This window comes from Miscanthus floridulus, chromosome 10 (assembly GCF_019320115.1).
Source record: "Miscanthus floridulus cultivar M001 chromosome 10, ASM1932011v1, whole genome shotgun sequence".
NCBI classification, from domain to species: domain Eukaryota; kingdom Viridiplantae; phylum Streptophyta; class Magnoliopsida; order Poales; family Poaceae; genus Miscanthus; species Miscanthus floridulus.
In genome coordinates, this window is record NC_089589.1 from 134064767 (window position 1) to 134136855 (window position 72089).

The following is a 72089-nucleotide window of genomic DNA, read 5'->3' on the forward strand; positions in this document are numbered from 1 at the left end:
AAGTCTGAGTCAGAGAGTAACCTCATGAACTTCTTAGTGAACCAACGCCACAAGAAGGATATACTCTTTCCCTATAACTTCAAGTGAGTGTTAATAATATCGATCATCCTTAATGGCTCATATGTTGATTCTAGTTAATTAATGAGTGTTATGCGTTATATCCTATAAACACATGCAGCAATCACTGGATATTGATGGACATCGATCTGGTGAAAAGTCACTTGATAATCTATGACTCGATGAGAAAACCACAACAAGACTACCAAGATATGATAGATATTATCCAGAGGTAATTTCGGGATCTCTAGCAACTATATATACACACAAACATGATGATTAACTATATCGGATGACGTGGCAAATTTTTTATTGGGCAGTGTTTGGAAAACCTTTATTGAGAAGCAACACATGGAAAAATGCAAAGCGCCACTGAATGTAATCCCTTTGAAAGTAAGTCCCCTGAATCGCATCATCTTTATTAATTAAACATATAGCTTTCACCGGATCACCAGATTGGATGACAAATCTTTTTCTCGTAAAGTGGTGTCTGAGGCAGGAACAGGGGAACAACTACTGTGGTTACTATGTTTGCAAGTTTATCAAGGTGGTCTCCCAAAGAACTCCTACAGAGAGACTCAAAGTACGTTAAAAATACACTATATATTCATTTAATTATTATTATTGATTGTGTTACTATATCTTTATATAAATATATGTACATATATTAATTTATTTTCCTTTAATTCAAACCTGTAGACTCGATGGTTGGAGGAAAAGGTCATACGGCAAGACCAAATCAAAGCAATTCAAGAGTCTATAGCCGGATTTTTTAATGAGCAGGTCATCGATTCCAAGGGCGAGTTCTACTTCGACCCAACACTGACATGGAAGCCAAGCTAGAGGATGAGAGGAAACTTGTTATATCATAACAACTGTAATGCAATCTTTTTGTAATATATGCACATGAAATAATATAATGTAAAATACACATATGCATGCATGCATGTAAATATATATATGATGCATGCATGCATATATATATATATATATATATATATATATATATATATATATATATATATATATATATATATATATATATATATTTCTATGCTTGAATTGTGTGATTTAATACGTTCATTGTGCTTGAACCGAAACATACTATACGCGCGTATAAATGTATAATTAGCAGCGTACAATACGACTTCGAAAACAAAAAAATAAAAAGAAAAGAAAAAAGAAAAAAACATTTAGTCCCGGTTCGTATTACCAACCGGGACTAAAGGTGACGGCCATCGTGGCATGTCAGGAGGCACCTTTAGTCCCGGTTGGTGTTACCCACCGGGACTAAAGGTCCTCCTTTAGTCCCGGTTCCTGACCCGGGACTAAAGACCCCCTTTAGTCCCGGATGCTTGCTCCCGGGTGGGGAACCGGGACTAGAGGGGGTTCCCCACCGGGAGTAAAGCTCGGTTCTCTACCAGTGTAGACTTGACCAAGCAGGCAACCACACTCGGCTGTTGTTTGCTTCATGGGCTTCGGTCAACACATCCTGCTAGTCAGGTTGGGCCTGTGCGGATGCGAGCAGTCAAAACTCAAGACTAAGCAGCGTGCGAGTAGGCTAGTTCTAGTCCCAGTGACAAGGGAGCAAGCTTCATATGTATGACTATGACGCCACAACACCAGTGAAGGGGTGAGCCACAGTCCACAGGCACAACCACACTGCTGGGCTACGCTGAGGTTCAAAAGGATGGATAATGTTATTATATTAACACCTTTAAAATTAAAATTTCAATTCAATATAAAATATAAATAAATTAAAAAAAATAGATATTTTTGGATATTATTCGGATACATCCGAATAAAAATATCAGATATCCAATATCCGGCGGATATTGATGAGATTGTATTTGTATTGATCATCCATGTAAAGTATTAGAATTGATGAGATTGTATTTGTATTCATCATCCGTGCCAAGTATTCGATTTCGTATTCAATATCTGGGAAGTCATCCGGACATCCGACAAATATGTCCACATCAACATTTCAGTCCCTTCGGATGGACGAACCATCAGATAATATCCGTACTGTTTGCATCCCCAGTCAGTAAAGTTGTAAACAAAAGTAATAAATCTAAAAAAGTAATAGAACTTTGTAGTTGACAACATTTTTATTGAAATCGTCTATCCATTGAAAATTTTGTTTGAAGTTGTGACATTTGAAATTCGAATTTTTCAAATGACCTCGGATGAAGAAACGGCCAAAACGAAACCTGTAGATCTAAAAAAGTTATAGAACTTTGTAGTTGACAATGTTTTTATTGAAATCATATATCTATGGAAAAATATGTTTGAAGTTTTCACATTTGAAATTTGAATTTTTCAGATGATCCCAGATGGACAAACTATCAAAATAAAAGTTGTACGTCTCAGAAAGTTATACAACTTTGCAGTTGGCAACTTTTCACTTGAATTCGTTTAGGATTCATAACACTCATTTGTCGGATTAGTATAATATGAGGAGAAAAAATATCTCATTTGGACATAGGAGAGTGCGTGGTGAGGTGGCCAGATGACTAACATATGAGGAGGGAGGTCCCAAGTTTGATCCTTGGTGGCCACAAAATGTGTTTTTTGCGCAAAAAACAAATTCTATGGCTGCCCGGTGGGGTCTTCCCTGTTTTTAAAATTTTGTAGGAGTAGCATATTTTTCAGCCGCCCCTATAAATCAATTTCTAGGGGAGGTTGGCGGCTGGCTAGCCACTCCTACAAATTGTCGATTTCAAGACACGGATGGGTTGGAGCGACTGCCAGCCACACCTAGAAACGGTCCCTGGCGTAGTGGGAGTTGTACACATGTACGATAGACCATATTTTTATCTAACAAAACTGGTTTGGTATTTTTCTGATTTTTCTATGATTTTTTTGTGAATTTTGCAAGATCTTTGTTTTTATAGGAAAAGAGAAAAATGAAAAAAAAGGAAAAAGGCTTACATGGGCTTGGTTCAGCCCACAACGAAGCCGGCCCAACTGCAAGGATTCAGCCTAGGTCGAAAAAGAAGCACACTGGGAGAGGCCCACTCAGATTTTGACATTTTGCATCAGGAACCCCTATCTATTTTAAAAACTATTAAGACCCTCCCATCTTTTCTTTCTCTCTCACATCTTTACATCCGGAACTCCGTATTCCTTTCAATTCTTTCCCCACACCTAATCTCGGTTTGCACCCCGAGACCGAGCCCTCGAGTCGTTGATTGGGCAGGGCTGGACAAAAAAATAGGCCAGAAATGTTGCCTCTTTAGTATTACTAGCAAATATGCCAGTGCGTTGTAACGGGGTTTCTTTTTTTGTTGAGAGTCCAAGAATGGACGCGGGGCTTAGGGTTTATTTGGTTTATAACCACAACTTGCCACGTCATAAGTTAGTCATGCCATAGTTTTTAGTGTAATTGTGTGGTTGACGGTCATAACTACGATGTGCCACACTTTCTTAACACTGTTTCCACATGTTATAGTCTCATTTTCTTGCCAAACTTTGCCGCATGTGTAGCTTTTATTTTGCTCGTCGTACTTTGATCATGTTTGGCTCGGCTTATGCATGGCCACCGTGCAGTGCGTCAGTGGCGTGAGTCGCAGTACCAAAAAACAGGACTCTAGTTTAAATCTCATGGCCCGTGGCCTAATACGAGGAGAAAATCACTGCAACCATGACGTGTTTGCATGATTGTCGCATTCTGCAACTGAGAATCTACTTTTAAGCAGTTTCAAACAGGATATATCGGTGGCAACCAAACTACGGCACCAACCAAGCCTAAAAGTATCTTTGTGTCAAGATTCTTTATTGAACTATAACACAATTTAGTTATTGTAGTGCGCAATAAAGATGATCATCAAGCACTTCAAAATTACTTTGACCTAATCATTTATAACATTCGATCTTGGACGGTTCCACGGCTGAGGTGAGACAAAAAAAGGAAATCAAGTATTTATGTATCAACCTGGATTTCTCGAATCATTGCAGCTCAAAGGAGAATCAAATATAAAACATTTTGTTTTATATCATGTAGAGCATATGGTGCCTCGGTGTGTGGTCTCTCTTTTGTTATTTGAGACCTGGGTTCAGGTCTTGTGGCATGAAGTTTTAGGCGTATTTTTCGCAGGCTAGTTGTTTTTATCGCTAGGACTACCATGTTCCAAGGAGCGGACGTGCTGGAAGACGAAACACATGCGAGCAGCCGTAAAAATACGAATGGAAACCGAACTGGAAAAGAAATTCGAACCCGGACTAAGCATATGGTGCCTCGGTGTGTCGTCTCTCTTTCCTTATTGTAGACCGGGTTCAGGTCTTGTAGCATGAAGTTTTTAGCGTATTTTTCACAGGCTAGTTGTTTTTGTCGCTGGGACTACCAAGTTCCAAGGAGCGGACGTGCTGGAATACGGAACACATGCGAGAAGCCGTAGAAATACGGACGGAAACCGAACTGGAAAAGGAATTTGAACCAGGACTAAAAAAGGAATTCAGAGGAGGCAGAAAAAAAGTACGGCAGAAATTTTGCCTCTTTATTATTAGGTATAGACGTATAGACATATGGATATGGATATGGATATGGATATATGTATGGTTGAAGTTGTTTGTACTACCATAAGGGAGACTTAAGGGTTGGATCACCAAATTCAACGACTTACAATTTCGAATGGAGTGGTATACTTATACATTTATATATTTAATATATGTTATGACATTGGGGATTTATGGTTGAAGTCATTTGTACCGTGACAAGGGAGACTTAGGGTATGCATCAACAAATTACTACTCTATTAGAGATACTTTTACACATTTTGTTATGGTCATGGAATGGTTTGTATCGCAAGAAGAGAATTTTACTGTTTGGATCATTAATATTTACGGTTGGATTACATCTATATATTCACATGTGGGTGAGAGTTTTAGGCTGGGGTGAATGATAGGGTGTAGACTGATTCACAATCATGCGATGAATTTACTCCCTCCGTCCACTAAAGAATGCAATTCTTGCTTTTCGATAAGTCAAACAATTTAAACTTTGACTCCATTTATATAAAAAATACTAACATTCATAATACAAAATAATTACCATTAGATTAGTTATGAAATTTATTTTCATAATAAATTTATTTGGAGACATAGATGCTAATACTATTTATTATAAACTTACTCAAATTTAAGTCAATTTGACTAAAAATGGTTCCAATAATTACATTCTTTCGTGGACGGACGGAGTAAATGTTATGGGTTGAGTTTTTATGGTCATGCAACTGGGAGAGCTGGTGCATTGAATATTAGTCAACGTCCAATTTATTTATTTATTTGTGAATTGGTATAGCTATATGTATGAAGGTGTAATGGTATAGACACATACCTCAACTTTTATATATGGACTAAAGAAATCACCAATAGGAGCATGTTGCGGGTCAACTTTTGTACCTTAGTAATAGTAGTATATGGACTAAAGAAATCACCAATTGGACGAAAGAAGATGGCATTGCACCACGCGCGCAGAAAAGTCGCACTAATGAAAAAGAGTTTCCATGGCATCCCCTATGACGTACCATTTGTGGGTCAATTGCCTAGATTATTATAACATATAAGGTTGTCTAGGGAAACAGCAGGCCTGCCCGCTTCAATCCATGGGCCGCCTGTGGAAACTAGTTTCTACACGTAGTTTCTTAAAAAACAATGGACGACTGACAGAGGATGTTTGCATTTGAAAAAATTGTGCCCATGCTGTTGCCTTGTAACAGACCACCAATTTGTGCCCTGCTTTAGTGTGCAAAAACTTCCATGTTTTTTAAACTTCTTTAGAAACATTTTTTTCTTGAGTGAAACATATGCACATGAAAGACACCCAAGCATATGCCATTAAGATTGAGTTAATGGTTAATTAAATCGCACTTGATAAAAGTAATATGAAATGGACAGGTAGATAGGAGGTTGCAAAAGTGATCTGGAATTTTAACAACCGTTAACAATTTATGGTACTTCAAAGCATATGGAAATGAGCTACTAGCCGCCTATACAAATATTTTACATAGTAGGTAGTGAACCGGCAACAGCCAACTATTCAATCTGGACCAGGTATATAGTCTAACAAGGTGCGCTAGCTTAATTTATCTACGACTTATTTATGCTATGTTACGACAAGGAACTTTGGATAGATGGTTCGCACAAGGGTTCGTCCCGATCATCTAAAAAACGCTGAGTCAGATTGATGTCATCTCAACCAAATTTCATAATAAATTAAGCTGCTCAGCTTATATATATAAAAATTGTTATGCGTTTTCACTTTAATTCTAGGACCAAAGAAAGAAAGGGCCTATGTATATATATGCTGTGGTCGACGCCGCTAGTACTATCAAGCAACCGCTCCACAGGCCACCATTATACCTGGCCATGCAGCCCGAGGCCCGGCCTTTTGGCCCGACACGAGAACGGCCCGGCACGCAGGCCACCGGGCTCAGGCTGGCCCGGCACGCAGCGCTAGGCTATGCCTGGGCCGGCAGTTGAGCCCGCGGGCTGGCACGGCCCGGCACGGGGTTTTGGAGGAGGCCCGTCAACGGCCCGGCATACCCCCTCCCCCTCCTCACTCCTCTCCTCCCCTGGCCTTCCCGGCCGACCCATCGTCCCGCCTCCCCCCGCTTCTCATATATAAGCCGCACGCCGCCGCCGCGACGGCTCTCACACCTGAACCCTAGCTCATTTCTCGTCTTGCTCGCTTGCCTCGCTCTCGTCTCTCTCGCCTCGCCCCGCTCGCTCTCGGCTCTTGCCCTCGCGGTCTCGCCTCCATCCTCCCCGACTCTGGTGAGGTGACCTCGACGCCTCCCCCCCTCCTCATATATAAGCGCACGCCGCGGCCGTGGCGGCTCTCACACCCCAAACCCTTGCTCATTTCCTCGCCTCGCCTCACTCTCGGCTCTCACGGTCACGGCTCCGTCCTCCCCGACTCCGGTGAGGTGACCTCGACGATCCGCCTGCCACCGGCGAGCAGCTCCCTACTCCTTCTACCTGATCCCCTCCCTGTTCCCTCTCCACCTCTCCCTTCTCCTTCTCCCTATCTCCCCTCTAGATCTCGTTGATTATGTGAGTTGGTTGTCTCTATTTGTCCCTCCTCCGCCGTCCGCCGTCGTTGCTGACTGAGTGTCGTCTTCTCTCTCGTCGTCTTCTCCAGCACCGGGCTCCGGCTGCGTAGGTGAAACCCTAACCCTAACCCTAACCCTAACCATGTTCTAATTTCTTCTTTTTCTTTCAATGTATGCTTCTGATTTCTTCTTCTTCCATTGTTTCGCAAGTCGGTAGACGATGCATCGTCTTCTAGCTGCGGCTTAGAGCGAGCAAGGCGACCACCCGCACCGTCGAGGAACGGGGCTGGTGATGCGGCCATGGCCGACGAGGATGGCCTCCTACCGGTTGGCCTAGCCCCAGAGGGCGAGAACGACGATAACACTCAAGCCGACGCTGCTGCATTGTTCGGTATCGATCTTGGGGATGGCTCTACTGCTCCGATCGATGTGTACACGGACGGTGGTGAAGGGGCGACGGCGACTGCGAACTCCAACGGCTCTACTCCTTCGATTGCTGGTACAGGTAACACTAGTAAGCACAAATCGCCTGTGTGGGCTGATTTTGAGGAGATCTATGAGGTTATTAATGGTTCTAGAATTTGCACCAATGCTATTTGTAAGATGTGCAAATCTACCTTGTCTGCTAGATCTGCTGCTAGCACTGGTCACTTAAAAAGGCACCAAAAATCATGTAGGATTAAATATGATCAACGTGCTAGGGTTCAATCTAGGCTTTCATACAATCCTGATGGTTCTGTTTATAACTGGGATTATAAACCTGAAGTTGCTAGATCTGAATTATATCGTTTGATTGCTAAGCTTGATCTGCCTTTAGGAATTGGTGAGACTGATGCTTGGGGAAGAATACATTGTTAGAGCTCATAATCCTAGGTTTGTTAAGGTCTCTAGACAGACCACCACTAGAGATCTTGGCAAACTTTTTAATGAACGACGTAATATAATTAAGAATTGTGTGTTGTCTGGTGCTTCTTCTATTGGTCTGACATCAGACATTTGGTCTGGTAATGCAAATGAAGACTATATCAGTGTTGTTGCTCACTATGTGTCTGCTGACTGGGAGTTGTGGAAAAAGGTAATTGGTCTCCGCTTGATTGAGGTAAAACATATTGGTGAGAATATTGTAGAAAAAGTTGCTTGTGTGATTGAAGAATTTGGTTTGCTTGACAAGGTGTTCTCTGTTACTCTTGACAATGCTTCTTCCAATGCTATGGCTATGGAAACATTGACACCTATGTTTGCTAGTTATCTGGGTTCTGAACCTGCACCTACACCTTCAGATCCTAATAAGGTTAAGTATCATCTTATGCATCAACGTTGTGCTTGCCATATTATTAATCTGATAGTAAAATCTGGCTTAAAAAGGTTCAAACCTTACACTGAGGATTTCAAAACTGCTATTAACTTTTTGAATTCATCTAATCAAAGGATTGCTTTGTTCAAGAACTTTTGCATTGCTAAAGGTGTTAGACCTATAAAGTTTGGTTTGGATATGGATGTTAGATGGAATGTTACATATCTTATGCTTAAACACCTGCTTCCATATAAGGATGTTTTTTCTGTGTTCATTAATTCCAACTATGACTCAACGTTGTTAACTGCAAGTCACTGGTATATAGCGGATAAAATACTTGAATTCCTAGAAGTTTTTTATGACTCCACAGTCACTCTTTCTGGTGTTTACTATCCAACTAGTCCTCTTATTCTGCACCATCTGCTAGATATTATAACTCATTTGCATGAAAGTTCAAAGGATTAGAATATGTTTTCTATTGTCTATCCTATGAAGCTTAAATACCTAAAATACTGGAGGGACATACCTCTACTGTATTCATTTGCATTCATTCTTGATCCTAGAGGTAAAATGAGAGGTTTCTTTAATGTTCTTACCATAATGCAACAAAAAACTGGTTTTGACTACAGTTCTTATTATGGTATTGTGAAAACTAAAATTTTCAAGTTGTTTAACAAGTATGAAGAAAAGTTTGGTGCAGCTAGGACTCAAAGGAGGGCTGCACATCCTGCAAACATCACAGGTAAGAGGAAGCATGCATAGGGAAGAATTTTTGGAGGCCCGGGAGCATCTGGTGTTGTTGGACCTTCCCCTGCCTCTGTTCCCAGTCCTTCTTTATCTACTTCTACTGCTGCTTGTGAGCTATCTGCTTATCTAGACATTGACAATGTCACTGCATATGAGGATGACTTTGATCTACTTCTCTGGTGGCGTGACCATAAGCTAACATATCTAGTGCTTTCTATCATGGCTAGAGACATTATGTCACTTCCTGTTTCAACAGTGTCTTCAGAATCTTGTTTCAGCTTGACAGGAAGAATACTTGAGGAGCGGCGCCATCGACTATTGCCTGAACATGTGGAGATGCTTGCTTGCATAAAAGATTGGGAGCTGGGTGAAAGAAGACTGCAGCATGATGTTGACAACCAAGAACTGGTAGACTCCTTCGAGCATCTCTATCTTGATGAAGATGCATCTACTTCTGGTTCTAGGCCTCCTTCTGCTAGCACATCTGCATCTGTGGTGTAATAACCCAAAAATCCACACACCAAAAATCACAACTACAAATTTTTTCTTCAAAACCCCATGTAATGTTGAGTGATATCTGTAAGAGCCAACCCTAGGTGTTGCATTAGTTGTAACCCAACCAAACAATTTCATGAGCATGGCATGTCATTTGTTAATTATGTTTATTTAAATTCTAACAAATAAAGTGTTGCATACATTGTTAACTCAAATTGTGATTTGGATTTCCATTTGCTTTATGTTGTGCTTAACAACTCCTTTAAAGAAATAAACCATAAAGTAATTATTAATCAAACCAAGGAATAAAGGCTTAAAGAGAAAACTATTTCCATTTTTGTATAACAAAAACTCCACCAGATTTGAATTCAAATTCTAAAACAAATTTGAATTCAAAACAAAGAAGAAGAAAAACAAAATAGAAAAAGAAAAAGAAGAGGGAAGCCTCGCAGCAGCTAGGCCTGCTCGGCTTCGTGGCCTAGCCAGCCCAACTGCGCCCGCCTTTCACCCAGCGCGCGCACGCAGCCCACGAGCCGGCCTAGCACGCGCTCACGCCCGTGCGCCCGTCTGCCTCGCCTGCAGCCGCTGCCACCCGGACCCCATGCATCAGCCGCTCCCAGCCACAGGATCGTCTTCCTCCCCACGCCGATTCCTTCTCCGACCAGGAACCGACCGGTGTGGCAGACACGGGCTAGGGGGTCACACATGAGGCATGACCCTGTCTCCCCCCCCCCTTGCGCCGCGCTCACATAACCTCACGCCACCGTCGGATGCGTCGTGCGCCTTCCCACCGCACGATCCCGATCGCCATTGGAGGCATGGAGCTCGGCTATAAAAGGACCCCAGAGCCTTAGCCTCTCCCTCTCAACCACGCCGCCGCCGTGCAGTACCGGCCAGACCACCCAGCACGAGGGCCGAGGGGAGGAGAGGAACAAGGAGGGTGGAGCCGCTGCCAGGAGGAGGACCGAGAGCACGCTGGAGTTCGGAGTGCCACCGCGGATCAAGTCGGAGCGTACCGCAAGCCGGCGCCGTCGTATCGTCACTACGTCAAACACACGCTGCATCGCCTAGCCTCGCCGAGCACAGCGCGGTGAGCCTCTCGCCGCTAAGACCTCATCCTAGCCCCATGGACACGAGCACGATCGTGGTGAAGCCACCTCGGCGGCATCACCTCAGTGGAAGTCACGCCACCGCCTTGCCTAGAGCATCCTTGACTCATCCGCCCCGTTCACTAGAGCCACGGGAAGCTCACACGCCCCGCCAAGCAAGCTCCCAGCCACCATTTTGCCCTATCCGTGACTCGCCGACGAGCACCGCCACGCCGATCCATCGTTCGCCATGGCCAGAACCCTAGGAAGCCCTAGCCATCGCCCCGACCCCACCGTCGCAGTCGCCATAGCGTGGGGGAGCTTTTCCCCTCCTCAATTGGATGCCTACGCTGCTGTAGGAGCTCGCCGGTGAGCACATCGCTGGCGGGAACACGTCGGGGATGGAAACAGGGGACTCCCCTCGCCGGCCGCACACGTACATGCACCCGGTGCACGTGGACCACAGAGAGAGAGGAGGAGGGTGGACTCGGTCCACCGAAGACCAGCCAATGGTCCATGGACCGTGAACATGGGTCCACCGTGAACCACGCAGTGTGGGCTGACCCGTGGACCACGGCCCAGTGGAGGCCCAAGGCCACGACGTGGCTGCATCACAGCATGCCACGTGGCGGGCTGAGCCTGGCCCAAATCCAGCCCTGACCAGGCCCACCAAAGCCCAGTCGAGGCCCAACCTGGTTGACCGTTGACCGGTCAACGTTGACCGTTGACCAGGGCCCACATGTCAACGACATAGAGTCGCTGGACCCACTAGTCAGTAAGTCATGTCATGCTGATGTCATGACGACGTCACGCGGGTCCCACCTGTCAGTAACAAACGCAGCCAAGGTGACGTCATGTTGACGTCACGATGACGTCAGCTGATGACATCAGCAGACCTGGCCCACATGTCAGCCACTGTGGTGCGTTGACCATTGACTTGACTATGACTTTGACCTGGTCCACATGATCAGTGACAGTTAGACCCCGAACCCACCTGTCTGTGACTGTGACCCGTTGACCATTGACTCACCGGTTGACTTGACGTTGACTCTGATCGGACCTACCGGTCAGTGACCCAAGAGACCCAGGCCCCACCTGTCAGAACGGATGACGTTGATGACGTCAAGATGACGTCACCCCACCTGTTAGCTCGGAACCGAGATGATGACGCCATGCTGACGGCATGCTGACGTCAGCATGCCACGTGGACCAGTCACAGTGTGACACGTGTCAGCCCTGAATTAATCAACCTTTATTAATTTCAGAAATGGATTTAATCTTCGGAAATTCATAACTAATTCATACGACCTCAGAAAAATATTGTGTCGACCAAGTTGGAGTATACGACGAGCCTGGGGCAAGTCTTGCCATAGGGTGCTACCTAGGCACCCCTGGAATGGATACCTGTGGTGGGTAAATGGTATATGAGGTGGTCCTGGGTGTGAACTTGTGATGGGAGGAGCCCGGGATGGAGGTGCTATGGTGGCACGGTAAATGGAAACCCTGATGAAGACATTCTGGCTTGGTCATCCCTAAGGACTTACTAGTACTCAGATTTACCGGGAAGCCTTACGTACCACTCACCCTATATGGTGCGGGACGGCCGGACTACTTGGTAGGATATTGCCACTACTGCTAGGATGATAGCAGACAGTGCGAGGAAGGTACGGGGCTCGGAGGATTCCCCCCACACCCTTCCGAGACTTCATGGAGACCTTGTGGACCCGGCTCATGACTCACAGTTTCAGCCACCCCAGACTAGACTTGGGGTGTACCAGGGTTGAATGGTAGGGTGGCATTATCCTAGGCTAGAAAGCGGCCGGAATCAGCGCAGTTGACGACGGTCGGCGAGGAAGGCGGATCTTGTGGTTATGTAAAACCTCTGCAGAGTGTATGGTTGATCGATCGATACATGTGCCGACTTGTCGGCTATGGACCTTTCCTGGGTTTCGCTTAAACTAGATAGTGAGATGAGTCCTTCTCTTTCTCCCCCTATGAGTGAGTGTTCGGTCATAGCCAGGGGCTATGGGCCTTGAGACAGTGCCGAGAGGGAGTTGGCCTATCGACTGAGTGATGGTATGAGGTGTTGTGGTGATGGTGTGGAGATGGCGGTATATCGATCCCAGGATCGAAACCTGGCTCTAGACGGAAATGGGGTGGAATGGGTGTGGGAATGGTGTTAAAACTTGACCAACTATTATTATATACTTGATATGCTAATACATAGGAAACCCCAGCCTTATAGGTTCCTTTTGATTATATTCAACTTGCATCCAATTTCCACAAAGCAATGCTCATAGGGTGGGAGTGGCCAGTACAAATCGTACTGATAAATTTTAGCGCATAGGTTCTGCTAAGGAGTATAGTTCCGAGGAGTTTGACGGTTGAGGGGTTCGTACCTACGCTCGAGTTTGGCGATCTTATCTTCAAGCTGTTCTGCATGAATGCTACTTTTGATTCCGCCAATGCGGCGATGTAATAATTTATGTAATTCCGCACTATTTGTACTCTGATATTATCGTTGTATGGATGTGATATTCGACTGGAATTTGGGTAATATGATCTACAACGGTCTTATTACACTTCGACTCTGTGGATTTCCCTTCGCGGAAATCAGGTCGTTTCATGTGGCTTCTGCATCTGGTGGTTCTTGAGTTGAGAGTTGAGATTGAGACAGTGAGAGTGTGAGACTTGAGAGAGGTGAGCTGAGAGCCTGAGACTTGATTATGATCTGTATCTGTGATGTATCATGTAAATCTTTGAACATGTTTAAGACTTATAAGAGCTGTGCTGCACTCTTTTTCCCTTTCTGGGGTTTTTCAAAGGGTGAGTTTTACCCAGAAAGGTTTTTAATGAGGCAGCATTGCACACAGCTCAGTTATTCTTTTAATTTCCTCTTGTTCAGTTGTTCTCTGTGTGTATGGTTTTGGTTTTTGTTTGAAGCTCTTCTGGGGAAAAAATACTTCAAATTTAAATACTTCTTGTTGAGATCAATTTTTTGATGTGTTTTGAATCCTAAGGACCTCGGGCTGGCACGGCTTGTTGATTTGGCCGTGCCTAGCAGACCGGCACGGCACGGATTTAGGCCCACAGACTCGTGCTTGGGCTGATGGCAAGGCACGAGGCCCGTAGTGGCACGGCGTGCCGTGCCGGCACGACATCCTCCGGGCCGTGCCTGGCCCGTGCCCGGGCCGTGTCGAGCCGGGCCGGCCCGATGGCCAAGTATAGCCACCATTAACATCAAGCGAGCGAGCGACAAGAGCGCCGGCAGAAGAAGCATGGGTGCCATGGCATCAACTCGACGAACAGGTGCAGCTCTGGGCACGAGACGTCAGAGAGACGTCCTACGACTTGGAGAACATCCTCGACATCTTCCTTGTGCGTGTCCAGAGCCCTGATTCTGCTGAGCAGGAGAGCTTGCTCAAACCCCTCAAGAAAATGACCAACTTATGGAAGAAGCGCATGGCGCGCAGCAGTATGATCACTGACATCAAGGACATCATGAGTCATCTCCAGGAGGTGACAGCCCGGTGTGTCAAGTTCAAGGTTGAAGATATAGTGGCTAGCCAGCCACTACGTCAACTGTTGATCCTCGTCTCGCGGCCATGTACACACAAGAGAACAAGCTTGTTGGCATCGACAAGTCAAGCAGTGAGCTCATGTCCATGCTCCGGGAGGAAGACATGTCCAATACTAAGATGAAGATAGTATCAATTTTTGGAGCAGGTGGGTTGGGGAAGACCACTCTTGCAAAGGCTGTCTACGACAAATTTAGAGGGGATTATGATTGCGGGGCTTTTACTTGTGTTGGCCGTGTTCCTGACTTAAAGAAAGTCGTCCAGGGGATTCTTCTTAAACTTGATAAGAAAAAATACATGCGTTTCAATTTTGAACTGTTGCATGAAATAAGTCAATTCATTGACGAACTTCGAGACTTCTTGCTTGAAAACAAGAGGTACGCATCAGCTACAGTATTCAAGTTTTCTGTTTGCTGTACTATGACCAATATATAATACACCCTCCCTACGGTCCCTAATATGTGATGTTTTCGACCTGTCTAACTCAATGCTTTAAATATTTAATAATTTTAAACAAGCCACTAATAATAAATTATCCACATCTTCCCTTATCAAAGACAATGTAAAGTACTACCTTTGCATTCATATCACCATATATGCCATTACGGAAGAAAATATAAAGTATATTTGTTTTTTGATAAGCATTAAGTAACATATTTTAATATTTATCCAGCTCAGCCTCGATAAAAAGAAACATCAATATCTCTCAAATGTCCATACACTACCCCAGATCTTGACATCACTGTTGGTTCAAAAACCACCTTCACTACCGGATTTTGAACCCACAGTGGCATACCGGCAGTGATGGGGTGTTTGACATCACTGTCGGTTCTTATAAACCGACACTCATGTGAACCGACAGTGATGTGGTTTCGAGGAAAACCAAAAAATTTATTGAAAAAATAGGGATTTTTTTTTTCATACCGGGAGAGGCCCCAGACAGCCACGCATGTCGCACCCACCACTCCACCTGCAAGCTATTTGTGTCCAAATGAGGTTTTCGTCCTAGCCATTTTATATTCATTTGATTTTGAAATGAGTATTTGGGACCGTAATGAATTCATATGCAAAAGTTGTCAACTACAAAGTTTTATAACTTTTCGAGATCTACAACTTTTATTTTGGTAGTTTCTCCATCCAAGGTCGTTTACAAAATTTCAATTTCAAATTTAAGAAATTTAAACGTAGTTTTCCATTACAAGATGATTTCAAATAAAAAAGTTATCAACTACAAAGTTTACTAACTTTTTTATATCGACAACTTTCGTTTTTGCTATTTGTCCATCCGAGTTCGTTTAAAAATTTCAAATTTCAAATTTTTTGAAATTCAAACGTAGTTTTCCTACAGAAGATGATTTTAAATCAAAAAGCTGTCAACTACAAAGTTTCATAACTTTTTGGGATATACAACTTTCATTTTGGTAGTTTCTCCACCCGAGGTCGTTTATAAAATTTAAATTTCAAATTTTAGAAATTCAAAAGTAGTTTTCCTTGACAAGATGATTTCAAATAAAAAAGTTGTCAACTACAGAGTTTCATAACTTTCCGAGATCTACAACTTTTATTTTGGTCATTTGATCATTTATTCATCCGATATAGTGGTAGTAACATTATTCACAAATGTTACATATCCTTCTTATTGTTTATGAAACAAGTGAGATATGCAAATTTTGTGAACAATGTTACTACCATTTTATCGGATGAACAAATGACCAAAATAAAAGTTATAGATCTTGATAAGTTCTACAACTTCTATGTTCTTGACTTTTTCAGCTGAAATAATTTAGTGTTCCAAAATGACGTTTGAACTTGCCATTTTTTAAAATTCAAAATTCAAATAAATAAAACACAGTCACATAAAAAGATGCATAAAATAATAGCGGTAAGAACACAATAAATTGATAGAGCATGATTTTAGAAATTTTTAGGAAAAAACATCAAATTTAAAGTTAGTATGAGCGAGAAAGACTAGTTACAAGTTTTAGCCAGAGATTAAAAAGAGAAATCAGAGTTCTTCAGTAATTTCAAAATTTAATTTCAAATAGCATTTTCAGGTAGTAAATAATCTCAAATGAAAAAGTTTTCAACTACAAAGTTGCATAACTTTTCGAGATCTACAACTTTTGTTTTGGGCATTTCTCCATCCGAGGCCGTTTGAAAAATTTAAATTTTAAATTTTAGAAATCAAACGTAATTTTTGTTAGATAGATTATTTCAAAAGAAAATATTTGGACATCCAAACGATCTCAAATTAAAAAAGATTGAACTACAAAGTTGTAGATCTCATCAAGTACTACAACTTTGATATAAAGTTCGTCTTCATCGGACATCATATGAGAAACTTATGAAGTTTTTTTACAGCATATCACTGTACTGTCGGTTCAAGCCACGGATCGACAGTGATAGTATCAGTGTCGGTTCTTGGCTAAAACTGGCAGTGATGACCCAATATCACTGCCGATTCTTGGCTAAAACTGACAGTGATATGAACCGACAGTGAATACCCAAATATCAGTGTCGGTTGGTCCTATCACTGCCGGATTTAACCAAAAACCGGCAGTGATCATGAGCTATCACTGTCGGTTTTTTAAAATCCGGCAGTGATGAGGCCGGCAGTGATGTCCAATTCTGTAGTAGTGATATAAGTACTAATATAGGCTATTACAAAAAATAATTCAATTCCTGTAAAGTATGCTATATATAGTTTTAAAATACGTTCTAGAACAATTAAGTTAAATGTCCGTATACTATATTTTGTGATTGGAGAGAGTAGTCATTGTCTATCTCTAGTTGTTGTCATGCATCTTCATCTTATAGATATATGCTCTATATAACTTAAGTATTCATTAAGTTATTATTGTTATAGATAACTTCTGCACACTCTTGTGTCGATAGGTATCACTACCGGAAACCGGCACTTTGCCGAGTGCCGAAAGCTTTGCCGAGTGTAATTTATCGGGCACTCGGCAAAGACGGCTTTGCCGAGTGTTTTTTTTTTCGGCACTCGGCAAAGATGGCTTTGCCGAGTGCCATTTTTCGGCACTCGGCAAAATGCGTCTTTGCCGAGTGCCTTTTTTCTGGCACTCGGCAAAGATATATTTTGCCGAGTGCCATTTTTTGGCACTCGGCAAAATGCGTCTTTGCCGAGTGTCTTTTTTTGGCACTCAGCAAAGAGGCTTTTTGCCGTGTGCATTTTTTTTGCCCTCGGCAAATCAGTTTTTCGAACCAATTTTTGAGTCCCTAAATGAATTCAAATGAAAAACTTTTCAACTACAAAGTTGTATAACTTCTCAAGATCTACAAAGTTTATTTTGGTTATTTCTTCATTTGATAAAGCGACAATAACGTTGTTCATAAAATCTACATATCTCATATCTCTCATATTAGTTTCATGAAAGTAGAAGACAGATATATAAGATTTGTGAACAATGTTACTACCACTATATCGGATGAACAAATGACCAAAATAAACTTTGTAGATCTTGATAAGTTATGAAATTTTGTAGTTGGCAACATTTTGATTTGAAATCATCTTATCATGCAAAAACGATGTTTGAATTTGAAAATTTTAAAATTTGAATTTTTCAAATGACCTCGGGTGGAAAAACTTCCTAAATGAAAATTGTAGATCTCCAAAAGTTATGAAACTATGTAGTTGACAACCTTTTGATTTGAAATCATCTTATCATGCAAAACTACGTTTGAATCTCTCAAATTTAAAATTCAAATTTTTCAAACGACCTCGGATGAAAAAACTTACTAAATGAAAATTGTAGATCTCAAAAAGTTATGAAACTTTATAGTTGACCACTTTTTGATTTGAATTCATTTAGGGCCTCAAACAAGCAATTTACTCTCAGTTTGCCGAGTGTCTTTTTTCTGGCACTCGGCAAAGCCGTATTTTGCCGAGTGCCTATGTTTTGGCACTCGGCAAAGAGGCATTTTGCCGTGTGCATTTTTTTGGCCCTCGGCAAATCAGTTTTTCGTATCAATTTTTGAGGCCCTAAATGAATTCAAATGAAAAACTTTTCAACTACAAAGTTGTATAACTTCTCAAGATCTGCAAAGTTTATTTTGGTCATTTCTTCATTTGACAAAGCGACAATAACGTTGTTCATAAAATATACATCTCTCATATCTCTCATATTAGTTTCATGAAAGTAGAAGAGAGATATATATGATTTGTGAACAATGTTACTACCACTATGTCGGATGAACAAATGACCAAAATAAACTTTGTAGATCTTGAGAAGTTATGAAATTTTGTAGTTGGCAACATTTTGATTTGAAATCATTTTGTCATGCAAAAACGACGTTTGAATTTGAAAATTTTAAAATTTGAATTTTTCAAAAGACCTCGGATGGAAAAACTTCCTAAATAAAAATTGTAGATCTCCAAAAGTTATGAAACATTGTAGTTGGCAACTTTTTGATTTGAAAACATCTTGTCATGCAATTTTAAATTTGAATTCTGAATCGGAGTTAGTTTCTCGGTGTTTGCTATAATATCTCATCTATTGCAACAGTGGTATCAACAGCTGAGATATTACAGCAAACACTAGGAAACTAACTTGGATTCAGAATTCAAAATTAAAATTCACTTGTTACTATTCACTATACTATTCAAATTTAGTGTTCACTATTCAAATTCATGGCACTATTCAAAATACTGGCTACTATTTAAATTGAAAAAATAAACAGTGCACGAGCACTCACCAGAGAGTGGCTTAGGCACACAAACTCTTTTGCAACTATTTGGAGCACTTGCCTTTTCTTGCTACTATTTAGGCGCTATTCGAAGCACTTATAGTGGATGGTGGATGCAGAATGCGTGTGTGATTAGTGAATATGCGTATGCGGATTATGCTTCTCAGGATCTTTTGTAGGCTGGCGAGACCAACATTTCAGCCGGTCGTGCGACTATACTTGTGTCAGTCCTACTCGAAACTCACCGTATGCATCACTAGCTAGCTCGTTTCAGAACCAGGCTAACCCGGTCTTCTCCCTCGCTATCCACAGCCACGCACACATATGACTCAGGTTCTATCGTCTCTCCAAACAGTTCCACCCGAAGGGAACACTTCTCTGCGCAAACAGGGTTCTCCACAAACGCCGCTATCAGGGCTAACACGAGAACAACACACGCAGAGGTTTCTCCTCTAAGGTCCCTAGCATAGAGACATCGCCCCATATAAACGAGCTTAAAGTAAGGCCGGGATTAAAACAAAAAAGCTTAATTCATTTCCACATAGCAAGCTTACATACAACTTTCCTTTTTGGGAAACCCCAAGCACTTAGCACAAGTTTAAACACTTATTTTGGATTTGTTACGAAATGAAATCGTGTGACATGATTGCTCCTATAAACCATACTGTATGATTACACCACTGCAATTTGCAAATACTAAAATCTGTACCTGTGACATGACGACGCCTATAAAATTGTCGTCTATACCTGTACAAACGGTATGAGGGTCTGCATACAGTTTATGTCCTAGTCATTGATTTTTTTTTCACAAACATGCCTTGACGTGTGTTTCTATAAGAAAAAATAGAATTACACGATGCTACTACAAGAGATCTCTTGTAGCACAGTTTACAAACCACCGAGGCACCGGGTAGACAACTGAAAGCAAACCAGAGCAACAAGAAAAAGCAGGGGTAGGAGACCCTCAGCCACGACACCTAACAAACATACTGAGCTTGCGAAATAAAGAGGCATCGATACAGTGGTTACCCACAAAGAAACTAAAACTATTGTGGAAAAGCATCCACCCGAAAGGAGACTAAAACTAATAAAAATGGTTTGGTTGGATAGAAATAGTTCAGGGTTTCTAATGCAAAATCGTTTAAAAATTGTTGGAGAAGGACAAAATTTACTGTTGCTATTTCTTCTATTAACTTGTTAGATCTATTAGTTTAACAATTAAGATATACCAAACTTCTGGAGATGGTCTCCTGAGTTGAACAGGATATTTGATACCTTTATATTTTTATTAAGGAGCTATTTTACCAAGATGTTGGATGGCACTTTTTATTGTTTACTAAAATATTAAAATAGGGAGTTGTTTTACAAAACTCATGTAGATGCTCTGAGGTTGCTTACTTACAGTGGAATCTTTGACGTGCTCATATGTATGAGTAGTAGTATGTCCAAATATGCGTTTGTAGGTATGCGTATACATTTGCATCTTTGACTGTGTATAACCGTATTCGCGTTGAAAAACAAAAGTTAGTCGCATAGGGGTGGTTTGCATTCTTTTATTTGGAGGAATTAAAATCTACTTAACAAAACTAGGCTATTTGGTTTGAAATTTGACAATCCACTACTTTTTTTAAAGTTCACATATAAGCCTATCTTAAACTCATAGGGTGGGAGATGAAAGTTCATTCTATAGATCACAATTCTATGTTTTTACTATGCAACTTACAACACGCTGTTCAACTATATCCCTTACTGTAGAAATGCAACACATAAGTATCTCTCTCGTATAGCCAACAATAATAAACATATATGATCCATATACAATCATATTAGCTTAATTAATATGTGTCTAAATTAGGATTGTTAAAATTAACTCAATTCTAAGGATCCAAAAGAGACTAAGAGAAACGTCGAGCAGCTGGAAGCATGCATGAAAGGAGTTCATTATATTACCACGCCACGGCACCGTACAGGCCTAGGTGGCATCGGTGGGAGCTCGGTGGGAGCGACGAGCGGTGCGCGGCAGAGCCGGCAGGTGGCGTGCGCGCGCAGCCACTCGCCGACGCAGGCGGCGTGGAAGTAGTGCATGCACGCGGGCAGCACCCTGATGGCCTCGCCCTCCTCCAGGTCCGCCAGGCACACCCCGCACGAGCCCTCCCGCCACCCAGCGGTGGCTCGTCGGCCTCCGCACCGGCGGCGCCATCTCCACGTCCGCGCGTGCTACCGTCGATGCCGGTGCCTTACTGTCGACGCAGCCGCCACCAGCTTCGTTGCTCTCCAGTGTGTGGCATCTAGTAAATTGAGAATGTCAAGCATGGTTGTATGTCATAGCTAGTGCAAGCATGTAGTAAGTTTCTATGTCAAGCATCTAGTAAGTTTCTATGTCAAGCATCTAGTAAGTTTGTATATCAACCATGGTTGTATGTCAAGAAAGCATCTAGTAAGAGTGAACTTTCATACTTACAGGAGTGGCTGTAGAAGTAGGCGGTGGAGGAGCTGCCAACGGCAAAGGTACACCCCCTTGCTGGACACTCCGCATGAAGGCCTCCATTTCTTACATCCTCCTCTCCTGGGCCGCGAACGCTTCCCTCTGGGCCTGTAGCTGCGCGCTCTGAGCCTCGACCATGAGCTTCTGGGCCTGCAGCTAGGCCTGCAATACAAACTTCAATGTTTCAGTAATGCAAATGTAACTTAGGTGTGCAAAGATGAACGTACAACGAGGAAAACAGGACGTACCTCGAGAGCGTCGACCCACTGCAGTGACGGAGTAGGCCGTGGGCGTATGGGCTGGCTAGAGCTCATGCTCCGTGCTCGGAGCACGTCAAGAGAGGGGATAGTGGTGGAGTCGATGGCGCCATCTGCAATCCATAGCCTCCCATGCTTCTTGCCACCTCCTAGCCTCATGATGGTCTCTGCATCAATGGGCTCAGTGCGCACATTGTAATCTTCCCCATGGACCTCCCTCACCTTTGAGGTGTACTCTTGGACCTTAGTGTGCACGGTCGGGTCGGAGTACACCTCGCGCAGGGCAAACGGGTCAAAGGAGACAGAGGAAGACGCCCTGTCCATGTGGGACATAGCCCACGCAGAGAACTCCGAGACCTCCACGCCCGGGTGTGCAGCCTCCTGCGAGTAAGACGGCAAGATGGTGAGAAATAAGGCAGAACTCAGCGTCAAATAAGATAAAAGAAATCACTTACATATGCTTGTTTGTAGGCAGGGAGGCTGCGGCTGCCTTGATGGTGAGTAGCACCTCGCCTCAGCAGACGCTGGTCCCGCTGCCTCGCATGGTTCTGGGCGAAGTCGTTGGACAACCACCTGTCCATGATCATCTCCCAGCACATGGAGTGGGATCGGCACCACCAGGGAATCACCTACAAGTCATCTATTATTTGACATAGAAAAAGATAAAATTAAACCGACTTAATCTTAAAACGAATCATTATTAATGTTTTTCGTCTACCTCAAGGTACTGGGCCCAGGATAGCTCCACCTGTCTTGCATCAGGCTTGCTGATGGACTGCTTCAACACCATGGCATAGTAGTCTCTGTGGGCCTGCACGCGCATCTCGTGGTGCATGTCGGTGACGTAATTCCTACAGGCGGCAGCAGCCGCCTGATCCGCCTAGGCCTCAAGTCCTTCTTCTGGCTTGAAATACCTCTGCATACAAAACCGATGTATCCATTCATTTTTTTAATAAAAGACTTGCCCAATGAAAATGTTGTGCGAGAGACTTACCCAAAACTCCGTCAGTACCCGCTCCTGCTTGTTGCTGGTACCAGTCGTCAGGGGCCAACTGGTACCTGTCCCATGTGTAGGCCGGCTCCCGCACGTCCTCGGACACGTTCACAAGGCCAGGGTACCATTTCCTGCACAAAACACCAAGGATGCTCGCGGGGAGCGTGCAGAAGTACCCGACCAAACCAACCAGGCCCTGCACAAGTGATTAAGAAAATTTATCAGTTCCTCTTTTGATTTCCAACATTATAATATGAAGTAGTTGTGATAACATCTATAGTTAGTTACCTCTTTGCCATAGGGCGAATCAGTGCCCGGTTGCGAGGAAGCGGAGGCTGAGGGAGGCTCGTGGGACCTCGCTGGTAGATAGTCGGGGTAGCGAAACTGTCGCCCTCGGCGGCCTCGCCCTCGGCCGCCTCTTCCTCGGTCTGTCGGACGTCCTCGTCCTCGACATCGTCCTCAGGCATGGCCGTCACATGCTCCTCCTCCATCACCTCGTCTGAAGGTGGCGGGGAAGGAGTCCGCTTCCTCCTCCTGACCCTGGTCCTCCTCTGACCTCCTGTGGACGCTACCCCTAACCCCGACCCCTTGTCTGAAACGGGAGGGCTGTGGTCTCCCGTAAAGGGAGGCCGTCTCACATTGTGGACGGCTGCTCACCATCACCTGCAATCACAAAGAATGAACAAGACTTATTTGTATATATATTAGAAATAGATTCAAAATAAATAAAGAAAACACAAACTAAAACAAACGTAGTATTACATGTATTAGGAATAATCTTCATGATTAGGATCATAGGTGTCGTCATCACTGTCAAAATTGTCCAAATGGGCAACACTATCTGAAGGTTCTATGTTGTCTTCGTCGTCATTGACTAGCCTTAATCGGTCAAGCATTTCTATGTCCTTGGCATTTTGCACCACATCTCCATCAACCTCGTCATCCTCCGTTTCGTTGTCTACTTCCATTTCGATCGCTTCGGGTAAGACTATCTCAAACGTGCCTAGGTAGCCCATCTTCTTGATAGAACTGTCCATCATATGTGTTTGCGTTGAAGTTGTAATCGTCTCGTTTGGGGCAGGTAGTTTACAGTGTGGAGACACCTGGTGCACAATAGCCCAACCCTTAAGATCCGCTTTGCCTTGGTTGGCATATCGCGTATAGTACACCTGCACGGCCTATTGAGCCACAATGTAGACATCTTTTCCTGGATAGACGGAATCTTCTCGAATCTCGACTAGCCCAAGATGAGGGGTCTGTCTCGTTTCTCGAGGATTAAACCTAGTGGCATTTGAACACGACAGGTTTATGTTTTCCTCAACTCTACCATGATAGTCGAGGCCATCAGTGCCGGGCAGTGCAAACTCCGCTATTTGTGGTTTTCCGTTTGGGCCGAGTCTGCTCATATCTTGTTGTGTGGAAGCGATATCCATTCACGTCATAACGGGTAAATGACTGCACCCTAACGTCATAGCCGCCTATAGCCTGTCTCAACTCCTCACTCATGGATGAGTCAGTCTGGGCCTGCAAGCTCAAGCATGATAGGTCATTATATTAATCAAACGAATGAGAAACTTGGAATATGGAATGTGGGAGCTAAATTGGACATTACCTTTTGTTTGAACCAAGAAATGAAATCAGGTCTCCCCGCACCCGCACCCCGAGAAAGAAGGGTGTCATGTTCCTGCGAGGTAGGATCCCTTGATTGATGCCAGGACTCACGAACAAATTCTCTGTCCGAACGAGAATCAGTGGGGTTGCATGAAAAATATTCAGGGCGTATTGAAACAAGTTCGTTGAGAACTTACTCGACGAACGGCTGCACCTCGGGAAGGTTGGTCAACACATATAGCATGACACTTCGCCACTCTTCATTTCCCAATATCTTATTGGTCGATCCACTTGCGCCGCCGAGTTGGCCTTGGAACAGGCTGTAGGTCCATTCATTTTCGCCAACATTGTAACGAGGGAGTGGATTATGATTGCTAGGAAGTTTTGGCTTGTAGTATAGTGTTGTGAAGTTTGCCACCTCCTCCCTTAGACTTGCCTCTTCAATGGAAGCCTCAATTCTGGCTTTATTTGTACATTTCTTGCGAAGAGTCTTTAGACATCTCTCGATTGGATAGCACCACGGGGCTTGCATGGGCCCCCCCAAACGTGCCTCGGACGGGAGGTGCACAATCAGATGCTGCATGGGCAAGAAGAAGCCGGGTGGAAAGATCTTCTCCAGCTTACAGAGCAACACAGGTGCCACTTTTTTCCAAGTCCTGAGCGACGGTCCAAGATATCTCCTTGGCACAAAGCTGATGGAAGAAAAAGCTCAACTCTGCCAGCACTTGCCAGACATGGTCAGGGACATAGCCTCGGACCATCGCCGAAAGAAGCCGCTCAATCCATATGTGGTAGTCATGACTCTTCATCCCGTTGACTCGTAAAGTGCCTAAGTTCACTCCCCTGCTCAGATTCGCTGCATATCCATCTTGGAACATTAACGTCTTGATCCATTTTAGTACTTCCCTCCTTTGATCAGGTTCCAAGACAAAATCGACCTTAGGTCTTTTCCATTATTTGTTTCGGCCACTAGGAGGCCGCATCTCTTGCTTCGGTCTATCACACAATGTCGCTAGGTCCACTCTAGCCTTAACATTGTCCTTAGACTTGTCAATGTTCATGAGAGTTCCCCAAAGTGCCTTGGCGATATTCTTTTCGGTGTGCATTACATCAATGTTATGTGGCAGAAGAAGGTCATCGAAATAGGGGAGCCTCATCAAGCTGAACTTATGAGTCAACATATGTTCCTCATCATATCCCACAAAACCACCTCCTTCATTGGGCACGAGAGCATCTATCTGAGCACGCACCTTAGCACCACTCTTCATGCGCGGTTTAGGGTCTATCACTGCAACACCTTTCATAAAGTTCTTGATGTCTTGTCTGAATGGATGGTTAGAAGGGAGGAATTGACGATGCCTGTCGAACGACGAATACTTTCCACCCTTCTTCAACCAAATGAACCTCATAGCTTCCTTGCATATTGGGCACTGGAACTTCCCGTGGACACACCAGGCGGCGAATAACCCATACGCCAGGAAGTCATGCAGGGAGTAGTGGTACCAAACATGCATCTTGAAGGATGATTTTGTAGCTTGGTCATATGTCCATACCCCCTTCTCCCAAGCGTCGATCAATTCATCAATCATAGGCTCCATGTACACACCCATATTACTCCCCGGGTGTCCAGGAATTATCAACGATAAGAAGACGTTATGCCGTTGAAAGGAGATGTCGGGGGAGATTCAGGGGGATAACAAACACGGGCCAACATGTGTATGGGGAGGACAACTGTCCATAAGGATTGAACCCATCTGTTGCCAGCGCGACACGTACATTACGAGCCTCAGCTGCTTTTGTCAGGATGTTTGTCATTAAAGTACGTCCATGCTTCGGCATCGGACGGATGCACCATCGTCCATGGCTTGTACCGTACACCTTCTTTATGCCATGTCATCTATTTCGCGGATTCCTCGGTCATGAAAAGCCGTTGGATCCTCGGCACAAACGGAAGGTGCCGTAGGACTTTCGAGGGGATCGTAAGCTGCCTCTTCTGGCCATCTCCGGAGTCTACCTCCAGGTACCTTGAGGATTTACACTTCGGACAGTACTTTGCATCCTTGTGATCTTTCTTAAATAAGACGCACCCCTTCGAACAAACATGTATCTTGTCATATGGCATCTTAAGCATACGAAGTAGTTTCTGTGACTCGTGCAAGTTCTTCGGTAGAATGTGCTTATCCGGTAGCATGCTGCCAAACACGGCCAACATCTTATCAAAGCCTTCGCGACTCAGATTTAACTCGGCCTTCAACCCCATAACACGTCTAATGGCATCTAGCTGAGAAACCGTTGTAGTCTCATGAAGGGGTTTCTGTGCCGAGTCCAACATTTCGTAGAAGGCCTTAGCGGCTTCCTCCATCTCCTCCTTCTCATGTCCTTCTGCGAAGTGAGCTTGGTGAGTGTCATCTAGCATGTCTGCTACTCCGGCATCATCATCAAAAGCCTCGAGGCGTGGTCTCACCACCTCCGCTCTTATACGATCTGCTTCACCATGGTGGCTCCGCTGGTGGTAGCCAGCCGTATAACCATTGTACACAAGATGTTTACCCCTGGTCACCTTGTCTACCCTTCTATTGTTGTCACATTTGCTACAGGGACACCAAAGTTTAGAATGTCCTTTAGCTACACCCGAGCTCCATGCATGTTCCAAGAAAGCATCTGTCCCATTCACCCACTCAATGTCAAAGTCACTCCTGCTTCTCCGGCCCATGTACATCCACTGACGGTCTTCCATCCTTCCACATATACAGCACATAGTAATGTAACCATCAATTGCATCTACGCGGTGTTCCTACTCTCTAATAGGTGAGGATAGGTCCTAATCCCACCCGCGGATGCGTAGATGAGGTTAGTTTCCATGCTCCTCTCCCTATCCGAGACAGAATTTCGGCAGCACCTCCCCGCCGTTCTCCCGATACACGTCCTGCAAAGGAGAGTGTGTATCCAGAGAACAACAAGGAGGTGATGCCGAAAGTCTGCCTCGGATCGGAGCGGACCATGGAAACTAACCTCATCTACGCATCCGCGGGCTGTCCAAAAAATGTGGACAATCCGAAACAGATACGATCGCAGATATGCAAAGATCCGCATACCTCCGACCGTATATGTTTTGGACGGGAGACGCCTAACTGGGTTACGCGACCTACGACCATGATACGGATAGAGGGGTTATACCTAAGGTGCCGGTGAGGTTAGGCTAGCGGGGCGGTGTCGAGTCGGTGCAGTGGCGAGGCGACGCGGTGCAGGCAGACCCTCAACACCCACGAAGATGATCTGGTCCCCTCCGACGGATCCTCTGCAATATAAAAAGGCAACAGGTTAGTATTTGTTAAAAAATTCGGCAGCACCTCCCCTGCACGGTGAGGTTTGCATAACCTACAAAAAAGAACGGCACGAAGGCCGACATTCACAACGGCATGAAGGCCGACAATGATGGGCAGCTGTAGCACTCGCACTAGCAGCAGGTGCACAGTAGCACTCATAGTGCCTTAGCACAAAAAGGACGCGGATAAGAAAAAAAACAGGGATATCGTAGTCAATTTGAACATTTCGTTCATCTATTCAAACTATCTATTATATGTAGCAGCCAGCCAGCCAACAGTTCCTGCATCCCAAACAGCCTGATGAAAACTGTTAAGAATTTCGGTTGACATTCACGGAAAACTGATGAAAACTGTTTCTACCAGCCTGGTCCAGTAGAAGTCCATAACAGTTGTAACTGGTGGGATCGAGACATGAAATTATATGAATCAGTATATAATAGCCAGTGGGCTATGCAACTGTAATGTTAATGTCCTAGATTTATTTTCAAAAGGTGGCCATTAAATTTTCCATCTCTATAAACCATCTAGTAGCCCAGTGTCCAAGGACCACATCTGTAAATAATGCATATTTAGAGGTGAGATTCTGAATTTTATTTATATATTTAGCTATTTACTGTTTTACAGAGATTGAAGGGGACATTGCTATCATTTGGGATGCACTAATGTGACCATGACAGAACACAGAGCACCAGCTATATATAGGGAGCCTAACCAATCTGATGACATGCAAAACTTGGAGGGAGGGAGAGGGACATACCCACCCCACAGAGAGATAGATAGATAGATAGATAGATAGATAGATAGAGAGAGAGAGAGAGAGAGAGAGAGAGAGAGAGAGAGAGAGAGAGAGAGAGAGAGAGAAATTAACATGTCCTCGTGAAAGGGAAATTAACATGTCCTCGTAGGGTGCACTGGTGCATAGCAATGCAAAGATAAAAGTAAAGCGTCCAAATGTATGACACAAAGAACTCATAGAAAATGGAAACAAATTTCATCTGAGCTCAACAAAATAAAGATGGGGCAGAGATCCAAGTATATTGCATGTTGTGGATTAGCTGCCACCGGAGGAAACGAGTGCTAAAAAACTGGACATCTGACAAGCTCCTTATCAATTGCCAGTAGGACTACCTTAATAAATACCTACCTCTGCAATTCCACTATATATCATATGTTCATATATTTGCTTCCTAAAACTGTGATAAGAAGCTTGATTAGCGAAAGCAGGAATTTTTTTTCTGCTAGGTGGTACCACTAAGCTAAGAGAAAGTACCATCATCTGAAATGGGTGCTTATATGTAAAAGCAAAAGGAAGGGAGGACAGGTATAAAATTTTTTGAGAAAAATGAACATTGGTCTTCTTTGTAAGTGGTGATGGAAGTTAGAACATGAAAATGGCATTTGGGAAGATATTGTTCGAGCCAAATATTTGTATAACTCCACTGTGGGCACTGTTAAACCTCAAAAAATGGTTCCTCCATCTGGGCAGACCTACTGAAAATTAAAGGTATATATTTGAGAGGACGAAGATGTAACGTAAATAGAGGTGATAATATTCTTCTGTGGACTGCCTCCGGGTTACAGGATAAGCCTTTATGTCTGTCTCGCCACATTCTCTATGAATTAGCTAATGAGAAAGAGTTACAGTCAATGCACATTCATTAGGAAAAGGGGCAATACACATCCACTACTTGACCAACTTAAATGTTAGTCCTTAGTTGTTATCTCTGCAACTAGAGAATCGGCAATAGTTGCCTTGCTGGTTAGGTGGAACAATGTGGTGTTGAAAAGAAATTATCACTTGGTGGGGGACGCAGCCAATTGGTAACTTGCAGGGTTATTAACCCAAACACAAAGTAGCCACTCAACTAGCAGTTGCATTTCTGAACTGGTAACTGTTGTGCCCATAAAAGCACATAGTTTGTCTCCCCAAATATTAATAGTTGCCCTCATCAACAGTACTGCTTTCCCAGAAGTAGTTGCATTCCTAAGGAAAAAGCTACTGCAAATTGTGCCCCAAAACTAAGCAACAGGAGTATCATTCTTTTATTCCTTTATTAAGCTTGTTATATGGAAACAGATATGCAGACTGAATACAAATAGGTCACTCAAAGGATGAGGTTGTTAGAAGCTTGCAAAGCAAACAAATAAATGCTGATGCCCCTACGTCCCTCTCTCCCTCAGCATTAATACATTATTAAAAAAAACTGAGATGTAGTTACAAGAACAGTTACCATTTGAAAGAGATTTATAAAGCAATAGCAACTGAGGTGAGTGTGGACTGTGGAGGCTCACCGGCTGCGACGGGCAGACGTACACCCACCGGCCGCGCTGCTCGTCCCACTCCACCGTGCAGCGGCCGTGCCCGTAGAAACACAGCGGGGCCTGCTCAATGTATTCCACGACGCGGATGAAGTCCTCGTCCTCCTCCGCGTCGCCGCCAGAGCTGGCGTCGGCGAAGTCGAACGGCTGCCTCAGTTGGGCGCCGTGGATGGCCGACACCACCGCACGGGGGGAGAAGGGCCGGCCGGGCGCGGGGCGGCTGGGCGCAGGGGGCCGCCAGTGGTGGCCGGCGCGGGGGGAGGAGGGCCGGCCGGGCGCGGGGCGGCCGGGCGCAGCTACAGGAGGCCGTCGGCGGTGGTGGCTGGGGTGGAAGAGGGGGGCCGGCGTGGGGCACGGGGCGGCCGCCGGTGGGAGCTGAGGTCGGGGGAGGGGCGGCCAGGCGCAGGGTGGCTCGTAGGCGGGGCGGCCAGCGGCGTGGCGAGCGGGCGGCGAGGTGAGCGGCGGCGGTTGTAAAGAACCGAGCGCGGGCGCGGGCCGGAGGGAAAAAGAGGGATTTTGGGGATTTTGGGCCGATGTCATTTTTTTAGGTTTTGGGCCTTTGCCGAAGGCCTAGATCCAGGGCCCTCGGCAAAGATGTTTTTTTTAAATTCTTTGCCGAGTGCCCCTGGCCCAGCACTCGGCAAAGACAGTCTTTGCCGAGTGCCAACCTGGCACTCGGCAAATTTTCAAAATTTTTTTTTGTTTTTTTGACCCCAAATTTTTTGTTGGGCCCACCTACATTGTTTACAACTTCATGTTCAAATTTGGTGCTTTTTCTAGTTTTTTTGTTATATTTGGTTGATTAATTTGATTATGTTGAATTTTTATATATAATTCAAATTTGAACTGCAAGTGCATGCAATATTGTAATCTAGTGGAGATGTCTAGGTTTTATGCATCTGACGTCGCAACTTGCTCGAAACATTCTCAATTTTTTACCACGGCCTACACATGCGATAACATGACACCTCGACAAGTTTCGTGATTTTTGGACTTCGTATGGACTTTATATAATTTTAAAACACTTTTTCGGCAAGTGGCTCGGCATGTTACGTGAAGAAGATGCGCGAAATTTGATGCGAGTTCGTGGATAGAGACTCAACATACACCAAATACCATGAATAACATTTTTCGAAGCACTAGATTACAATATTGCATGCACTTGCAGTTCAAATTTGAATTATATATAAAAAATCAACATAATCAAATTAATCAACCAAATATAACAAAAAAACTAGAAAAAGCACCAAATTTGAACATGAAGTTGTAAACAATGTAGGTGGGCCCAACAAAAAATTTGGGGTCAAAAAAACAAAAAAAAATTTGAAAATTTGTCGAGTGCCATCTTGGCACTCGGCAAAGACTGTCTTTGCCGAGTGCTGGGCCAGGGGCACTCGGCAAAGAATTTTTTAAAAGAAAATTTTCAAAAACGGTCAAAAAGTCTTTGCCGAGGGCCTAACGGTGATGCCCTCGGCAAATATTGACGGCATGGGATGGACGTCGTGTCAGGCGGTGTTGCCCTCGGCAAAGAATTATTGTTGCCGTGTGCTTGTATTTGCCGAAGGTCTGGCCCTTGGCAAAGAGTCTTTGCCGAGGGCTGTTCTTTGCCGAGGATCAGGCCCTCGGCAAAGACTCTTTGCCGAGTGCGCGAGCATTTACCCTCGGCAAATATTCAGGCCCTCGGCAAAGATGCTCTGTCCGGTAGTGATGGCTCACTTGCCTATATATCTCTTTCTTAACTTGTTATAATAAGAAAATCATGCATATCTGTTTAAATAAACGTACATACTACAGACATGGTAGGAGTATAGTAGATCTGGGGCAGAGAAATTGAAACAACAGAAGGAGCACATACCCCTCAGAACTGGAAATAGAGCTGAAATTCGTGACAGAAGCAAGAACCGTAACACAGTTGAAAATTGATAGCGTAGCCGTACGGGTACAGTGCCTGTGAAATAATCCCAAATAAGAGCATATACTTATAAATAAACACACATCAAAATATAGATTAACAAGATTTGGAGACGACTCACCTCTCGATCTGCTCGAGACTAAGAAAAACCTGCTAGATTGGTATTTAACAAGTGAATAACTAGAATAGATTGGGGTCTAGCTATCAGGAGTCCTGTTGATTTATTCTGCTGCTAGCCTGCTACTACTGGTTAATAAAGATAGAGTAAAATTCATAGCCATTCCTCGAACTCATTAAGTATGTTATTTCAGTCCTTCAACTTTGTTTGAGTCTTATATTCATCCAAACGGCTATGGATTCGAGGAACAGCCATAAACTTTACTCTTTGTACTACGGAAAACAATAATAATAATTACTGCAGTAGCACTATATGACATAATCTGGTAGTTGTGGCTTGGATTTCATCATCAAAAGAGAGAAATGTCCAAGTAACAAGCACACCATGCGTGACAGATCAGTTACTAGTGGAGGGGACGACCAGAGAAGAGAGCAGAGACCCTGCATGCATGGCTGCAGGTTTTCGTGAAGGTTTGGTTGGAAAGGTAGTCACGTACTAGTAACGGATATGGCTAGTGGCAGAGACCACTGTCAAGGCGGCCAGAGCTATAGCTACGGTAGGCTACATGATTTTGGCCAAAATTCACTTATTCCGATCCAGTGTTTCCCTACTTGTAGATATAATGTGTATTACGGACATACGGTTCAATATTTCATTTTTATATGCGAGTTTTAAAGAACCCAAGAATCTGTTCCAATCAAATATCTAATATAGTGGAAAGCAAATTTTTTGTGCAACGCGAGCGTCAACAAATTGATTTCTAGTAACTAATCACTACGTCAAAAGGGGTCTTTAGGGGCGGTTGAAGAGTATTTGTAGGGGCGGTTTGGCCAGCCGCCCCTACCCAACCGTCTCTACAAATCATATATTTGTAGAGGCGGTTCTCAGACCGCCCTTACAAATCGATTTGTAGGGGCGGTTGGTACTGTAGCCGCCCCTACAAATCGATTTGTAGGGGCGGCTATAGTACCAACCGCCCCTACAAATCGATTTGTAGGGGCGGCTACAGTATCAACCGCCCCTACAGTACATTTTTTGGCTAAAAAAAATTAAATTTACAATTCAAATTCAACCAGATATATATATATATATATATATATATATAATTCAAATCTGAATGTACATCAGACTGAAGTATATCAAGCGTGAACATTAACCGATGCGTACAAGCTTAGCAAGTCCTCAAAAGTCAAAACAGTCGAAATAACAACTCAATATCACACACATATGTATCTTCTCGACAACCAAGACCGTCCCAGGAAAGAATCAAGGTGATGACCAGTCTGGTGGTGGTGCTGGTGGCGCTGGTTTTCTCCAGGGCTGCAGCGCAGGGCAATGGCTGCTCGAGCGTGATGATGACCCTCTCCCCGTGCATGGACTTCATCTCGAGCAAGGCACCGGAACCAGGGATCTCCTGCTGCTCGGTGATCGCCGGAGTCGTCCAGACCGACCCCCGCTGCCTCTGCATGGTCCTGGATGGCACTGCGACATCCTTTGGTATCTCCATCAACCAGCCGAGGGCGATGGAGCTCCCTGGAGTCTGCAATGTCAAAGCACCACCAATCAGCCAGTGCGCAGGCATGTCAAGTCATCATGAAATGCAAATCATTATCAATTTCTATTTGCCCCTTTAAATTCTTACCTGATTTCAGGCGTCCCAGGAGCACCTGCACCAACACCTTCCAACGAGGCGGCAATAGCAGAGGGGGAAGAAGTTGAGGCAGCAGTAGATTCCCCATCAGGTGAAGTCATTGGTAAACCTATATGTTCTCATTTAGATGCTTCTGACCAAACAGGAGTTGGGCTATTCCAATACAAAACAGAAGACCAAATTTTACATCTGTAATGGTTAAAAGAAAAATATGGTTTGTTGTGCTGCAAAATAGATGACTTCTTCTGCTGCTTTAGGACTTCAGATGGCCATGCAAAGAATCCTTGTAGCATGTACCACATGTCCGTACATGATAAAACAGAGGAGCGGAAGAGCTGGCCTATAAGTCCTTACATGTTATCTTGTTCTCTCTATCTATGCACCAAAAGTTTTCATAAGTGTTGGCAACCAGTGTTCAAATGCTTTAAAAACATTGTTGGGAAGAGATTGGCAGTTCAAATGCGTTCAAATGTTTTCATAAGCGTTCAAATGTTTTCATAAGTGTTGTTGGGAAGAGCTTGCATTATGCTTTACACATGTTTAAATCTAGCATATTCCAGTAGCTTGAAAGCAGCAGCAGGTATCCCCAAACAACACGAACACATCTATGCAGATAAGAAAGTAGTGGGAAACAAAAACATATATGATGAACTAAATAATAGTTTAGTTACCAAATTAATTCCTGAGATGTGTAAAATCTTTCAATCCCTTATGAATGTAAAAAAGATATAAACTGGATCAAAGTAGAGCGCCACAGCCAGAAAGTCACTGCACCAATCTCTGGGATTATACAAGTAATTCAGATGACATAATACCGATGCAGCAAGAATTGTTCAGAAAAGATCTTTACCTTACTCTCACTGTTCAAGCGAGTCTTAAGGTTTGCAATTGCTTTAGAAACTGCTTCGTCACTCGCTGTCATTAACTTGGTGAAAGCTGATTTCAGATATGACCTCACACCGATCCCCCCATCTTGCTCTTTGACACCCAAAAGCTTCCTAGATTCTTCTTTGCCAACTAATTCCTGAACCTCAGGTACAGTCCTCAAAACTTCCTTGAGCTCCTGGACATCAGTATAAATAAGTCAGTAAATAATAATAATAATAGCCCACACTGATGATCTGCTGAAAAATATATAGTGAACAATTAGCATTCCCTTCTGAAAGGAATGCAATGGATTTAAACAACTTCACAGCTATAGAAAAGAGATAGAACATGCTGATCATGTAAACTGAATCTCTCCCAGAATATAGTATGGAGTAACCACTTCACTGTCCCTTACTGCCTAACCTACTAGTAAAAAAAAAGGAACATCTTAAAATATCTCAAGGATCGAGCTATGAATCGACATATTATCCCGACAGAAGCCGCAGAGCGCGTGGAACTCGGTGACGGCGACGGCCATCTCGGGTTTGTGGTTGGCGTCGCGGTACGTGGCGCCACGGCGAGGTCCCGGTCCGGGTGCGCCTGGATCGACAGCGCCTTCGCCACGGACAGCACCTACGCGTAGCAGCCGGAGGAGCCGCTCAGCGGACAAGAAAAAAATGTTCTTTTTATGAAGGGGCACGGGAGGAAGGGAATGGCGGAGGCAAGGGGGAGGCGACGGGATGGACCTTGAAGAGGAAGGGGAGGTCGCCGCCCCATCGCGCGGTGACGTCGCGGCCGTGCGCGGCGGGGTTGCGGGCGACCCAGTCGCGGAGCGAGACGTCGGGCGCGAGCGAGGAGGGCGCGGCGGCGTGCGTGCCCATCCAGAGCTCGGCGCATGGCCGGCCTTCGCTGCCGTCGCCCTCGCCGGCGAGGCACGCGACGAACACAGAGCCGGATCTAGTGCGGCCCCGTTGGATCCGCCTCCTCGTCGCAGATCCGCCGCAGATCCGACTCCTCACCGCAGATCCGCCGCCTCTGTCCTTGTCGCGGTGGTGGCGGCGGCGGCCGTCCTCGTCCCCGCCGTCGCGCCGGTGGTGAGCGTCGGTGTCGTGGCGACAGCAGCGGTGGTGTCAGTCGTCGTCCCGGTCGTGAGTGCGGCGCGAGGAACGGTCGCGATCCATGGGTGGGGATTGGCAAGGAGAGGGGTTAGGGTTTGAGTCGATTCGCCAACGAGGGAGTGAGGGCTGAGAGGAGAAAGAGACGAAGGATCTGCGGTCGGCGTCGCGTGCGGGTTCCGAGTATTTATTTGTTGGAGCATTTGTAGGGGCGGTTGGTTATTGAGCCGCCCCTAAAAATAGCAACGTCGGGGGCGGTTGGTGAGTGAGCCGCCCCTACAAATCAGACTCATTTGTAGGGGCGGCTCGTATCACCAGCTGCCCCTGCTGTTTCATTTGTAGGGGCGGCTGATGTTTGGGCTCCCGAGCACATCACTGTAGGGGCGGCTCCATCACCAGCCGCTCCTACAAAAAATCCGTCCCGTTGCTGCAAATCGTTTTTTATGTAGTGGATACCCTTGTCATATATTTTATCTAAGATTATTACTAGTGGGTCCCACCACTGGTGTTCTTTTTTGGTCATGTTTTTCTGTGACTTTACATGGTTGGTATCTGAAAAATATTTGTGGTAACTGATAACAGGAAAATCGAAAATAACAAAAATCTATCGAGATGATAGAAATCCAACTTGCAACCTATATATTGAATTGATAGTGTGTGTACCCTTGTAAGTATCATCATAGATGACTTTTTTTTGAAGATTATCTATATATATATCTTTATATATATCTATATTAATATTTGTATATATCTATATCTCTATCTGTATCTGTATCTCTGTATCTATATCTATTGTATTAAAGAATGTTATTTTTGTTGTTCATCCGTCCTCATTCCCCTCCTGGTATCAACTGTCAGTAAGCCCTGACCTCGTGCTGTCTGCCGCCTAGAGTCGGTGGTAAAGATGCAAACGGACATGAAAGGATATTTTTTATATTAGATTTGTTTTCATATGTTTCCTCGGATTCCAAGTCGGACATACAACTACGAATCCGGATTGCCTCCGATACAAATGCGAATAATATATATCGAATACGGGATGAATCAGACGCGGATACCGTCGGTTACGAATATTTCTCCCGACATTGAGTAACAGCACATCTATATGTATAAGATGTGCTGCAGTCATCTGAACACTCTATGAGTCCTAATTACAACTAGATTATACGTGTAGAAGCAAATTATCAATAGTTCATATACAAGTCGCGTTGTCATGTTTTTTTGAAAGTTGAGTTACATTGTCATACCTTACAAGCTTATAAGCATACCTAAGCCGATATCTTTTGAGTTCATACAAAAAAAATTTAAAAAAAGAAAATGTGCTGGCAAATACAATATAACTAGCACTAGTAGAGAACAGACCTTTGATCCTCGGCCAAAATGGGCTCTAGTCCCGGAATTTTTTGCCCCCGGGACTAGAAATACCTTTAGTCCCGGTTGGTGGCTCCAACCGGGACTAAAGGTATACTTTTACTCCCTGTTGGTGGCTCCAACCGGGAGTAAAGGTCGACTCCCGGGCCGTGGCTGCGCCCGGGGTTGGAAAGTTACCTTTAGTCCCGGTTGGAGCCACCAACCGGGACTAAATGTCCTCCCTTTATATATTGGCCGTCTCCTTCTTCCTCCCCGAGCCCGAGCTCAGCACATTTTGAAGCTCACTGCACTAGTGTTCTTGCTTCCTCCCTCCCTCCATTGTTCCTCCATCCATTCTTCGATTCCTCCGTCGATTTCTTTGATTCCTCCGTCGATTCTTCAGTTGTAAAGGTTATCAATCTCATACTCTTATTTTTCACCATTGTCTTATGTCATTTTGTTCACTATATATATATGGTTCTTTATTGTGGTTTTTCTTCATTTGTAAGCAATTTGAGCTCAAAATCACTTCAAGCTTGCATATTTACATGAAAGAAGGTTAAAGTATATATAAATATAAACTTAGAAAATAGTTAGAAAATTATAGAAAATCCGTACTAGTTGAACTTGCGGACTGTGTTCATCTCGGCGAGCATGTTCTCTGCCGAGCGGTAACGGACGTCAAGGAGGAGCTTTGATTCTACGAGGGAGAGCAACAACGGTCGTGGAAGACCGTGTTCCCTTCCTCGTAGAATCGGAGCTCTTCCTTGATCAAGTACGGTGCCGTCTGGTGGAGAAATGCTCGCCGAGATGATCACGTAAGCAAGGTCAACTAGTACGGATGGTTATTTATTCACATGTCCCGATATCGTCGCAGTAGTCTGTCAATCACCGTACCTAAACGTAGTATATATAAATATAAACTTAGAAAATAGTTAGAAAATTATATAAAATCCGTACTAGTTGAACTTGCGGACCGTGTTCATCTCGGCGAGCATGTTCTCTACCGAACGGTAACGGATATCAAGGAGGAGCTTTGAGTCTACGAGGGAGAGCGACAATGGTCGTGGAAGACCGTGTTCCCTTCCTCGTAGAATCGGAGCTCTTCCTTGACCAAGTATGGTGCCGTCCGGTGGAGAAAATCTCGCCGAGATGATCACGTAAGCAAGGTCAACTAGTACGGATGGTTATTTATTAAAACATGTTTTTGAGCTATAATATATTAAAAAATGAGTATAGAGATCTAGATAATTTTATTTGTTTATAAAAGGAGAAATTTATAGTGTATTAAAAAATGAGTATAGAGAGTAGATGGCAACTGCTTCCGGGTCCTCGGCCTCTCATGGGTTTCCAAAGCGACTTAGGCCGGGCCTCCCTCTCATTCCATGCGGCAAGCGTCGTGATGAGACGAAGATTGTGATGGAGTACCGAGTGAAGAAGGAGGGTCCCAACAAGGATCGTATCTTCTACAAGTGTCCGAATCGCAATGTGAGTTATTTTATCGTATTTAATGATTATGGTTAATTTATACCTATTTTCATGATGGTTGTGATTAAAGTTCTAATTTTTTATTTTAATTTCAGTGGGATGGCAGTGGACGATGTTCAGGCTTCTACTGGGAGGAAGAGTATGTTGAACTCGTGCAAAAATATCTTGCACAACAGGCAGATACGGCGGCTAATGAGGCAGTGATCCAGCCGAAGAAGCCCAAAGATGTTGCACAATCGGGGGATCTGTCTGTTTTAGTTGAGATTGGTCGTGAAATCCTAGTGCTACTGAAATGTATTTTAGCTTTAGTTCTTTTAGTGGTAGTTGGGATTGTCTACATTGTAGCGATGCTTTCATAAATTTGTATCTTTTGTGGTGGCACGCATGTTGTATAAATAATTAATTATGATTTAGGTTTTAATATGGTATTTATGTCATGTAATGCAGATGAGCCGTCATTGGATGTATAATGCTGATCGCCGCTCCCAAGAGTTCATTGACGGCGTTCATTCTTTGTTACGTGCGGCCGAGGCAAACAAACGCGACGGTTTCATGTGCTGCCCATGTGCCATATGTAAGAATACGGTGGAATATCCTTGCTCAAGGACTCTTCATTCACACTTGTTCAAGTCGGGTTTCATGCCAAACTATATTTGTTGGATAAAGCATGGAGAAACCGGTGTTATAATGGAAGAAGGTGAAGAAGAACAATGGGACGACAATGATATTATTCCCGATGGTGCGTGCTTCAATGATACTGCAATGGGAGAAGCTGAAGAAGAGGTAGCCGCAGAAGATGAGCCGGCTGATGATCTTTCTCAGGTCATTCGTGACGCACAAAGAGAATGTGAAAGTAAAAAGGAGAAGATCAAGTTCGAGCGGATGCTAGAAGATCACAAGAAATTGTTGTACCCAACTTGTGATGCAGGGCAGAAAAAGTTGGGAACCACACTAGAATTGCTGCAATGGAACGCAAAGAATGGTGTATCTGACAAGGGATTTGGAGAGTTACTAAAAATTCAAAAGAAGATGCTTCCGAAGGACAATGAATTGCCCGTCACTACCTACAAAGCAAAACAAGTTGTCTGTCCTATGGGGCTAGAAATAGAGAAGATACATGCATGTCCTAATGACTGCATCCTGTACCATGGCAAAGAGTATGAGAAATTGAATGCATGCTCGGTATGCCATGCGTCGCGGTATAAGATCAGGCGAGATGACCCTGGTGATGTTGAGGGCGAACGTCCGCGAAAGAAAATCCCTGCCAAGGTTATGTGGTATGCTCCTATAATACCACGCTTGAAACGTCTGTTCAGAAACAAAGAACATGCAAAATTGTTGCGATGGCACAAAGAAGACCGTAAGGTAGACAATATGTTGAGACACCCTGCTGATGCGTCCCAGTGGAGAGCAATCAATAGAGAATTCCCGGAGTTTGCAAATGACGCAAGAAACTTAAGGTTTGCTTTAAGTACAGATAGTATCAATCCTTTTGGAGAGCAGAACAGTAGTCATAGCACTTGGCCTGTTACTCTAAGTATCTACAACATTCCTCCTTGGTTATGCATGAAGCGGAAGTTCATTATGATGCCTGTGCTCATCCAAGGCCCGAAGCAACCTGGCAATGACATCGATGTGTACCTGAGACCACTTATTGATGAACTTCTCATTTTGTGGAATAAAGAAGGTGTACGTGTGTGGGATGAGTACAAACAGGAACACTTTGATCTGCGAGCATTGTTGTTTGTAACAATCAATGATTGGTCTGCTCTAAGTAATCTTTCAGGACAGTCAAATAAGGGATATAATGCATGCACACACTGCTTCGGTGATATTAGAGGTGTATTCTTGAAAAAATGTCGAAAGGTCGTGTACCTTGGCCATCGTCGATTTCTTCCTGTAAATCACCCCATAAGAAAGAAAGGCAAGCATTTTAAAGGGAAGGCAGACCACCTGACCAAGCCTCGCAACCGAACTGGTGAGGATGTACTCGATATGGTCAATGATGTGAAAGTCGTCTTTGGAAAAGGACATGGAAGCCAACCTGTTCCGAATGACGCAAACGGTCACGCACCCATGTGGAAGAAGAAGTCCATATTTTGGGACCTACCCTATTGGCAAGTCCTAGAGGTCCGCAGCTCGATCGACGTGATGCACCTGACGAAGAATCTTTGTGTGAACCTGCTAGGCTTTATAGGTGTGTATGGAAAGCCTAAGGACACATTTGAAGCACGACAGGACCTGCGTTGTTTGAGAAAAAGAGACAACCTGCATCCAGAGAAGACAGATGATGGACGCCATTACTTACATCCTGCTAGCTACACTCTAAGCAAAGAGGAGAAGGAAATCATGTTTGAATGCTTAAACAACATCAAGGTACCATCTGGATTCTCCTCGAATATAAAGGGTATTATAAATGTTGCAGAGAAGAAATTCTGTAACTTAAAGTCCCATGACTGTCACGTTCTCATGACGCAATTACTTCCAGTTGCATTAAGAGGAATTCTACCTCCAAATGTACGTCTAGCCACCGTGAAGCTATGTGCATTCCTCAATGCAATTTCTCAGAAGGCAATTGATCCAACTGATCTAGCTAAACTACAGAATGATGTGGTTCAATGTCTCGTCAGCTTTGAGTTGGTGTTCCCTCCTTCCTTCTTTGATATTATGACACACCTCCTAGTTCACCTAGTCAAGGAGATTTTCACTCTCGGTCCTGTGTTCCTACACAACATGTTCCCCTTAGAGAGATTCATGGGAGTCCTGAAGAAATATGTTCACAACTGTGCTCGCCCAGAAGGAAGCATCGCCAAGGGCTATGGAACAGAAGAGGTCATTGAGTTCTGTGTTGACTTTATTCCCGACCTTGACTCGATTGGTGTTCCTGAATCGAGACATGAAGGGAGACTAAGCGGAAAGGGGACACTAGGGAGGAAAACATATATTGGTACGGATGATGATTATTTCAATAAAGCGCACGACACAGTTCTACAGAACTCTTCTTTGGTAGATCCGTATATTGAGACACACAAGGATCTCTTACGATCCGAGTTTCCAGGGAAGACTGAAGCTTAGATTACGCGTAAGCACCTGGAAACTTTCGGCGGTTGGTTGCAAAAAAAATGTCAAGGTGATGAGAGCATCCATGAGCAACTGTATTTATTGGCTATACAACCATCATGGCATATCGTCACATACAAAGGGTACGAGATAAATGGGAACATATTCTACATAGTAGCCCAAGATAAAAGGAGTACCAAACAAAACAGTGGTGTCCGCATAGATGCCACAGACCCGAATGGGAATAAGCAGACATATTATGGACGCATAGATGAAATATGGGAACTAGAATATGCACCTACTTTGAAGATCCCATTGTTCAAGTGCCAATGGGTCAAGGTGACCGGAGGCGGGGTAACAGTAGACAACGAGTATGGAATGACAACAGTAGACCTTAGTAATATTGGGTACAAAGACAAACCATTCATCCTTGCCAAGGATATGAATCAGGTGTTCTATGTCAATGATATGTCTACCAAACCAAAAAGAGGAAAAAACGATAATGACTCAACCAAAGAGCCAAAGCGCCACATAGTTCTTTCAGGGAAAAGAGTCATCGTGGGAATTGAGGACAAGTCAGACATGTCAGAAGATTATGAAAAGGATGACCGAATTCCGCCATTCAAAGTGAACAAAGACCCTAGCATCTTGGTAAATGATGAGGACACTCCATGGTTACGACGCGATCATAACCAAGGGACATACGTAAAGAAGAAGTTCACTACTGTGCCCACTTGATGATATAGTGATTTATTGTAGTGTGTGTTTGAGATATTATGTAATAATTGTGAATTCAGATGTTTATTATGTCATGTTTCAAATTAAATCAATGTTTGATTTGGTGGGATTTCTCTCTCAAAAAGGTAAATTAGGATATTGAGTGATGAAAAATTAAAATATTAACGTTAAAATGATGTGAAAACAAATTTCCTATCCAAAACCAATAGTTTTAATAATTTTAATTAAACACTACATTTTTGCATTAACAAAATAATAAATATTAGTTACATTATGTTTTATAATTGTAACAAAAAATAAAAAAAGTTAGGTTATAGATTTTTCCTATGTGCAATAAAGAAAAAGAAAATCCATATTTTTAACAAAATAATTTTATGCCTTTTATTTAATTTACTATGTGTTTAACAAAAACTATTGCATTTCTATTGTATTTAACAAGACTATTGCTTAAAACAGGCGGGAAACGAAACTACAGGCCACCTTTACTCCCGGGTGAGAAGCCCACTCGGGAGTAAAGGTGGGCTGCAGTTTCGTGGCCCGCCAAAAAAAACCTTTACTCCCGGTGCGTGTTACCAACCGGGAGTAAAGGTAGGTAAGACGCACCGGGAGTAAATGTACCTTTACTCCCGGTTGGTAATACGCACCGGGGGTAAAGGACATTTACTCCCGGTGGGGGGATGGCACCGGGAGTAAAGGGGTATGGCCTATATATACCAGGGCCATCTTCTTCCTTGTGTTCTTCGCTGATTCCTCTCCCCTGCGCCCACGCCACACCGAGGACACCGCCGCCACCCCGCCCGACGCCATGCGTCACCACCGCCTCGCGCGCGTCCGCGGTCCCCACGCCACCTCGCGCGCCGATGACCTCGCTGCTGCTGCCCGCCCCGGCCCAACGCGCGCCAGACGCTGCTTAGTAAGTTTTGGTAAGTTAATTTCGTCATTAGCGCCGCCGACGTCGCTGCTGATGCGATCTTGAATGTGTTTCGTCATTAGCGCCGACGACCTCGCCAGCCGCTGCTTGGTGTTGTAAAAATGTGTACCGCGCGCCGACGACCTCGCTGCTCTGCTGCTGCTGATACGACCTCGCTGCTTGGATGTGTACTGTGTTGTAAAAATGTACTGTTTCATCATTAGCGCGCGTAACCGAAGCGTGTCATCCAGCGACACCAACAAAAACGGCAAATTAAGCATACGACGATACAGTGGCTAGTCACCATTTATCTTTAAAAATAGTTACAGATATTATGATTGATGTTTCAAGTTACCACCATAAATCGATTTGTAAAGACGGTTGGTATATCACCCTGAAATCGATTTGTAGACATAGTTGGTAATAATGTGACCGGTCTCAAAAAGAAATACAGCGCAATGAAGTTCATAACCCTTTCAAGTTAGATTAAGAACTTTCTATTGAAGTTGTTGAGCTAGAAGACATGTACAAACTTTACTTGATGATATTTTCAATTAAAATAGTATATGGCCCCAAAATTATTCTTTAAATTTTTTAGTTTTTCAAATTCAATTTTAAAATGTACATTCAATTTTAATATGCATGTATATATACGTCGCGGAGCACCGCCACCCTCGTTCGCCCATGCGTTTCTATGTATACGGCGGAGCACCGCCGCCCTCGTTCACCCATGTGTGGCGAATTGCGTCCGTGACCGAGGGGCAAGATTTAATAATGCATATTGTTCGTAGATTTTACGCATGTAAGCAAAGATTTGACGTACTATATATTGGTTTTGTTTTTTGAAGCTAGATGGCCGACCCGAGAAACATGGATGAGGAGGAGTTGATGATGAATTTGATCAACACTGGCACTCAAGTTGCCGGCGATGATGGTGCTAAAAATAACGTGCAAGAGGATGCAGATGACGGGAGTCAGTACTTAGCTCTTGAACAAAATGAGCAACAACATATTGGCCAAGTATATATTTTTTATTATTAGCTATATATATTATCATATGTCTTATGTGTGCTCATGACATTAAAAATAATGTTTATGTTTTGTAGCCCTCTGGATCGACATCAACAACTACAACGAAGAGTAAAAATGTTCGAGGTCCCAAAAAGCCATTGGAGGGCCGCTTCATCATCTCGGAGTTCAATGTGGATACAGGAGAACCGGGGGGGGCCGAATAAAATGAAATTTGTGCACCACTGTGGTTACCTTGTATGGGACTGGCTCCCGATTAGTACCCATGAATGGAAGAAGAAGACCAATGCTCCTCATATCAGTTTTGTCTCCGATCGTGACAAGACGTTAATTTGGAAAGATGTCTTGGTACATTTCACGCTCCAAACAGATGGTTATGATGATATAATTGATGGTGATGAATTGAAGGAGCGAGTTCGGGATTGGGCAATGAAGAAGATGGCCACCCAGTTTCAGACTTGGAAGAAACACCTATACACGACGTATGTCAAGAAGAACATAGCACCAGATTTTACTGTTCCAGGCCCGATCTCAAAGCAGAGGCCCTATTGGGATGAGTTTGTATAGTATAAGACTTCGGAAGAGGGTGTGAGTCGGGTGATAAAGAACCAATGTAATGCCCAACAGAAGACATACCACCATAACTTGGGATCAGGTGGCTACCCGACTGCCATTAAGAAGTGGAACAAAATGGAAGCAGACCTTCTTGCCAAGGGTATCAGACCAGAATCACTCGAGTGGGGAGAACGTGCAAAGAATTGGTTTTTCGCTCATGGGGGAACACTAGACCAGGAGACAAGGAAGTGCGTTTATGGCGCAAGACTGCAAGAAGCAGCAGAAAGATTGTTTTATGCTCAGAGAGCTACTGCTAGTGGTGTGTTCAGGCCCAACAGAGAGAAGGATGAGCTGACATACGCCATCGGGACTATTGAACATGGTGGCCGAACTAGAGGCAAAGGAAGTGTCTCATGGGAGCATGGATTCCCTCAGGACAGACCTTCCTACAGAAGCCGCCAGAGAAAGAAGGAAGAAGAGGCACATCGGCTCCAGAGGTTGGAGGAAGCGGTGCGTGAAGCACAGGAGCGGGAAAAAAACCTTGAAGCGAGAATGCAGGAGGAAATAAGAAGGCAAGTGCAAATAGCAGTGAGTGCAAGCAAGCAGGCTTCAGAGCCAGGAATCAACATTAGCCAATCTGTTCAGTTGAAAAGCAGCTGCGCTTCCATGGAGATACCAAATCAAGGGGACACAGGACTGCGCTTCCCTATGGATGACGTCACTGAACCCTGTACAACGTGTGAGCTACACATTCCAAAGGGGAATTCCACAATCAAGGTGGCTATCGGTCTTGTTAATCCTATCGACCGAACCAAGACACCAAGGATTCATGGGAATATAATCCAAGAAGGATATGCTACCATCTCGGTAGATAAAGCTGAAAAAGGTTTTAGTGATTTGCCTCTTGACATTCCTGGAGGTGATGGCGAGAAGACTCTAGGAGAAGCGGAGAAGACATTCATTCTATGGCGCAAGCGCTACATTATCATTCCAGGGATGTCGGCTCCACCTCCTCCTGAACTACCTCACCATAGGTACGTGCAGATGAAAACACTACATCATTAATTTGTATTGGCTTAAATAATTAACAATCTGCTCATAATAATATGTCATTCCTTTTTTTGTAGCAGATCCTCCCCCAACCTAAATCCAATTGTTCAATCGCCAGATCATCATAGTGCTCTGTACGATGGCATTGTGTTGGAAGGCGAGGCTGCATCCACACCATCTCCAAGGAGGTCTCCAACGCCGCAGCCGCCACCTCCAAGGAGGTCTCCAACGCCGCTGCCAACACCTCCAAGGAGGTCTCCAATGCCTCCCCCGCCCCCACCTACCAAGAAGCCTAGCAAGAGGCCAGCCCCTCAAATGAAGAACCAGTCCCCGCCTGCAAAGAAAGCCACCGTGAAACCAAGGGTTATTCCCAAAATAATATCTAAAGAGAAGGAAGAAGGAACTGATGCATATAAAAAAGATATGTCTAGATTCTATGACAAACTTAAAAAGAATCAAGAAGCAAGGAGAAACCCGGAGAAACCGTACTTCTTCGTAGCTCTAGATATTCTAAGAAAAAGGGTGTCTTCTTACCAGCAACAACAGCGGGAATCTCGTAAGCCGTCCAAATCAACGTTATCGGACTATGACGGCACTCTCACCAAGTCAATTGAGGCGGCACAGAAAAAGAAGCGGGCAGGGAAAGGAGTTGCCCAACTCAGACAACAAGCGCACCAATCAGTCCCCCCGCTAGTTGTTGGTAATGAATATGGTTCGAATTTAGGATTAATGCATCAGGCAAACATACCTCCGGATGTCGATTTGGATCACCTTGGTGAATTTATTGATGAGACTGGTCTCGACCTTTACTAGATGTTTGGTGATGGAAACATTGAGAGTGCGGCGGAGGTTGATATTTGGAAGAAAAAATTTGTACTAGGCCAGAGTCTATACAACCCTCAAGCCTTATCTGATCTGGGGACGCAAATGTACCTGCTAAACAAGTGGTACATGCAGGCGTCTACCGGTGGAGACTTCTGCGTTGGTGTCAGAATTAGAGACGAACATTAGTTTCGTGGCGATGATGTTATGTATGTTGACTTTGCAGAATTTCATCAACTATGCCACCTGACCTCTCTGGACAAAGTTATCATTAGCTGCTATTGCCTGTAAGTAATAATTCTTTCGATCTATTATTAAACTCATTATATGTGTGTATATGCATATAAATTATCCTAACAAGTACTATATATATGTAGATTTACAATGACAGAGCTCAGAAAGAAAGGCTGCAATGAAATTGGTTTTGTTGATCCCCATATAATATTCAAAGACCCAATTACTCCAAAGACTAATTAGAAGTCTGAGTCAGAGAGTAACCTCATGAACTTCTTAGTGAACCAACGCCACAAGAAGGATATACTCTTTCCCTATAACTTCAAGTGAGTGTTAATAATATCGATCATCCTTAATGGCTCATATGTTGATTCTAGTTAATTAATGAGTGTTATGCGTTATATCCTATAAACACATGCAGCAATCACTGGATATTGATGGACATCGATCTGGTGAAAAGTCACTTGATAATCTATGACTCGATGAGAAAACCACAGCAAGACTACCAAGATATGATAGATATTATCCAGAGGTAATTTCGGGATCTCTAGCAACTATATATACACACAAACATGATGATTAACTATATCGGATGACGTGGCAAATTTTTTATTGGGCAGTGTTTGGAAAACCTTTATTGAGAAGCAACACATGGAAAAATGCAAAGCGCCACTGAATGTAATCCCTTTGAAAGTAAGTCCCCTGAATCGCATCATCTTTATTAATTAAACATATAGCTTTCACCGGATCACCAGATTGGATGACAAATCTTTTTCTCGTAAAGTGGTGTCTGAGGCAGGAACAGGGGAACAACTACTGTGGTTACTATGTTTGCAAGTTTATCAAGGTGGTCTCCCAAAGAACTCCTACAGAGAGACTCAAAGTACGTTAAAAATACACTATATATTCATTTAATTATTATTATTGATTGTGTTACTATATCTTTATATAAATATATGTACATATATTAATTTATTTTCCTTTAATTCAAACCTGTAGACTCGATGGTTGGAGGAAAAGGTCATACGGCAAGACCAAATCAAAGCAATTCAAGAGTCTATAGCCGGATTTTTTAATGAGCAGGTCATCGATTCCAAGGGCGAGTTCTACTTCGACCCAACACTGACATGAAAGCCAAGCTAGAGGATGAGAGGAAACTTGTTATATCACAACAACTGTAATGCAATCTTTTTGTAATATATGCACATGAAATAATATAATGTAAAATACACATATGCATGCATGCATATATATATATATATATATATATATATATATATATATATATATATATATATATATATATATATATATATATATATATATATATTTCTATGCTTGAATTGTGTGATTTAATACGTTCATTGTGCTTGAACCGAAACATACTATACGCGCGTATAAATATATAATTAGCAGCGTACAATACGACTTCGAAAACAAAAAAATAAAAAGAAAAGAAAAAAGAAAAAAACATTTAGTCCCGGTTCGTATTACCAACCGGGACTAAAGGTGACGGCCATCGTGGCATGTCAGGAGGCACCTTTAGTCCCGGTTGGTGTTACCCACCGGGACTAAAGGTCCTCCTTTAGTCCCGGTTCCTGACCCGGGACTAAAGACCCCCCTTTAGTCCCGGATGCTTGCTCCCGGGTGGGGAACCGGGACTAGAGGGGGTTCCCCACCGGGAGTAAAGCTCGGTTCTCTACCAGTGTAGACTTGACCAAGCAGGCAACCACACTCGGCTGTTGTTTGCTTCATGGGCTTCGGTCAACACATCCTGCTAGTCAGGTTGGGCCTGTGCGGATGCGAGCAGTCAAAACTCAAGACTAAGCAGCGTGCGAGTAGGCTAGTTCTAGTCCCAGTGACAAGGGAGCAAGCTTCATATGTATGACTATGACGCCACAACACCAGTGAAGGGGTGAGCCACAGTCCACAGGCACAACCACACTGCTGGGCTACGCTGAGGTTCAAAAGGATGGATAATGTTATTATATTAACACCTTTAAAATTAAAATTTCAATTCAATATAAAATATAAATAAATTAAAAAAAATAGATATTTTTGGATATTATTCGGATACATCCGAATAAAAATATCAGATATCCAATATCCGGCGGATATTGATGAGATTGTATTTGTATTGATCATCCATGTAAAGTATTAGAATTGATGAGATTGTATTTGTATTCATCATCCGTGCCAAGTATTCGATTTCGTATTCAATATCTGGGAAGTCATCCGGACATCCGACAAATATGTCCACATCAACATTTCAGTCCCTTCGGATGGACGAACCATCAGATAATATCCGTACTGTTTGCATCCCCAGTCAGTAAAGTTGTAAACAAAAGTAATAAATCTAAAAAAGTAATAGAACTTTGTAGTTGACAACATTTTTATTGAAATCGTCTATCCATTGAAAATTTTGTTTGAAGTTGTGACATTTGAAATTCGAATTTTTCAAATGACCTCGGATGAAGAAACGGCCAAAACGAAACCTGTAGATCTAAAAAAGTTATAGAACTTTGTAGTTGACAATGTTTTTATTGAAATCATATATCTATGGAAAAATATGTTTGAAGTTTTCACATTTGAAATTTGAATTTTTCAGATGATCCCAGATGGACAAACTATCAAAATAAAAGTTGTACGTCTCAGAAAGTTATACAACTTTGCAGTTGGCAACTTTTCACTTGAATTCGTTTAGGATTCATAACACTCATTTGTCGGATTAGTATAATATGAGGAGAAAAAATATCTCATTTGGACATAGGAGAGTGCGTGGTGAGGTGGCCAGATGACTAACATATGAGGAGGGAGGTCCCAAGTTTGATCCTTGGTGGCCACAAAATGTGTTTTTTGCGCAAAAAACAAATTCTATGGCTGCCCGGTGGGGTCTTCCCTGTTTTTAAAATTTTGTAGGAGTGGCATATTTTTCAGCCGCCCCTATAAATCAATTTCTAGGGGAGGTTGGCGGCTGGCTAGCCACTCCTACAAATTGTCGATTTCAAGACACGGATGGGTTGGAGCGACTGCCAGCCACACCTAGAAACGGTCCCTGGCGTAGTGGGAGTTGTACACATGTACGATAGACCATATTTTTATCTAACAAAACTGGTTTGGTATTTTTCTGATTTTTCTATGATTTTTTGTGAATTTTGCAAGATCTTTGTTTTTATAGGAAAAGAGAAAAATGAAAAAAAAGGAAAAAGGCTTACATGGGCTTGGTTCAGCCCACAACGAAGCCGGCCCAACTGCAAGGATTCAGCCTAGGTCGAAAAAGAAGCACACTGGGAGAGGCCCACTCAGATTTTGACATTTTGCATCAGGAACCCCTATCTATTTTAAAAACTATTAAGACCCTCCCATCTTTTCTTTCTCTCTCACATCTTTACATCCGGAACTCCGTATTCCTTTCAATTCTTTCCCCACACCTAATCTCGGTTTGCACCCCGAGACCGAGCCCTCGAGTCGTTGATTGGGCAGGGCTGGACAAAAAAATAGGCCAGAAATGTTGCCTCTTTAGTATTACTAGCAAATATGCCAGTGCGTTGTAACGGGGTTTCTTTTTTTGTTGAGAGTCCAAGAATGGACGCGGGGCTTAGGGTTTATTTGGTTTATAACCACAACTTGCCACGTCATAAGTTAGTCATGCCATAGTTTTTAGTGTAATTGTGTGGTTGACGGTCATAACTACGATGTGCCACACTTTCTTAACACTGTTTCCACATGTTATAGTCTCATTTTCTTGCCAAACTTTGCCGCATGTGTAGCTTTTATTTTGCTCGTCGTACTTTGATCATGTTTGGCTCGGCTTATGCATGGCCACCGTGCAGTGCGTCAGTGGCGTGAGTCGCAGTACCAAAAAACAGGACTCTAGTTTAAATCTCATGGCCCGTGGCCTAATACGAGGAGAAAATCACTGCAACCATGACGTGTTTGCATGATTGTCGCATTCTGCAACTGAGAATCTACTTTTAAGCGGTTTCAAACAGGATATATCGGTGGCAACCAAACTACGGCACCAACCAAGCCTAAAAGTATCTTTGTGTCAAGATTCTTTATTGAACTATAACACAATTTAGTTATTGTAGTGCGCAATAAAGATGATCATCAAGCACTTCAAAATTACTTTGACCTAATCATTTATAACATTCGATCTTGGACGGTTCCACGGCTGAGGTGAGACAAAAAAAGGAAATCAAGTATTTATGTATCAACCTGGATTTCTCGAATCATTGCAGCTCAAAGGAGAATCAAATATAAAACATTTTGTTTTATATCATGTAGAGCATATGGTGCCTCGGTGTGTGGTCTCTCTTTTGTTATTTGAGACCTGGGTTCAGGTCTTGTGGCATGAAGTTTTAGGCGTATTTTTCGCAGGCTAGTTGTTTTTATCGCTAGGACTACCATGTTCCAAGGAGCGGACGTGCTGGAAGACGAAACACATGCGAGCAGCCGTAAAAATACGAATGGAAACCGAACTGGAAAAGAAATTCGAACCCGGACTAAGCATATGGTGCCTCGGTGTGTCGTCTCTCTTTCCTTATTGTAGACCGGGTTCAGGTCTTGTAGCATGAAGTTTTTAGCGTATTTTTCACAGGCTAGTTGTTTTTGTCGCTGGGACTACCAAGTTCCAAGGAGCGGACGTGCTGGAATACGGAACACATGCGAGAAGCCGTAGAAATACGGACGGAAACCGAACTGGAAAAGGAATTTGAACCAGGACTAAAAAAGGAATTCAGAGGAGGCAGAAAAAAAGTACGGCAGAAATTTTGCCTCTTTATTATTAGGTATAGACGTATAGACATATGGATATGGATATGGATATGGATATATGTATGGTTGAAGTTGTTTGTACTACCATAAGGGAGACTTAAGGGTTGGATCACCAAATTCAACGACTTACAATTTCGAATGGAGTGGTATACTTATACATTTATATATTTAATATATGTTATGACATTGGGGATTTATGGTTGAAGTCATTTGTACCGTGACAAGGGAGACTTAGGGTATGCATCAACAAATTACTACTCTATTAGAGATACTTTTACACATTTTGTTATGGTCATGGAATGGTTTGTATCGCAAGAAGAGAATTTTACTGTTTGGATCATTAATATTTACGGTTGGATTACATCTATATATTCACATGTGGGTGAGAGTTTTAGGCTGGGGTGAATGATAGGGTGTAGACTGATTCACAATCATGCGATGAATTTACTCCCTCCGTCCACTAAAGAATGCAATTCTTGCTTTTCGATAAGTCAAACAATTTAAACTTTGACTCCATTTATATAAAAAATACTAACATTCATAATACAAAATAATTACCATTAGATTAGTTATGAAATTTATTTTCATAATAAATTTATTTGGAGACATAGATGCTAATACTATTTATTATAAACTTACTCAAATTTAAGTCAATTTGACTAAAAATGGTTCCAATAATTACATTCTTTCGTGGACGGACAGAGTAAATGTTATGGGTTGAGTTTTTATGGTCATGCAACTGGGAGAGCTGGTGCATTGAATATTAGTCAACGTCCAATTTATTTATTTATTTGTGAATTGGTATAGCTATATGTATGAAGGTGTAATGGTATAGACACATACCTCAACTTTTATATATGGACTAAAGAAATCACCAATAGGAGCATGTTGCGGGTCAACTTTTGTACCTTAGTAATAGTAGTATATGGACTAAAGAAATCACCAATTGGACGAAAGAAGATGGCATTGCACCACGCGCGCAGAAAAGTCGCACTAATGAAAAAGAGTTTCCATGGCATCCCCTATGACGTACCATTTGTGGGTCAATTGCCTAGATTATTATAACATATAAGGTTGTCTAGGGAAACAGCAGGCCTGCCCGCTTCAATCCATGGGCCGCCTGTGGAAACTAGTTTCTACACGTAGTTTCTTAAAAAACAATGGACGACTGACAGAGGATGTTTGCATTTGAAAAAATTGTGCCCATGCTGTTGCCTTGTAACAGACCACCAATTTGTGCCCTGCTTTAGTGTGCAAAAACTTCCATGTTTTTTAAACTTCTTTAGAAACAATTTTTTCTTGAGTGAAACATATGCACATGAAAGACACCCAAGCATATGCCATTAAGATTGAGTTAATGGTTAATTAAATCGCACTTGATAAAAGTAATATGAAATGGACAGGTAGATAGGAGGTTGCAAAAGTGATCTGGAATTTTAACAACCGTTAACAATTTATGGTACTTCAAAGCATATGGAAATGAGCTACTAGCCGCCTATACAAATATTTTACATAGTAGGTAGTGAACCGGCAACAGCCAACTATTCAATCTGGACCAGGTATATAGTCTAACAAGGTGCGCTAGCTTAATTTATCTACGACTTATTTATGCTATGTTACGACAAGGAACTTTGGATAGATGGTTCGCACAAGGGTTCGTCCCGATCATCTAAAAAACGCTGAGTCAGATTGATGTCATCTCAACCAAATTTCATAATAAATTAAGCTGCTCAGCTTATATATATAAAAATTGTTATGCGTTTTCACTTTAATTCTAGGACCAAAGAAAGAAAGGGCCTATGTATATATATGCTGTGGTCGACGCCGCTAGTACTATCAAGCAACCGCTCCACAGGCCACCATTATACCTGGCCATGCAGCCCGAGGCCCGGCCTTTTGGCCCGACACGAGAACGGCCCGGCACGCAGGCCACCGGGCTCAGGCTGGCCCGGCACGCAGCGCTAGGCTATGCCTGGGCCGGCAGTTGAGCCCGCGGGCTGGCACGGCCCGGCACGGGGTTTTGGAGGAGGCCCGTCAACGGCCCGGCATACCCCCTCCCCCTCCTCACTCCTCTCCTCCCCTGGCCTTCCCGGCCGACCCATCGTCCCGCCTCCCCCCGCTTCTCATATATAAGCCGCACGCCGCCGCCGCGACGGCTCTCACACCTGAACCCTAGCTCATTTCTCGTCTTGCTCGCTTGCCTCGCTCTCGTCTCTCTCGCCTCGCCCCGCTCGCTCTCGGCTCTTGCCCTCGCGGTCTCGCCTCCATCCTCCCCGACTCTGGTGAGGTGACCTCGACGCCTCCCCCCCTCCTCATATATAAGCGCACGCCGCGGCCGTGGCGGCTCTCACACCCCAAACCCTTGCTCATTTCCTCGCCTCGCCTCACTCTCGGCTCTCACGGTCACGGCTCCGTCCTCCCCGACTCCGGTGAGGTGACCTCGACGATCCGCCTGCCACCGGCGAGCAGCTCCCTACTCCTTCTACCTGATCCCCTCCCTGTTCCCTCTCCACCTCTCCCTTCTCCTTCTCCCTATCTCCCCTCTAGATCTCGTTGATTATGTGAGTTGGTTGTCTCTATTTGTCCCTCCTCCGCCGTCCGCCGTCGTTGCTGACTGAGTGTCGTCTTCTCTCTCGTCGTCTTCTCCAGCACCGGGCTCCGGCTGCGTAGGTGAAACCCTAACCCTAACCCTAACCCTAACCATGTTCTAATTTCTTCTTTTTCTTTCAATGTATGCTTCTGATTTCTTCTTCTTCCATTGTTTCGCAAGTCGGTAGACGATGCATCGTCTTCTAGCTGCGGCTTAGAGCGAGCAAGGCGACCACCCGCACCGTCGAGGAACGGGGCTGGTGATGCGGCCATGGCCGACGAGGATGGCCTCCTACCGGTTGGCCTAGCCCCAGAGGGCGAGAACGACGATAACACTCAAGCCGACGCTGCTGCATTGTTCGGTATCGATCTTGGGGACGGCTCTACTGCTCCGATCGATGTGTACACGGACGGTGGTGAAGGGGCGACGGCGACTGCGAACTCCAACGGCTCTACTCCTTCGATTGCTGGTACAGGTAACACTAGTAAGCACAAATCGCCTGTGTGGGCTGATTTTGAGGAGATCTATGAGGTTATTAATGGTTCTAGAATTTGCACCAATGCTATTTGTAAGATGTGCAAATCTACCTTGTCTGCTAGATCTGCTGCTAGCACTGGTCACTTAAAAAGGCACCAAAAATCATGTAGGATTAAATATGATCAACGTGCTAGGGTTCAATCTAGGCTTTCATACAATCCTGATGGTTCTGTTTATAACTGGGATTATAAACCTGAAGTTGCTAGATCTGAATTATATCGTTTGATTGCTAAGCTTGATCTGCCTTTAGGAATTGGTGAGACTGATGCTTGGGGAAGAATACATTGTTAGAGCTCATAATCCTAGGTTTGTTAAGGTCTCTAGACAGACCACCACTAGAGATCTTGGCAAACTTTTTAATGAACGACGTAATATAATTAAGAATTGTGTGTTGTCTGGTGCTTCTTCTATTGGTCTGACATCAGACATTTGGTCTGGTAATGCAAATGAAGACTATATCAGTGTTGTTGCTCACTATGTGTCTGCTGACTGGGAGTTGTGGAAAAAGGTAATTGGTCTCCGCTTGATTGAGGTAAAACATATTGGTGAGAATATTGTAGAAAAAGTTGCTTGTGTGATTGAAGAATTTGGTTTGCTTGACAAGGTGTTCTCTGTTACTCTTGACAATGCTTCTTCCAATGCTATGGCTATGGAAACATTGACACCTATGTTTGCTAGTTATCTGGGTTCTGAACCTGCACCTACACCTTCAGATCCTAATAAGGTTAAGTATCATCTTATGCATCAACGTTGTGCTTGCCATATTATTAATCTGATAGTAAAATCTGGCTTAAAAAGGTTCAAACCTTACACTGAGGATTTCAAAACTGCTATTAACTTTTTGAATTCATCTAATCAAAGGATTGCTTTGTTCAAGAACTTTTGCATTGCTAAAGGTGTTAGACCTATAAAGTTTGGTTTGGATATGGATGTTAGATGGAATGTTACATATCTTATGCTTAAACACCTGCTTCCATATAAGGATGTTTTTTCTGTGTTCATTAATTCCAACTATGACTCAACGTTGTTAACTGCAAGTCACTGGTATATAGCGGATAAAATACTTGAATTCCTAGAAGTTTTTTATGACTCCACAGTCACTCTTTCTGGTGTTTACTATCCAACTAGTCCTCTTATTCTGCACCATCTGCTAGATATTATAACTCATTTGCATGAAAGTTCAAAGGATCAGAATATGTTTCCTATTGTCTATCCTATGAAGCTTAAATACCTAAAATACTGGAGGGACATACCTCTACTGTATTCATTTGCATTCATTCTTGATCCTAGAGGTAAAATGAGAGGTTTCTTTAATGTTCTTACCATAATGCAACAAAAAACTGGTTTTGACTACAGTTCTTATTATGGTATTGTGAAAACTAAAATTTTCAAGTTGTTTAACAAGTATGAAGAAAAGTTTGGTGCAGCTAGGACTCAAAGGAGGGCTGCACATCCTGCAAACATCACAGGTAAGAGGAAGCATGCATAGGGAAGAATTTTTGGAGGCCCGGGAGCATCTGGTGTTGTTGGACCTTCCCCTGCCTCTGTTCCCAGTCCTTCTTTATCTACTTCTACTGCTGCTTGTGAGCTATCTGCTTATCTAGACATTGACAATGTCACTGCATATGAGGATGACTTTGATCTACTTCTCTGGTGGCGTGACCATAAGCTAACATATCCAGTGCTTTCTATCATGGCTAGAGACATTATGTCACTTCCTGTTTCAACAGTGTCTTCAGAATCTTGTTTCAGCTTGACAGGAAGAATACTTGAGGAGCGGCGCCATCGACTATTGCCTGAACATGTGGAGATGCTTGCTTGCATAAAAGATTGGGAGCTGGGTGAAAGAAGACTGCAGCATGATGTTGACAACCAAGAACTGGTAGACTCCTTCGAGCATCTCTATCTTGATGAAGATGCATCTACTTCTGGTTCTAGGCCTCCTTCTGCTAGCACATCTGCATCTGTGGTGTAATAACCCAAAAATCCACACACCAAAAATCACAACTACAAATTTTTTCTTCCAAACCCCATGTAATGTTGAGTGATATCTGTAGGAGCCAACCCTAGGTGTTGCATTAGTTGTAACCCAACCAAACAATTTCATGAGCATGGCATGTCATTTGTTAATTATGTTTATTTAAATTCTAACAAATAAAGTGTTGCATACATTGTTAACTCAAATTGTGATTTGGATTTCCATTTGCTTTATGTTGTGCTTAACAACTCCTTTAAAGAAATAAACCATAAAGTAATTATTAATCAAACCAAGGAATAAAGGCTTAAAGAGAAAACTATTTCCATTTTTGTATAACAAAAACTCCACCAGATTTGAATTCAAATTCTAAAACAAATTTGAATTCAAAACAAAGAAGAAGAAAAACAAAATAGAAAAAGAAAAAGAAGAGGGAAGCCTCGCAGCAGCTAGGCCTGCTCGGCTTCGTGGCCCAGCCAGCCCAACTGCGCCCGCCTTTCACCCAGCGCGCGCACGCAGCCCACGAGCCGGCCTAGCACGCGCTCACGCCCGCGCGCCCGTCTGCCTCGCCTGCAGCCGCTGCCACCCGGACCCCATGCATCAGCCGCTCCCAGCCACAGGATCATCTTCCTCCCCACGCCGATTCCTTCTCCGACCAGGAACCGACCGGTGTGGCAGACGCGGGCTAGGGGGTCACACATGAGGCATGACCCTGTCTCCCCCCCCTTGCGCCGCGCTCACATAACCTCACGCCACCGTCGGATGCGTCGTGCGCCTTCCCACCGCACGATGCCGATCGCCATTGGAGGCATGGAGCTCGGCTATAAAAGGACCCCGAAGCCTTAGCCTCTCCCTCTCAACCACGCCGCCGCCGTGCAGTACCGGCCAGACCACCCAGCACGAGGGCCGAGGGGAGGAGAGGAACAAGGAGGGTGGAGCCGCTGCCGGGAGGAGGACCGAGAGCACGCCGGAGTTCGGAGTGCCACCGCGGATCAAGTCGGAGCGTACCGCAAGCCGGCGCCGTCGTATCGTCACTACGTCAAACACACGCTGCATCGCCTAGCCTCGCCGAGCACAGCGCGGTGAGCCTCTCGCCGCTAAGACCTCATAAATTGTGATTTGGATTTCCATTTGCTTTATGTTGTGCTTAACAACTCCTTTAAAGAAATAAACCATAAAGTAATTATTAATCAAACCAAGGAATAAAGGCTTAAAGAGAAAACTATTTCCATTTTTGTATAACAAAAACTCCACCAGATTTGAATTCAAATTCTAAAACAAATTTGAATTCAAAACAAAGAAGAAGAAAAACAAAATAGAAAAAGAAAAAGAAGAGGGAAGCCTCGCAGCAGCTAGGCCTGCTCGGCTTCGTGGCCCAGCCAGCCCAACTGCGCCCGCCTTTCACCCAGCGCGCGCACGCAGCCCACGAGCCGGCCTAGCACGCGCTCACGCCCGCGCGCCCGTCTGCCTCGCCTGCAGCCGCTGCCACCCGGACCCCATGCATCAGCCGCTCCCAGCCACAGGATCATCTTCCTCCCCACGCCGATTCCTTCTCCGACCAGGAACCGACCGGTGTGGCAGACAGCGGGCTAGGGGGTCACACATGAGGCATGACCCTGTCTCCCCCCCCCTTGCGCCGCGCTCACATAACCTCACGCCACCGTCGGATGCGTCGTGCGCCTTCCCACCGCACGATGCCGATCGCCATTGGAGGCATGGAGCTCGGCTATAAAAGGACCCCGAAGCCTTAGCCTCTCCCTCTCAACCACGCCGCCGCCGTGCAGTACCGGCCAGACCACCCAGCACGAGGGCCGAGGGGAGGAGAGGAACAAGGAGGGTGGAGCCGCTGCCAGGGAGGAGGACCGAGAGCACGCCGGAGTTCGGAGTGCCACCGCGGATCAAGTCGGAGCGTACCGCAAGCCGGCGCCGTCGTATCGTCACTACGTCAAACACACGCTGCATCGCCTAGCCTCGCCGAGCACAGCGCGGTGAGCCTCTCGCCGCTAAGACCTCATCCTAGCCCCATGGACACGAGCACGATCGTGGTGAAGCCACCTCGGCGGCATCACCTCAGTGGAAGTCACGCCACCGCCTTGCCTAGAGCATCCTTGACTCATCCGCCCCGTTCACTAGAGCCACGGGAAGCTCACACGCCCCGCCAAGCAAGCTCCCAGCCACCATTTTGCCCTATCCGTGACTCGCCGATGAGCACCGCCACGCCGATCCATCGTTCGCCATGGCCAGAACCCTAGGAAGCCCTAGCCATCGCCCCGACCCCACCGTCGCAGTCGCCATAGCGTGGGGGAGCTTTTCCCCTCCTCAATTGGATGCCTACGCTGCTGTAGGAGCTCGCCGGTGAGCACATCGCTGGCGGGAACACGTCGGGGATGGAAACAGGGGACTCCCCTCGCCGGCCGCACACGTACATGCACCCGGTGCACGTGGACCACAGAGAGAGAGGAGGAGGGTGGACTCGGTCCACCGAAGACCAGCCAATGGTCCATGGACCATGAACATGGGTCCACCGTGAACCACGCAGTGTGGGCTGACCCGTGGACCACGGCCCAGTGGAGGCCCAAGGCCACGACGTGGCTGCATCACAGCATGCCACGTGGCGGGCTGAGCCTGGCCCAAATCCAGCCCTGACCAGGCCCACCAAAGCCCAGTCGAGGCCCAACCTGGTTGACCGTTGACCGGTCAACGTTGACCGTTGACCAGGGCCCACATGTCAACGACATAGAGTCGCTGGACCCACTAGTCAGTAAGTCATGTCATGCTGATGTCATGACGACGTCACGCGGGTCCCACCTGTCAGTAACAAACGCAGCCAAGGTGACGTCATGTTGACGTCACGATGACGTCAGCTGATGACATCAGCAGACCTGGCCCACATGTCAGCCACTGTGGTGCGTTGACCATTGACTTGACTATGACTTTGACCTGGTCCACATGATCAGTGACAGTTAGACCCCGAACCCACCTGTCTGTGACTGTGACCCGTTGACCATTGACTCACCGGTTGACTTGACGTTGACTCTGATCGGACCTACCGGTCAGTGACCCAAGAGACCCAGGCCCCACCTGTCAGAACGGATGACGTTGATGACGTCAAGATGACGTCAGCAGGACCCCACCTGTTAGCTCGGAACCGAGATGATGACACCATGCTGACGGCATGCTGACGTCAGCATGCCACGTGGACCAGTCACAGTGTGACACGTGTCAGCCCTGAATTAATCAACCTTTATTAATTTCAGAAATGGATTTAATCTTCGGAAATTCATAACTAATTCATACGACCTTAGAAAAATATTGTGTCGACCAAGTTGGAGTATACGACGAGCCTGGGGCAAGTCTTGCCATAGGGTGCTACCTAGGCACCCCTGGAATGGATACCTGTGGTGGGTAAATGGTATATGAGGTGGTCCTGGGTGTGAACTTGTGATGGGAGGAGCCCGGGATGGAGGTGCTATGGTGGCACGGTAAATGGAAACCCTGATGAAGACATTCTGGCTTGGTCATCCCTAAGGACTTTACTAGTACTCAGATTTACCGGGAAGCCTTACGTACCACTCACCCTATATGGTGCGGGACGGCCGGACTACTTGGTAGGATATTGCCACTACTGCTAGGATGATAGCGGACAGTGCGAGGAAGGTACGGGGCTCGGAGGATTCCCCCCACACCCTTCCGAGACTTCATGGAGACCTTGTGGACCCGGCTCATGACTCACAGTTTCAGCCACCCCAGACTAGACTTGGGGTGTACCAGGGTTGAATGGTAGGGTGGCATTATCCTAGGCTAGAAAGCGGCCGGAATCAGCGCAGTTGACGACGGTCGGCGAGGAAGGCGGATCTTGTGGTTATGTAAAACCTCTGCAGAGTGTATGGTTGATCGATCGATACATGTGCCGACTTGTCGGCTATGGACCTTTCCTGGGTTTCGCTTAAACTAGATAGTGAGATGAGTCCTTCTCTTTCTCCCCCTATGAGTGAGTGTTCGGTCATAGCCAGGGGCTATGGGCCTTGAGACAGTGCCGAGAGGGAGTTGGCCTGTCGACTGAGTGATGGTATGAGGTGTTGTGATGATGGTGTGGAGATGGCGGTATATCGATCCCAGGATCGAAACCTGGCTCTAGACGGAAATGGGGTGGAATGGGTGTGGGAATGGTGTTAAAACTTGACCAACTATTATTATATACTTGATATGCTAATACATAGGAAACCCCAGCCTTATAGGTTCCTTTTGATTATATTCAACTTGCATCCAATTTCCACAAAGCAATGCTCATAGGGTGGGAGTGGCCAGTACAAATCGTACTGATAAATTTTAGCGCATAGGTTCTGCTGAGGAGTATAGTTCCGAGGAGTTTGACGGTTGAGGGGTTCGTACCTACGCTCGAGTTTGGCGATCTTATCTTCAAGCTGTTCTGCATGAATGCTACTTTTGATTCCGCCAATGCGGCGATGTAATAATTTATGTAATTCCGCACTATTTGTACTCTGATATTATCGTTGTATGGATGTGATATTCGACTGGAATTTGGGTAATATGATCTACAACGGTCTTATTACACTTCGACTCTGTGGATTTCCCTTCGCGGAAATCAGGTCGTTTCATGTGGCTTCTGCATCTGGTGGTTCTTGAGTTGAGAGTTGAGATTGAGACAGTGAGAGTGTGAGACTTGAGAGAGGTGAGCTGAGAGCCTGAGACTTGATTATGATCTGTATCTGTGATGTATCATGTAAATCTTTGAACATGTTTAAGACTTATAAGAGCTGTGCTGCACTCTTTTTCCCTTTCTGGGGTTTTTCAAAGGGTGAGTTTTACCCAGAAAGGTTTTTAATGAGGCAGCATTGCACACAGCTCAGTTATTCTTTTAATTTCCTCTTGTTCAGTTGTTCTCTGTGTGTATGGTTTTGGTTTTTGTTTGAAGCTCTTCTGGGGAAAAAATACTTCAAATTTAAATACTTCTTGTTGAGATCAATTTTTTGATGTGTTTTGAATCCTAAGGACCTCGGGCTGGCACGGCTTGTTGATTTGGCCGTGCCTAGCAGACCGGCACGGCACGGATTTAGGCCCACAGACTCGTGCTTGGGCTGATGGCAAGGCACGAGGCCCGTAGTGGCACGGCGTGCCGTGCCGGCACGACATCCTCCGGGCCGTGCCTGGCCCGTGCCCGGGCCGTGTCGAGCCGGGCCGGCCCGATGGCCAAGTATAGCCACCATTAACATCAAGCGAGCGAGCGACAAGAGCGCCGGCAGAAGAAGCATGGGTGCCATGGCATCAACTCGACGAACAGGTGCAGCTCTGGGCACGAGACGTCAGAGAGACGTCCTACGACTTGGAGAACATCCTCGACATCTTCCTTGTGCGTGTCCAGAGCCCTGATTCTGCTGAGCAGGAGAGCTTGCTCAAACCCCTCAAGAAAATGACCAACTTATGGAAGAAGCGCATGGCGCGCAGCAGTATGATCACTGACATCAAGGACATCATGAGTCATCTCCAGGAGGTGACAGCCCGGTGTGTCAAGTTCAAGGTTGAAGATATAGTGGCTAGCCAGCCACTACGTCAACTGTTGATCCTCGTCTCGCGGCCATGTACACACAAGAGAACAAGCTTGTTGGCATCGACAAGTCAAGCAGTGAGCTCATGTCCATGCTCCGGGAGGAAGACATGTCCAATACTAAGATGAAGATAGTATCAATTTTTGGAGCAGGTGGGTTGGGGAAGACCACTCTTGCAAAGGCTGTCTACGACAAATTTAGAGGGGATTATGATTGCGGGGCTTTTACTTGTGTTGGCCGTGTTCCTGACTTAAAGAAAGTCGTCCAGGGGATTCTTCTTAAACTTGATAAGAAAAAATACATGCGTTTCAATTTTGAACTGTTGCATGAAATAAGTCAATTCATTGACGAACTTCGAGACTTCTTGCTTGAAAACAAGAGGTACGCATCAGCTACAGTATTCAAGTTTTCTGTTTGCTGTACTATGACCAATATATAATACACCCTCCCTACGGTCCCTAATATGTGATGTTTTCGACCTGTCTAACTCAATGCTTTAAATATTTAATAATTTTAAACAAGCCACTAATAATAAATTATCCACATCTTCCCTTATCAAAGACAATGTAAAGTACTACCTTTGCATTCATATCACCATATATGCCATTACGGAAGAAAATATAAAGTATATTTGTTTTTTGATAAGCATTAAGTAACATATTTTAATATTTATCCAGCTCAGCCTCGATAAAAAGAAACATCAATATCTCTCAAATGTCCATACACTACCCCAGATCTTGACATCACTGTTGGTTCAAAAACCACCTTCACTACCGGATTTTGAACCCACAGTGGCATACCGGCAGTGATGGGGTGTTTGACATCACTGTCGGTTCTTATAAACCGACACTCATGTGAACCGACAGTGATGTGGTTTCGAGGAAAACCAAAAAATTTATTGAAAAAATAGGGAATTTTTTTTTCATACCGGGAGAGGCCCCAGACAGCCACGCATGTCGCACCCACCACTCCACCTGCAAGCTATTTGTGTCCAAATGAGGTTTTCGTCCTAGCCATTTTATATTCATTTGATTTTGAAATGAGTATTTGGGACCGTAATGAATTCATATGCAAAAGTTGTCAACTACAAAGTTTTATAACTTTTCGAGATCTACAACTTTTATTTTGGTAGTTTCTCCATCCAAGGTCGTTTACAAAATTTCAATTTCAAATTTAAGAAATTTAAACGTAGTTTTCCATTACAAGATGATTTCAAATAAAAAAGTTATCAACTACAAAGTTTACTAACTTTTTTATATCGACAACTTTCGTTTTTGCTATTTGTCCATCCGAGTTCGTTTAAAAATTTCAAATTTCAAATTTTTTGAAATTCAAACGTAGTTTTCCTACAGAAGATGATTTTAAATCAAAAAGCTGTCAACTACAAAGTTTCATAACTTTTTGGGATATACAACTTTCATTTTGGTAGTTTCTCCACCCGAGGTCGTTTATAAAATTTAAATTTCAAATTTTAGAAATTCAAAAGTAGTTTTCCTTGACAAGATGATTTCAAATCAAAAAGTTGTCAACTACAGAGTTTCATAACTTTCCGAGATCTACAACTTTTATTTTGGTCATTTGATCATTTATTCATCCGATATAGTGGTAGTAACATTATTCACAAATGTTATATATCCTTCTTATTGTTTATGAAACAAGTGAGATATGCAAATTTTGTGAACAATGTTACTACCATTTTATCGGATGAACAAATGACCAAAATAAAAGTTATAGATCTTGATAAGTTCTACAACTTCTATGTTCTTGACTTTTTCAGCTGAAATAATTTAGTGTTCCAAAATGACGTTTGAACTTGCCATTTTTTAAAATTCAAAATTCAAATAAATAAAACACAGTCACATAAAAAGATGCATAAAATAATAGCGGTAAGAACACAATAAATTGATAGAGCATGATTTTAGAAATTTTTAGGAAAAAACATCAAATTTAAAGTTAGTATGAGCGAGAAAGACTAGTTACAAGTTTTAGCCAGAGATTAAAAAGAGAAATCAGAGTTCTTCAGTAATTTCAAAATTTAATTTCAAATAGCATTTTCAGGTAGTAAATAATCTCAAATGAAAAAGTTTTCAACTACAAAGTTGCATAACTTTTTGAGATCTACAACTTTTGTTTTGGGCATTTCTCCATCCGAGGCCGTTTGAAAAATTTAAATTTTAAATTTTAGAAATCAAACGTAATTTTTGTTAGATAGATTATTTCAAAAGAAAATATTTGGACATCCAAACGATCTCAAATTAAAAAAGATTGAACTACAAAGTTGTAGATCTCATCAAGTACTACAACTTTGATATAAAGTTCGTCTTCATCGGACATCATATGAGAAACTTATGAAGTTTTTTTACAGCATATCACTGTACTGTCGGTTCAAGCCACGGATCGACAGTGATAGTATCAGTGTCGGTTCTTGGCTAAAACTGGCAGTGATGACCCAATATCACTGCCGATTCTTGGCTAAAACTGACAGTGATATGAACCGACAGTGAATACCCAAATATCAGTGTCGGTTGGTCCTATCACTGCCGGATTTAACCAAAAACCGGCAGTGATCATGAGCTATCACTGTCGGTTTTTTAAAATCCGGCAGTGATGAGGCCGGCAGTGATGTCCAATTCTGTAGTAGTGATATAAGTACTAATATAGGCTATTACAAAAAATAATTCAATTCCTGTAAAGTATGCTATATATAGTTTTAAAATACGTTCTAGAACAATTAAGTTAAATGTCCGTATACTATATTTTGTGATTGGAGAGAGTAGTCATTGTCTATCTCTAGTTGTTGTCATGCATCTTCATCTTATAGATATATGCTCTATATAACTTAAGTATTCATTAAGTTATTATTGTTATAGATAACTTCTGCACACTCTTGTGTCGATAGGTATCACTACCGGAAACCGGCACTTTGCCGAGTGCCGAAAGCTTTGCCGAGTGTAATTTATCGGGCACTCGGCAAAGACGGCTTTGCCGAGTGTTTTTTTTTTCGGCACTCGGCAAAGATGGCTTTGCCGAGTGCCATTTTTCGGCACTCGGCAAAATGCGTCTTTGCCGAGTGCCTTTTTTCTGGCACTCGGCAAAGATATATTTTGCCGAGTGCCATTTTTTGGCACTCGGCAAAATGCGTCTTTGCCGAGTGTCTTTTTTTGGCACTCAGCAAAGAGGCTTTTTGCCGTGTGCATTTTTTTTGCCCTCGGCAAATCAGTTTTTCGAACCAATTTTTGAGTCCCTAAATGAATTCAAATGAAAAACTTTTCAACTACAAAGTTGTATAACTTCTCAAGATCTACAAAGTTTATTTTGGTTATTTCTTCATTTGATAAAGCGACAATAACGTTGTTCATAAAATCTACATATCTCATATCTCTCATATTAGTTTCATGAAAGTAGAAGACAGATATATAAGATTTGTGAACAATGTTACTACCACTATATCGGATGAACAAATGACCAAAATAAACTTTGTAGATCTTGATAAGTTATGAAATTTTGTAGTTGGCAACATTTTGATTTGAAATCATCTTATCATGCAAAAACGATGTTTGAATTTGAAAATTTTAAAATTTGAATTTTTCAAATGACCTCGGGTGGAAAAACTTCCTAAATGAAAATTGTAGATCTCCAAAAGTTATGAAACTATGTAGTTGACAACCTTTTGATTTGAAATCATCTTATCATGCAAAACTACGTTTGAATCTCTCAAATTTAAAATTCAAATTTTTCAAACGACCTCGGATGAAAAAACTTATAAATGAAAATTGTAGATCTCAAAAAGTTATGAAACTTTATAGTTGACCACTTTTTGATTTGAATTCATTTAGGGCCTCAAACAAGCAATTTACTCTCAGTTTGCCGAGTGTCTTTTTTCTGGCACTCGGCAAAGCCGTATTTTGCCGAGTGCCTATGTTTTGGCACTCGGCAAAGAGGCATTTTGCCGTGTGCATTTTTTTGGCCCTCGGCAAATCAGTTTTTCGTATCAATTTTTGAGGCCCTAAATGAATTCAAATGAAAAACTTTTCAACTACAAAGTTGTATAACTTCTCAAGATCTGCAAAGTTTATTTTGGTCATTTCTTCATTTGACAAAGCGACAATAACGTTGTTCATAAAATATACATCTCTCATATCTCTCATATTAGTTTCATGAAAGTAGAAGAGAGATATATATGATTTGTGAACAATGTTACTACCACTATGTCGGATGAACAAATGACCAAAATAAACTTTGTAGATCTTGAGAAGTTATGAAATTTTGTAGTTGGCAACATTTTGATTTGAAATCATTTTGTCATGCAAAAACGACGTTTGAATTTGAAAATTTTAAAATTTGAATTTTTCAAAAGACCTCGGATGGAAAAACTTCCTAAATAAAAATTGTAGATCTCCAAAAGTTATGAAACATTGTAGTTGGCAACTTTTTGATTTGAAAACATCTTGTCATGCAAAACTGCGTTTGAATTTCAAAATTTTAAAATTCAAATTTTGTAAACGACCTCGGATGGAAAAACTTCCTAAACTAAAAGTGTAGATCTCGAAAAGTTATGAAACTTTGTAGTTTACAACTTTTTTATTTGAATTCGTTTAGGGCCTCAAACATGCAATTTACACTTGGTTTAGTATAATATATTAGGAACTAAAACGGAATCCGGACATAAGTGAGAGTGTGGTGTAGTGGTAGAGGAGGTACGTGCACAACGGGAGGTCTCGGGTTTGAATCGCGTCGGCCGCGTAGCCATGAAATTCACGCGAAAAATGTCGGAGAAGGGTGGACGCTGGCCGGTGGGGGCCTCCATCGATAAAAAAAAATTTCCATTTTTTTTTGGTAAAAATTTACATTTTTTTCGGGTTTTTTTCGGTTTCAACTTTGCCGAGTGTCGGCACTCGGCAAAGGCTTTGCCGAGTGTCGATTTTTGGCACTCGGCAAAGAAATTTTTGCCGATAAAATCTTTGCCGAGAGACCTTTGCCGAGTGCTTGACTGGCTTTGCCGAGTGCCCCCAGCACTCGGCAAAGAGGGCGTCTGCCGTAGTGTATTTGATCGTTATTGATGACATATGGGAGATACAAACTTGGGACATAATCAAATTGTCTATTGATGATGACAACAGTTGTGGAGGTAGAATAATTGTAACTACTCATAAAATGGATGTCGCCACAAGAGCTGGTAAAGTTTACAATCTACAACCACTTCCTCACAACAGCTCTAGAACGTTATTCTATACAAGAATATATGGCCATGAAGGAAACTGTGTTGATAATCAGCCAGATGAGGTATCTGATAAATTTCTAAGGAAATGTGTGATGGTATACCATTAGCTATTATCACAATGGCTAGTTTATTGGTGGGAAAACCAAGAGAGGAATGGTCCGAGCTTTACAAATATATTGGCTTTGGCCTTAAAGATAACGAGCATGCAGAAACTACTATGACTATAGTGTCCTTTAGCTACTATGATCTGCCTTCACATCTGAGATCATGTTTGGTTTATCTGAGTGCATTTCCAGAAGATTCTATCATCCTTAAAGATGGATTGATTTGGATGTGGATTGCTGAAGGACTTGTCCACGAGAAACAAGGACTAAGGTTATTTGATGTTGGAGAGGGATACTTCAATGATCTCGTAAATAGAAGCATGATCGAAGCAGAGAGCAATCCCGACGGCAGTGTCTATGGTTGTCGTATTCATGATATGGTGCTAGATTTCATCCGCTTGGTGTCAGATAAAGAAAACTTTCTCACTGTATCAGATAGAATGGATGATGGTCGTGGCACACTAATAAAACAGAACACTGTACGTAGGCTATCCCAGCACAATAGGACCATTGGCACACTAGTCAGGCTAACCACGTGGACATTCCCAAAGTGAGGACATTTATTGTCTATATGTGTGTTATTGAGACTACGGTCCTACTCTCCAGCTTCAAAATTCTACGTGTGTTAGCTATAGAAGGATGTAAACCTAACGGTGGATCCTCTATCCGTATTGAGCATATCGGGCAATTACTTCACTTGAGGTATCTCAGTCTACTACGGACAAACATTGATAAGATCCCAGAAGAAGTAGGAGCTCTAAGGATGTTGCAGACGCTGGAGTTGACGCAATCTTACATCGTAGAATTGCCGTCGAACATCAACATGCTAACACAGTTGGTGTGCCTTCATGTTACATTTAGCCATAATGTTGACGCTGCCAAAGAGGTGGCTTCGGTGGGGAAACTAACATCCCTAGAGGACCTGCGTATACATTTCCGGGATGTCAAGTGGTCTACAAGGCGCCTTATGAAAGAATTGAGTAGCCTAAGGGAACTTAGGGTGCTCATTGCTACTACCTACCATGATGAGGACAGTGAGAGAGATTTCCTGGAATCTCTCCGGCAGCTTCCCAAGCTCAAGACTCTAGTACTTATTCATAGTTTTGATGATAATGAAATTCCTGCAGCCAAGTGGGAAACAGAGTTTGCCCTTGTTATGTGGGGCCGCCATTATCAGCGCAGACCTCGAGCACGCGGTGCAACCAGTGCAGCCCCCAAGAGCATGATTGACCAGGAGGAACCCAAGGAGGTATAGGCGGCCAAGGGGCCTTAGTTATTAAGATCAATTAAGAGAGTTGTGTGGGGGATCAAGGAGTTGTAGCTGGCTGATAGTTATTAGCTGGCACCAGGAACTAGGAGCTGGGCGCCAGCAGTCCTATATATATGTAATCCCTGCTTTCAGTTGAGAAAGGGAATGAAGTGATTTATCCCTAATCTCATCTCCCTGCTATCTCTAATCTCACCTCCCTGCTGTGGGCGCCAGCCATATCCTGGCGCCCCCATCTCCTACCTCCAACTATAATCTGCGCAGCCAGGGGCCTCCATTGTTAGGAGTTGAGGTCCTTGACAACCTGGTATTAGATTCCAGGCGTTCTTCATCCTCTGATGCGCCGCCACCACCCCCTCCAGCCACCACCACACCCACCCAATCCACAGCCTCTTCTTCACCAACCATGGCTGAACCATCCAACGCCGACATCGCCAAGATGATGAGTGAACTCACCAAGAGCATGGCGACCATGCAGCAGCAGATTCTCGCGCTGCAGCAGGCTCAGCCACCTCCATCGACCTCCCAATCGGGAACCCGAGGTTTTGGTTTCGGCGAGCACACGGGTGACCGGCCGCCCCGGTTCCAGAAGTTGGATTTCCCCAAGTTCGACGGCAAATCCGACCCGCTGGCCTTCATCAACCGGTGCGAGTCCTACTTCGTTCAACAGCGCATCGCCGCCGAGGAGCAGGTCTGGATGGCCTCCTACAACCTCGAAGGCAGTGCGCAGATGTGGTACATTCAAGTGCAGCAGTCCGAGGGCACTCCATCATAGAGGCGCTTCACCGAGCTCCTCAATCTCCGCTTCGGTCCACCCCTCCGATCCAACCCCATGGGCGAACTCATGGCCTGCAGGCGCACGGGGACCGTGGCGGAGTACCAGGACCGGTTCGAGGCCCTGCTACCTCGTGCTGGGCCACTAGAGGAGGTACAGCGCATCCAGGCCTTTACGGCGGGGCTCGGTCCGCCGCTCAGCCACGACGTGGAGATGCAGAACCCCCAGACGCTCATCGTGGCCATGAGCTTGGCCCGGAAGCTGGAGATTCGGGAGCAGAGCATGGTTGCAGCCGCCATGGCACCCCCCAGGCGCCTCGCCTCGCGGGCAGTGTCCTTCTGGCAGGTCCTGCCCAGCCCCTAGCCCGGCCAGCTCCACCACCAGCAGGCTGTCAAGTGCCGGCAGCGCCCACCGAAGGTCATCCAGTACGCCGCCTCAGCACTGCGGAGATGGATGATCACCGGCGCCAAGGGCTTTGTTTCAACTGCAATGAGAAGTATGCTCGCGAGCACAATCGTGTCTGTCAGCGTCTTTTCTTCCTGGATCAATCAGAGGAGGATGAAGCTGAAGACGTCGTGCCCCTGGTCAATCTGAATGATCCCACAATCTCCCTGCTCGCCATCGCAGGGGTACGCACCGGGGACACGATGCAGCTGCGCATCAACCTGGGGGGCGTGTCGCTGCTGGCTCTTCTGGATTTAGGGTCCACACACAATTTCGTCGCGCCTAAGGCAGCAGCCTGGACCTCCCTCCGCCTCCAGCTCCACGAAGGCATGAGGGTTACTGTCGCAAATGGTGACAAAGTGCCGTGCCCAGGCGTCTACCGCGCTGCTACTTTCTCCATCGAGGGAGCCGCCTTTTCAGCAGATTTCTTCGCCTTGCCGCTGGCCGGTTATGATGTTGTGCTTGGGACACAATGGTTGGCCACGCTGGGGCCCATTCTATGGGATTTTGGCGCACTGTCCATGACGGTTCAGCACCAAGGCCGCCAAGTATGCTGGCAGGACATAGCGGGACCTACCAGCCCCCGCCTCAATGCGTGCCACGATGCAGATCTTCTGCCGGCGTTCCTGGTTGAGTTCGCTGGCGTCTTCACCGAGCCCACTGGCATGCCACCACCTAGATCCCAGGATCACTCCATCACCCTTCTCCCGGGGTCTGCGCCGGTCGCGGTCAGGCCTTACCGGTACCCTGCTGCCCACAAGGACGAGCTGGATAGGCAGTGCGCGTCCATGCTGAACCAGGGGCTGATTCGGCGCAGCTTCTCTGCCTTCTCGTCGCCGGTACTGCTTGCCAAGAAAGCTGACGGCTCTTGGCGTTTCTGCGTAGACTACAGGGCACTCAACGCCATCACAGTCAAGGATGCATTTCCCATCCCCGTCGTCGACGAGCTTCTGGACGAGCTGCACGGCGCCCGGTTCTTCTCCAAACTGGATCTGCGTTCTGGGTACCACCAGGTCTGTATGCGCCCCTGCGACATTGAGAAGACGGCGTTCCGGACCCATGAGGGGCTATACGAATTCCTCGTCATGCCCTTCGGTCTTTGCAACGCACCGGCAACCTTCCAAGCACTGATGAATGACATCTTGAGGCCGTTCCTGCGCCGGTTCGTGCTCGTATTTTTCGATGACATTCTCATCTACAGCAGTTCCATGGCAGAGCACCTCAGTCACGTCCGAGCAGTCCTCACTTTGCTGCATCAGCACCGCCTCTTTGTGAAGAAGTCCAAGTGCGAGTTCGGGGTTCAATCCATCGCGTACTTGGGTCATGTCATATCTGCCTAGGGCGTGGCCATGGATCCAGCAAAGGTTAAGGCAGTAGAAGACTGGCCCCAGCCCCGCTCAGCTCGCGCCATCAGAGGATTTCTTGGTCTCGTAGGATATTACCGCAAGTTCGTGCACGGGTTTGGCACCATCGCTGCTCCTCTCACAGCATTACTCAAGAAGGAGGGGTTCATATGGTCTGACGCAGCGGCCGTGGCTTTCGCTGCCCTCAAGAAGGCTGTCACCACAGCACCAGTTCTAGCACTCCCGGATTTTTCATTGCCATTCATTGTGGAGTGTGACGCCTCCACCCATGGTTTCGGCGCCGTTCTCCTACAGGAACAGCACCCGATTGCTTTCTTCAGCAGACCAGCAGCGCCGCGACATCACTCATTAGCAGCTTATGAGTGCGAGTTCATCGGCCTAGTGCTCGCCATCCGCCACTGGCGCCCCTACCTCTGGGGCCGTCGATTCCTGGTGCGCACTGATCACTTCAGCCTGAAGTTCTTACTTGACCAGCGCCTGGCAACAATTCCTCAACATCACTGGGTGGCAAGTTGGTCGGGTTTGATTTTTCTGTGGAGTACCGGGCAGGCAGTGCC

At 44.3% G+C, this 72089-nt stretch overlaps 2 protein-coding genes across 2 annotated transcripts; one reads left to right on the forward strand and one right to left on the reverse strand.

Moving 5' to 3' along the window:
* Positions 1-33232: 33232 nt before the first annotated feature.
* Positions 33233-35627, reverse strand: LOC136489720 (mannose-6-phosphate isomerase 1-like). Its single transcript, XM_066486283.1, has 4 exons — positions 35308-35627; positions 35057-35194; positions 34545-34757; positions 33233-33583 (listed from the first exon to the last, which is right to left on the reverse strand). Exons 1-4 carry the CDS (start codon positions 35440-35442, stop codon positions 33233-33235), a joined length of 837 nt encoding a protein of 278 aa, XP_066342380.1. The 5' UTR covers positions 35443-35627.
* Positions 35628-69355: 33728 nt separating this feature from the next.
* Positions 69356-69724, forward strand: LOC136489721 (uncharacterized). Its single transcript, XM_066486284.1, has one exon. It carries the CDS (start codon positions 69356-69358, stop codon positions 69722-69724), a length of 369 nt encoding a protein of 122 aa, XP_066342381.1.
* Positions 69725-72089: the final 2365 nt, after the last annotated feature.

Coding starts and splice junctions, on each gene's coding strand:
- LOC136489721 (XM_066486284.1), top strand. CDS start 69,356: ATGGCTGAACCATCCAACGCCGACATCGCCAAGATGATGAGTGAACTC.
- LOC136489720 (XM_066486283.1), bottom strand. CDS start 35,442: ATGGGCACGCACGCCGCCGCGCCCTCCTCGCTCGCGCCCGACGTCTCG. Junction 34,758..35,056: donor CCACGCGCTCTGCGGCTTCT/GTCGGGATAATA, acceptor ACTGATGTCCAG/GAGCTCAAGGAAGTTTTGAG. Junction 33,584..34,544: donor GCTTGAACAGTGAGAGTAAG/GTAAAGATCTTT, acceptor TTGACATTGCAG/ACTCCAGGGAGCTCCATCGC.